Consider the following 72,089-nt stretch of genomic DNA (forward strand, 5'->3'; position numbering starts at 1 on the left):
TCTTTAAGCAGGCTTAAATCTATGCAGCACCGTTAAAGTTCACAGTGCTACACTAATTTTACAACAAGGGTGTCACGCTCAGTCTTTAGGAGCGTGGCAGTGGTAATGCTGAGCTCGGCTTCCTAAAGCACGGCAGCGTTGTACGGAAATGGCCGGAGCTCAGCTCTCCAGGAATGAAGTTGCTCCTTCAGTGGATTGGAACAGTTAAGCTCAATTGCACAAAACATATGTTGCTTGCATAAGATACGTGTTGGGTGAAAACTCTGCTTTTAATTATAGACGGTTGCATAAAATGTCAGTGATTAAAGCACAGATTTAGCAATATTCTTGGCCTGCATGATACCAGCCAGAAAACATGTTTCTCCTCCTGTTTACTCCTCTCAGAGCAGAATTTCTCCTACTTTATGAAAGTTTTTTATTCAAGTTAAAAAGTCAACCAAAGATAAAAGTAGCATTTCCTCATCTATTCTGTCTCTCAGGTTTTCTCAACAGTGAAATTTCTTGGGATGGAATCCACAGTAAGCTGAGTAGTGCTGCTTTGAAACAGGGAAAAATGGAGATCTAATATCTCACTTCAAAGCAAGAAAGGTAAAAATTGAAGTTTAGGTTGTCTGAGGAGATCTTAGCCTTTGATGTCCTTTCGTCCATAGACTGGTGGGGAATGCCCATCCTTTAAAATCACCAGTTGCCTCTGATAAGTAAAATTCCTTCAGTAATTCTCCAGAGCCTGGGATAATTATATCCATGGCAAAACTGGCAAGGTTTGAAATCTGATCAGATATATATCCAGCTGAGCATGATCTGCTATTTATTCTGATTTAGCCATTGTCATTCCAAAAATACTGCCATGGAGGAAAACATAAACATGATCCCTTCTTTTTTTAGGGTTGTTACCATCTGTATCGTAGCTACCAAATGTTTCTTGCTTAACTTGTATTTAAAATTAACCTAGTCTATGCATCGCCTGCCTTTACTGTAAGCATAATATAGTAACCACAGCTCTGTTCACAGAATGTGGTCTACTTCAATAAGCATTTTTCTTTAGCTTTGAGTAATGTTTTCTGACAAGTGCTATTTTTGCCACTTCTCCTATAAATATGTAAGTTCTTATTATTCTGCTGTAGTGATTCACTTCTGTACTCATTTCTGTGGAAGTACATTGAATTACACCAGCTGAAGTTATGGCCTCTACTGCGCTTTTCAGAATGTTTTCTTTTAGTCTCTTCTATTTTTAGGTCAATTACTGAGTCCCCATTACATTACATGACTGAAGATAGCACCTGTCTTTTTATTTATATCCTAGTATTTTCTGAGTTCCTGTTGCTGCTTTTTTTTACCTCCCTTCCCTGTGTAACTGCTTCTCATTATACGATTTCCTGGTTTAACCTAGATTACACAATATCTGTGTAGGTTCAATAATCCCTTTGAAAGAACTAATTGAGCAGAAAATGCTAGCGGGAGACCTATGGGTTAACCTCAGCAAAGGCAAAATCCTCAAGCATAGAAGGAGGATACTTTCCTTTTTAAATGAGGTGATTAATGGTAAGATCCTATCTTAGTCTGCTTTGGCAACCTTTGGTGAGAGCAAAATCATGTTTAAAATAGTATTTACTGGAAGGCCAGCTTCTGCCTGACTCCAGGAGGGATCCTTAGCACCAGGAAAGGACACAAAAGGCTGCCTTCCCTCCCTAATCTCAGACTTCTGCATTTCTCGCAAGGACTGACAGAGGTCACTTGATTGGCAAGATGGCTGCCAGCTGAGCATGACCAGAAGCTGGAGGAGCAGGGAAGAGCCACAGATGTGGCTCTGGTCTCTGTCTGCTGTAGGGCTGGCTGCTTGTGACAGAAGTGGGAAGGGAACCAAAGCAGCCGCCATCTGACTGTCAGAAAACACTCACTTTGAGTTACTAACTTTGTACTGTAAAGTGTAATGGCCAAGAGCCAAGGCTCTTCTGTGTGAAGTACTCAATTAATATCTGAATGAGTATTTGGAGGTTTTGGCATATATTCAGGATTCCTTGTCAGCTGAACTTTTCTAACCTAGTTTATTGTATGTCATATAAGGCTTTATTTGTGCAGTGTTTCGTTTTTTTTTCCTTAATTATAGTTTATCCTTAAAAATAAGCATTACTGATATATCTGTGTCAGTGCAAAACTAGAATCACTCGTAAGTGTGGCTGGTTTTAAGTGTATTTCCAATATGATTTATAGCAGTAACTTCATACACACAAAGAAACCTGAATTTCAAGAAATAGAAGCTCTTCCCAAAAATCTGCTATTGTACTAGGATGGACTGCAGCATACTCTAGGTAATTTCAGGCTATTCAAGCGTCACATTTATCCACATCAGTATTCAATCTGTATTTTACCATGATCAAAATAAGGCTACTGGTTTTGTATGTTATGTCTTTGATTCTGCCTCACTTTGCTTATAAAGTGTCATTCCTGTGGGTTTTGAGTTTGAATTTGAGCTGTGCCAGCATTACTTCTTGGAACCCACAATGAGAGGAACGTCTAATACCCCGATAAAGAACAGCAAAGAAAATAGGAATAAAATAGTAGGTAATGAGTATAAAAATTTTACCAGTGATAGCTGAAGCTTTCTTCCCAAATATGGCACTGATTTTGGCATGTTAGGAATGTTGTATCTAGTTACCTATTTCTAAACAACAATGTCAATACAATTACAATTTGGATTCTGAAGGTGTGTGTCTAAGACTTGAGAGTGAGGTTGGCGTGAGTTATGTGGCAAGTGTAAATGGTTCACTTTGAACTTCTGAAGAAAAAGTGCACTGCTCTCATTCCCCAGCCATTCTGAACAAATGTAGCACCTGAAGAACATTTATTTTTCTGGTACTTTGAGCTCCCATCTCTGGTGTTGCTGTTACAGCTCTTAATTACCCACTTGGGTTTCTTTTCACTTAGTGCTAATTCTTGGCCCTGGCAGACTGACTCACTGTAAATTGACTGAGAAAGAAATCTTCTTTGTCCTCAGCAAATCTGAATAATTAATTTTTTTTTTATCATTATGCTTCTTAGCTGACATTCTCTTTGTGAAAAAAAAGAAAGGGACATGTTTAATTAAAACAAGGAAGCACTGAAGTTAAACAACATTTCAGTCACACTGAGAGTTGAATAACATGCTATTTTTTCAGGGTAACATGCCTGCCTTTTCAGCACTATTTACTCTACTGTTAATGTAATGTAAGCCTGGTTTTGCAGCAATAATCTGCCAAAAGCTAAATAATTTGCAATTAGCAGAGAGGAAGCTTTAAGTTTCCGCCTCAAAACTATCTAAAATAATTCACTGAGGACTTAGGCCTGGGAAACGCCAGGCGACTTCTACCCCACTGAGCTGCAATCTCAGCACTGTGCAAAAAAAAAACAACAGAGGCCAAGGGGATGCCCAAAAGCTGGCCGCAGAGCTGTGCCCCTATGCCTTGGGCAAGCGCCTTTCCCCCTTAGGTGTTCTCAGTGCAGGAGGACTTGAAGTCTCATATTCAATGAGGTGGTTCTTTCTGGACATGGATTATCAGCACCTCATTAGCTACCGTACTGCAGGGGACCAGCAGTAATTGTGTGGGTGTTATGACCAGTGGCAACCATGAGGTAAGTTTGTAGTTTCTGCAGGTTGAGTGAGCAGGGTGTGTGAGGGGGATTCATTGTGCTGATATGAGTGTGTATCTTTTTTCTTCCTACTTGGAATTTCTTTGGTTTCTAACAGTTTGGCCTTCATGGCTAAGATGCTCCAGAAAATTCTTGCCTTTATTGAAGATACAACAGGCATCAATTTAATCTGTACTGACTCTTCATGCTCAGTCTCAGATTTATCTAAATCTCTTCAAAAAACACAAGGAAAGATCTACCACCTCCCAAGATGTTTGCTTCAAGAGCAAAACCTGAAGTGAATGAAGGAAGCATTGAAGTGGTTAAGTAAGTTAAGCATTAAGCTAGGTAGTTGAAAAGTTTCAATGTACATTTGAGTATTTCTGCCCTTTAAAAAAAAAAAGAAAATAAACCACCACCTGACTTGTGCATAAAACTGGTATTTAAAATGTCTGTCCTGAAATAACATGTTCCCAGGCCTGGCTTCATATGAGCAAAACATTCTGGTTTTCCTTTATATCAGTCAAGATCACTATATGTGTTGAAAAATCATCTAAACACTCCTTTTCAGTAGGTGTATGTGTGTTTATGTTTCCAGCATGGATAACTGCTGTAAAACTCATCACAAATATTACCAAACTGGAGGCTGATCACCTTGGGCAGGTCCCCCTGCTTATCCGGAGCAACGTGCGTAGCAGCGTCCTGTTCTCAGGATGGCATCCTTCCAGCCAACAATGGTAGTTTTATGTGCTTTCTCCGCTTCTGGGGGAAGAAAGTGGTACGTACAAAATTCACATTGGTATCAATGTTAGATCATTCTCTGCTTACCGATGGGTAGTTTGAATAGCTGCGGGATGCATCTGTGCATCTGTGCCAGCAGTAACTGGATTAGGATAGAAGATTAGTTTAGGGACTTGCCTGGGGCAGAAGTGCAGGGTGCATAATGATCTGTGACAGTGGCTGGACAAGTCATATTTGGGTATGGACATTAGCACAACTGATAAGTTAGAAGAACCTTGAAAACCTTCAGGACTCCAAATCAGGAAATCCAATTACTGCATGATGTGAGTGAATTTAATGGAAAAATAATGATGGCAGTGAAACTGTAGCCATTCTTCACATCTGAACTGCAAAACCAGATATTAAAAGGGACAGAGGGAAGGATCTATGAAATAAACCCTAGTGCACATTTCATTAGGGTTAAGTCATAAGAAACAGCAGGACATACTGTAACAGTGATCCCCTTTTGGAATGACAGCAAGTGTGCTAAGAGCTGTATTTCCATCTCTTACCAACAGAAGCACTCCTATTCCATAAGTAAGATAACAAAAAAGAAGACCATTGGCCTCTTGTTCAGATCTCTCTTCTGACCCTAACCAGATTTCTAAACCAACCAAGGAAAATCCTATCTTTATATGACCAGACCAGGTTTTACATAAAATCCAAGCGAATACAGAGGAGGAAGGTTCTGAAAGGATCATTTGACCAAATGGAGTTATCTCCCAAGAGGGAGGGAAGGAGATGCTTTAGGGCACAAGTCCCCTCTTTTGTAGGTGATGCCTAAGGGACGGATAGGCCATGCCTATCTCGTTCCAGTGACTGGAGGGAGACTACAGTGAATTGCTTATTATAGATGTCTATGCTTCAAATGTCTGAAACTGGGTGAGGTGAGCCTCCTTGGGGAATATATGATAAATACATGATCAGTGACGCTTCCTCTTTAATACCAGTATGAATAACCCACTACATATGCGGTGGTATGTTTACACATGAACACATAGGCTGGATGAATGCTTCTGTGTACAGAAATCAGTGGAAAGAATCCTAATGAGTTCCTAAGAACTGGACCTGATGCTTTTAAAATTATGTCATGTACTTTTTGCTGTTCAGCTTCAATGCCTTCATTTTTCAGTTATTTGAGATAAACAGCAGTTTACACCCCTAAAAATTCAGTGAAAAAAAATGATGCAGTCATAAGTTTCTTACCTACAACCAAGGGAAATGGAAGTAAATGGATTTGTGTTTGTTTGAATATCTACCGCTTTCCTATGAAGATAAAACCCACAATAAATTTTCTATATCCTATACATCAACATTTATTTTTAACTTCATTTTCTGTGAAAATGAATTTTATCAGCCCCATTCATGCCTCTGACTTAATTTGTAATTATGTTTTCCTCAGCACCATAACCTGAATAAATGGATAGAGTTTACCTACCTACCTCAAAAGCAAATAATTTTATCTTTTCATTGCAAATTCAGTGCTCTAGAGAATTCCATCCAAACCAAATTAAGGTCCTGGGTTGTAAATCTGACTTTACCATCTGGTTTGTGCATGGAGTTCAAACAGAAGTCTTCAGGAGTGAAACTGCATCCATCAAAGGGTAGGATCTGGCTGCTAGTACAGAAACTTGGCCCCCAGACTGACACATCAGATGAAAGCACAGGATTCAAAGCTGATTTGGGATCCAGACGTATCAATGGGAAGTAATAGATCGAACCATACAAGAGCACATTTCTCTAAGGCTAATATGTGCTCTGATTTGTATCTTGTACTTATTGATCTTAGTGAGACTTCACAAGCAAGGTATGTGCAAGTACAGAGTTTGTTGCTTTATATTTGAGGCTGTACTTTCAATATAGTTGGTGAGAAAGTGAGAAAACAAGGAAGCAGTTGTTTGGGCTGGTGAAAAAGAATGAAGAAAATTCTGGTGACAACCTAAATGCTCATATATGAGGAAGGACAGATAGTCTCACCTGAATGTTCTTAAAGAACAGACAGAGATAATTGCAGAGGCATTATCAATCATTTTTGACACTTCACTAAGAGCAGATGAATTTCCAGTGAACTGAAGGACAGGAAAGCCAAGGTACAGCTGATAGTTAAGCAGGTGATAAATAGGGGAGAAAGATGTGGATCTTTGAGGCGAGCTTCAATACTCAAAGAAATAACAAAAGGTTTAGTCCCAGACATTATTGCTATGACTTCCAAATGTGCAAGTTTCAGGGCCTGTGGGAAGGAATGCTCTCAGGTCCAAGGAGAGGCAATCAGATGGGCAGGAACATATTGAGCTAGTAGTTTCTGACTAAGAAGTATGACAACCCCTTCTCTCCACCCTTGGTTCCTCATCTGTCCCCGCCAAACACAGCATTTTATATTTAGAATATATTTGGGGAGAATACCAAAAAAAAAGAAATAGTTATGATCAATAGAAGAACCCAAGTGGAGGATTAGACACATGCTTGCTCTGTCATGATTAATCTAATTTAAGCACTCCAGTGGTCCTGTCATATTGGAGGGGATGATTTTGAATACTATTACTATTACTATTACAGAGGCATGCATGCATAGAGGCTAGAGGTGCAAGAATAGGCAGACATGTCCTGGCAGAGCAAAAATAAACCATGCCCTGAATCTTGATTTTTCTTGCAAATAAATTCCAGACTTGAGTTACTCAAGTTGTTTCTGGAGCCCTTGAATACCATTCTGATATTTCTTTCCACTATGGAGTGGGTTGTTTTGGTCCATTGCTTTAAGACAGATCTTTTGGGGATTTCTTTGTTAGAATATATATGAATGTCCATTAAAAAGAACAATAACAGAACAATTAATATGCTGGGGCAGGGCTTAATTAATATAAAGGCAGTGATGCTATGCTGATATATGCAAGCTAGAAATCTGTGCTATTGAATATCCCGATAAGACACTTGCAAACCATATTGTCTGTGCTTCATTGCCTTGTGTTCTGTATGCCCAAGGAAAGCCAAAGACAATTAGTTCTTTCTTATACCACTCATAGCCAGGAAAGGATCTGTCATCATCAGTCATGAAAACGCTTGAAATATGTATGCAGTGTCTTCACTGGCGCGGTCTTCCATGTCTAGCTTATTACCTTGCTTTAGAGGACAAAGGGTTTTTTTTCCAGTGCATGGGTTTCTGACATTTATGTCAGCAGAGCTGGCTGGGGCAGTGGAGGGGAGTGTGTATTTTACTGCAGTCTCTTCTTTAATTTTGAATTTTATTTAATTTAACTTCATTTTTTAAGGTGCTTGATTTTTCTATGGGTATGTCTTACTGTTATGCATAGACCATTAATCTATTATTCTGAGACCTCCAATTTTTAAAATGTAGTCATGCAGAACATTTTCAGATAGTGTTTTGTAGCTATTGTAGCGTTAAGCTTTATAATACTGGAATTTCTCAGAAAAGTTGGGATATGATATCACTTTGCACTTGCCAAGTGACCCTGGTACCTTTCTTCAGAAGCCAGTAGACCAGGTCTGTAATGATATTTGACATCTTACTCTTAGATAGAACTGTTTTAAGGCTTTATTGTATTACAAATGTAGCTACTGTTTTCATTTTGTATCTAGGATGAGCATTAAATTAAAAAGTGCAGCTGCTTTCAATTATACTCTAATGTTCTGTATAAAGATAGCTTTAATTTTTTATGGCATTGCTCAGTTGCCCTGCCTCCTTCCCTTCTGGCTTCTCCACTCAGATCTTCTACGCACTTGGAAATTACGCAGGGATAGAAATTAACAGATGTCATTCATTTGCCACTTCTTATGCTTTGGTACTAAAATCATCGAATCATAGAATCATTTAGGTTGGAAATGACCTGTAAAAGCATTGAGTCCAACTGTTAACCTACCACTGACAAGTACCGCTAAACCATCTCCCTAAGCACGACATCTACACATGTCTTTTAAATACCTCCAGGAATGGTGACTCAACCACTTCCCTGGACAGCCTGTTCCAATACTTGACAACACTTTCGGTGAAGAAATTTTTCCTAATATCCACTCTGAACATCTTCTAGTGCAACTTGAGGCCATTTCCTCTTGTCTTATCACTTACTACTTGGGAGAAGAGACCAACATCCACTTCACTGCAACCTCCTTTCAGGTAGTTGTAGAGAGCAGTAAGGTCTCCCCTCAGCCTCCTTTTCCTCCATGCTAAACAACCCCAGTTTCCTTAGCTGCTCCTCATAAGACTTGTGCTCTACACCCTTTACCAGCTTTGTTGCCCTTCTCTGGACATGTTCCAATACCTCAATGTCTTTCTGTAGTGAGGGGCCCAAACTGAACACAGTGTTTGAGATGCAGCCTCACCAGTGTTGAGTACAGAGGGACAATCACTTCCCTGGTCCTCCTGGCCACTCTGTTCCTGCTACAAGCCAGGATGCTATTGGCCTTCTTGGCCACCTAAGCACACTGCCCGTTCATATTCAGGCAGCTGTTGACCAATGCCCCCAATTCCTTTTCCACCACTCAGCTTTCCAGCCACTCCCTCTAGTATTGCATGGGGTTGGTGTGCAGGACTCGACACTTAGCTTTGTGAACCTCATGCAACTGGCCTCAGCCCATCAATCCAGCCTGTCCAGATCCCCCTGTAGAGCCTTTCTACCCTCAAAAGATAGATCAGTTCACTTAAAGGAAAAAATGATGTTCTTACAAGCCAACTCAAAACTTCTGTCTTTCTGCATATGAGTTCAAAATGCTTTATTTTGGAGATGTCCAGACACTGAACTAGGTCTTCACTGTCTAGTAAAAGACAAGGAAGGAAAAGTAAAGTGAAATTTCTTCTAGGGCTAGCTAGTGCCTCAGAGTGAACCACAAACCATCTATCTTTTATGGAGGTCACAAATACCAGAAAATGCAATTCCTTCTAAATCCACCTTGGCTTGTGACCTCCATGCTGTGGCAGAGGTGGTACACTTACTGACACCAGAAATTACTCAAAGCTAATTTTATAGGCTGAGGTAGAGGAGCTTGGCTCCCACTAAGGAAAAAGGGATGTAATTTCTCCCCAGTCCCCAGGAACATCCATGAGGGAACAAGGTGCTTGTGATTTTAAGGTGTAACTCTCTCTTATGCATGTAATGGAGGAAAAAAAGATACTGGAAAATCTTTCTTCTTTGTTAACAGGATTTTTAAATAGAGAGCAGTGTGCTCCTGTGCTAAGTAGCCAAATGAGCACAATTCTGGCAGATGAGGAGATTTACCTCTTCCTTAGCAGCTGAAAAATGGAATCTGATGTATAAAATAACTCTTGTAATTAATCAACTGGCTTGTTCATGCCTCCTAATCTCAAATTTGAAAGCTGTCTGGAAACCTGAAGTACCTTGGGGAAAAAAATAATGGGCATTAGGCTTATTTTCTAGCAAACCAAGCACTGGGAGTCTGCCAGCATTAGTCAGGCTTGTTGCACCGTACTAATCAAAGCAGGGAAAGGCACGCGCTGAAGTCTTTGACTATCTGAAAGTTCAGAGAGAGATGAGCAAGAGTGACCTCTCCCAAGCTGTAAGATAAATAATAAATGTCAAAAAAAAAAGAGGTAGAGAACTAAAAATAAAGTGCAGCTACACTGTGAACCCTAGTAGGAGCAGCGAGGATGATTTTTGCCCCTTGCTACTTGACTCCCAGCTCCCTGAACATGTAACGGATGATTCAGCATGCGAGTGGCAGCTGGGAGGGGAATTTGCACACCATGGCTGGGAGCCATATGACCCCGAGGAGCATGGTTGTCCCCTCACATCCACATCAGGAAATGCCACTGTCTCTGAGGAGGCGGCTACCAGCAATGGCTGCTGGATTAGGAATTGAAAGGATATTTGTGGCATCTCCTTTTTAGAAGGAAAAAAGAGCTCTCTTCAATGAGAAACAGTCTGAAGGTGTTGAAGGGGTTTATTTGACTGGTACTAACATGTTCTTTGATGAAACAGATGGGTTTTTAACAGAGAATCTGGAGACACGGCCCAGTTGACCTGAGAGGAACCTGAGAGGCTAGGGGAGGGTCTGCAGCAAAATGCGGGGTTTTCTGGACTCTTGTGGTGGAAAAAGATGTCAAGGCAGCCTGGCGGATTCTCTGACCCCTGCCTCCAAGCTCTTCCCTCACTGGGACTGGACATGCGCTTACAGTCAGGCTAAAGGCATTTACTAGATGTGACTAGGAAAGAAAACATAAATTTTCCAGAACAAGGCACAGATTACTTTGGTGGCTGAGGAAAAGGTAACAGCAATGTCTGGGTTTTTTTTTCTCTCCAAGCCCCAGGGTCCAATGCTGGGCTGAAAAATGAGGACCTCACCTCAAATTGCAGAGGAAGGAGTGATTTAAAAGGGAAGAAAGCATTATACCCAGAGCTACTGCTTTTAAAACACAGTAATAAGATGGAGCTGTCTCCCTTACTATATGCTGAGCAGTAGCTTTGAAGGTACCTTCAGTCAAGGAGCAGGGGGAAGACACAGATTAGATTCAGCAGACAACTGAGATTGAGCAGCAAGGAGCTGTGGCAGGAACTGAAAAAAAAGGGAACAAGTCAGAGGCAACAAGCAGAGATGACGGTCTTTTCACAAATCCTCCTTCATGTGAGAATTTCCTGTGACTGGCAGTCAGGAAGATAGAACAGGCAGGGTGATGTCGGGTATGATCACAGTGGAGATCTCACAGCAATGACATTGCAAAACTTGAGGGAGAGAGAAGAATATATTGAGGGCAAATGGCAGAGGAGGAAATTGCACAGAACAGGGCTTTGGGATGATGAACGAAAAGTAAACCACCGCAGCATCCTGGCTCCAACAAATGTGTTTGGGAGCAAACTCAAATGGTAAAGGCCACACATGTGAGTTGCATTAGCAATTTCCACAGTTCACAACCTTGCAGTTGTGATTAATCTGTTGTACTTGCATGTAACAAGGCCCAGTCCAACATCCAGTTCCACTAGAACAGATCCTGCACATCCCTGCTGGTTTGCCTACGTGTAGCCTCTATCACCTCCTGGCTGGGTCTCACTTTACAGAGTGTGGGTCAAAGGGGTCTGTTTTACGTTTCGGTTAGACATACAGTACTTGCCATATATAGCTGTCCCCTTTTATTTGATACCATCAACAGGATGCTTCCCCCTAGTAGGATTACTGCAGGTTATACCTTTATTTCACTGCAGGTGTAATGCATGCACTTGAGTTCTTTTCGTTACTTGTCTTCCGTGTCTCATCTCAGAAGATGAAGAAATTTTTAAGCATAGTGCTCACGCAGAATCTCCTTGCCTGTGCTGCATATGACAACAGAAAATGGATATTTACACCTAACTCTTTATTTGGTCTTAGCCAAGAGGTGAAAGCAAGAAACACAGCAGAAGGCAGATGATGTACATTGGAAAGAGAAAAACATGGCCATGTGTTACTTCTGTATTAGGAAGCTAAGGTCATTTTTCATACAGAAATTATTTGGTGTTCTGGTTTTGTTTGAAGTTTCTCAAAGGGCTGCTTCTGATGTCACCTACAGTGCCATTATTTACACGGCAGCTCATTTGTTAGCCCATTTCAAGCACTGAAAATCATAATTGACCACCAAAGTTTGCAGATCAACATGACAAAAAATACATTTGTAAGGCATTCATGTGACTATTTTATAGCTGTTGTCATTTTAAAAAGCTTACTGGGCAGTTTATCATTTATTTGAAATGTGTAAATCTGCAAGTCCCAGGCCTTGCTTTGGTATCAGATTATGCTCTGTTAGTCAAGTGCAAATTCCCCTCCTCTTTCCATCATATTGTAACCACAGTCTTCTGTTTGAAAAGGAATTGTCTCATACAAATAAAGTTTATCCAACTCTTACAAATGCCAGGAATCTTGAACTAATCTTGGCTTTTGTTACACTGCTTCACAGTACGTCTCTGATGAAGAGGTTATTTTTCCCAATGAATGAAATAATGAGAAGCTTTCAAGACACTTGACTAGTTCCATAGATTTCAAAAATAGCAGTGCATCTCACAGAGCATGGATAGTCCCAGGGCTCTGTGCAAATTTTCCAGTGACGCTGTTACCACGTCTTGCACTTCACTGCAACCGGACCCAGCCCATCGCTCCTCCTTCAGCCATCTGATAATGCCACTGGTGACACTTTGGTTCTGGTATTGTGGCAGCCCTACCTTAACTTTATGATGCAGTCTATAATCAGAAAGCACAGAAAAACTGTGCCCCCACATTATCCATGTGTCTCTAGTGCAAAGTTCAAACTGGCTTTCTTGGTTTACCCTGAGTTGATAAGTGGAATGAGCCTGTTGCCTTTTGAGATCTGTGCTGAATCAATCCTCATTTGTAATGAGCAGGGAAAAATTCAGAAATTACTTTCATTCACTTGTAAGTGGTGTCCAAAGATTACTAACAAAGGCTGGATGATCAGAGCCTGGACTGCCTCCCTGCACTGCCTGCAGTAAGTGCTCATCAGCCGGTGTGAACGTGTGTTTTGTACGTGTGCAAGACACTGAAATCACGTCTGTGCCTTTTCATGGTACACAGTGAGTGTGACTGTGGCCTGTCAGGCTCTTCTCCCAGCACTGATAGATGGCAGACATTGAGTTGGTCCTAAGACCCCAAAAGCTGGTTTAGCTTACTGAAGGCAGGTACCTGCAGCACAGCAGTCTGCCGGTAAGCTACTTAGCAAACTCTGTACGCAGCCAACAGAGAGAGAAGGCACTTTTAGGGAGCATACGTCTGCCTTATTCTAGATGCCTATTTTAGGGTAGGCTGAATCACGCTTTGGGGTCTATTCACTGTTGACCAGGGACCTCCCTTGTTTACCAGGCAGCCCAGGTGACCTACATGTAGGTAGATTACTCCCATCCTCATTTCATTCAGGCAGATGAAGTGCCACTCCAAAAAGTGTACTTTGGCTGGGTAATGTCCGTAGTGGTACTGGCTCTGACTGCCCTCTTGTAACCACAGCCCTTTGAGAGGTTGTTTTGGGGCACCTGAGAACCATTTAAATTTGTTCTCCCTAGTCTAAGGCAGCCTCTCCTGGCCCTGAGGACCATCAGCTGCTGCTATTGGAAATGCAGTTTGCATCCCACTGCATCAATAAAGGTGAGTCAAGTACAGTAAGGGTAGCTCTAAAGGCTCATTTCATTGATGTTCACTGTTATTGAGTACATACATAACTTTCCTGCCAGCTGGAGATGGCTGTAATAAGGCCAGTCTCAGTAATACGGAGAGGGATCCTTCTGGGGAGAAAACACAATGGCTCATACCTCTTTCCCAAATTGTTTCTTACTTCCAACTTTCAGAAAACAAATTTCTGTTTGCAGGATATTTCCCTGCACAGAAGAGACCTTGGGAACAGACACACATGGTGCTTCTCTTTTCAGAAAAAGACGACAGTGATAATCTTACAGCAAAGAATCATAGAATAGTTTGAGTTGGAAGGGACCTGTAAAGGTCATCTAGTCCAACCCCACCTACAAGGTGGGACATCTCCAACTAGATCAGGTTGCTCAGAGCCTCATCAGCATGCAACAAAAAGGATGAGTATGACCAGTGTTGCTAAAGCAGAGCCAGCCTTACAGCTGGGGGTAAACCCTATAGGCAAAACCAACCAGAAACATAATATTACCCTCACAAGCCCAACCATTGGACTCTCCAAGAGACCTGAAGTGTAACAGGAGGGAAGATCTCAGGGTGGCTCTTGTCTGTTTAATCAAATTAATGCTTAAGGAGTTTTTCTTCTACCACACAAAGTGACCTCTGGTTGACTAAAGCCTGTTTTTCAAAATATTTTCTTCCTGCCAGAGAAGAAGATCCAGAAACAGATTCACCACCCGTTTTTGTAACTTCTTTCAAAGATTCCTACCCCACTGTTAAAAAAATGCATAATCTTGTACTACAACCTTTTCTGGCTTCCAACATTTGAGCTTGCTTACCCCCTGTTCTTGTTTCTTGTTGAACTCTTCTCACTAGATTAAGAATTCACTGTGCCCTGTCTTCCTTTTTTTTCCCTACTTCAGCAGTCTTCAAGCCGCTTCACAATAAATACATCGAGCCCTCTCAAAACAAAACATTTTCTCAAACTCTTCAGGTCTCAAATCATATCTGCACCTTTTTCATTTTGCAACATATTTTTCAAGATGCCAACATCAGAACTTCATGCAGTATTTCAGTTCCAGCAAAATTACTTCCCTGCTCTTACTCGTTTATCTCATGTTTATGTAGCTAGGCATTACATTTGCTTATATTGCCAGAACATCACAGTGGGACTCTGTTTGCACTGTGGCAAACCTGAGACCCTTCTCAGCATTGCTACTTCCCCAACTCTGCAGATACAGCCTACAGCCTATGCTTGTGTGACTCAGACATATTAAAAAAAAATATTTTTTATTAGACTCCGCACACTTAATCACTGTTTCATATAGTTGTCATGTCCTCATCATTATTTCTATTCCACCAGCATATGTGATATTCACAGATTTGTTTTAAATCACCAGGAATGTTGCATTTATTTCCAGATCACTGATGAAAATTGTTGGTCAACACTGTTTCTAGTACACACCACCATGGGACGCCACTAGAAACAGACTCATTCAGAGAAAATTTCACGTTAGCAACAGCTTTGCAATCTGCCATTTAGCAAGTTCTAAATTAATCTTATCCAAGTTTTATTGACACTAATTGCTCATTTTTGCAACCTTTCCCTGCAGTTGCTCATTTTTTAAAAAATCATAATTTCCTGTGGCAGCAAACAGAACACATTAAACCATAGAAATCTTTTATATCTACACAACAGTGTTTATCAGCCAAACTTGTAATTCCCAATAAAATCAGGCTGTTCTGACAAGATTTATTTTTTTAATGGGAACATATTGACTGTCATGAAATTATATTCAAACCTTTTATCTCTATTTACATCTTTATTAATTAAATCTTGTTTCAGTTTTTCTGTTGTTTTGCAAGGGACATATGTCAGGCTAGCAAGGTGATTACCTACATTAACCCATTTTTCCTTTTTACTGTACCATCACCGGATGATCAAAGTAATTGACTCTGTCTCTTGATGCAAGTTGCTCACGTTTGGTGCTTTATAAACATTCACCTTAAAGAGCGGGTAAGCATCTTCCTTGCTTTCCAGTGGACTGGAAAATGTTTCGGGTGGCATAGGCATATCACCTGCTTTTCTGTGAGTACAGAAATATCTATTGATTACTTCTTTCTTTTCTCTGTTGCAGTTATGAATGGTTCTGTTTTCACTTTGCAAAAGTGATCTTTCATTATTTATTTCTCTTGCTTGTACTATGGCTCAAAAATCCTTCTCCTAAACCTAGCAGACATTTTTCCATATGTTCTTTACCTTCCTTCATGTGTTTTCTACAGTGCTTAAATTCTAACTGATATTTGTTGTTTTACCCTCTTTAACACTGTTACATAGCACTAACTCTGTGGCTTACATTTACTTCTGTGTTATATTAGGTTTAAAGCAGGTAACCATTGTATCTGTGTAAGACAGCAAGGCAGAGGGAGTGAAAAGAAGACATTTTCCTGTGTCATAGTCTGAAAGAAAAGAGCATCTCGAACCACTCCTGGCATCTCAGTCTTTGGCTTTGCTTTACCCAAGCCATGCAGAGCACCCCACACCAGCCTGCCCTTAAGACTACCAATGCCCTCAGAGCAGGCAATTTTAGGTTTAACATACCACAAGTAGGGAAAACTTCTGGGTTGAAACCATTGTTTCAGGTTCTCTAGAGCCTTAGACTACTGTGACTGTACTGACAACATTGAGATCAACTTTTCAAGGTTTCTCTTAAGAAAATAAAAATATTGCATGGATTCTAGAGCCTGTAGGCCTGTTAAGGTTAGGAGTCAGTCTAGTGGCTGCAAGTTTTGGGTGATGACTGAGGTGCAGTGAGCTGTGCGGAGCTTCCATTACATCTAGCATGATGGAGCAGCTGGTAAGCAGGATCATGGAGTAACAGGTGGGAAGGGTCAGGAGGTGGCTAGTCCAAGCACCTACTCAAAGCAAGGTCAGCTCTGAACTCCAACCAGGTTGCTCAGGGATTTATCCAGTTGGACCTTGAAAAGCCTCCCAGGATGGAGACTGACTCACAACCTTTTTTTGGGCTGCATGCTCTGCTGCCTGACTGTCTTTGCAGTGAAGAATTTTTTCCTTATATCTAGTTGGAAACTGACTGCCATCCACCTGCCATGCCTCCACTATGAACAGCCTGGCTTCATCTCTTCAGTTACCTCCTTGTAGACACCAGACATCTGCTGTTAAGTCCCTCCAAAAATATCATATCTCCTGTTAGAAGAAGCTCTCCCTCCCTTGGCCTCTCCTTGCAGGGCAAGTGCTCCTGCCCTGATCATCCTGGGGTCCCTTTGTTGAACTTGCTCTGCATTGTCAGTGCCTTTTTTGTATTGCAGGGGGATCCAAAGATGGATACAGTACTCTAGATGGGGTCTAGCAAGTGGTGAGTAAATGCTTTCTTCAGTTAAATGCTCTCTTTCAGCCACAAGCCTTTTTCTCCACAGCTTTTCCAGGTCCCTTAAGTGGGTTGCTTGTACCCTGACTCCATTTTCAGTGTCATTGCCACTTCAGTACAATGATTTCTTGCCCTGCTTTTGAAACTCACACAGCTCTGCCTTGCAGTCTGCCCAAGTAATCAGCATTCAGGAAATAATAGCGGTATTTTGAACAGATGAGAATGAGTCTGGTTTTGCTAACGCTGACTGCTGTGGCAGACTATGCAGCAGAAACCAAAGAATATCAAAAAGCTCCTCTGTCCCTTCTCAGAACAGAGAGTAACAACAATGGATCAGTCTCCTACAGCAGCAGCCGTGGGGGCCTTTTCTGTGCTAAGATAATATGCCCTGTCTTCCCAACCTACAGCAATTTGTATCAAGGAAAGCCTCTCAGCACTGCCTCGTTATTTATTCTGCCTGCATAGTCCCTCCGTGCAGTGGCTGCCGCCATAGGCAGACTCAGCATGAGGCATCGCCAGAGAATGTTAAAAGCAGAAAAAGTCCCAGGAGCCACAAAAAATGGATGCAAAAATGTACATTCTCTTCCCGCTCCAGAAAAAAAAAAAAAGCAGTGACTGTTAGTTGCTCACGGATTTCATGAAGTGTTTAGGATAAAGAGTCCTGAAAAGTCATGGGGATAATTCTAGATGTTGTGAAAATGGGTATGATCCCACACACAGAATACTGAACATTTCATTTTATGGGGTTTGCCTGCATCACTCGCTACAACCGCCAAATAGGCCTCTTCAAGACCAGACTTGCCTTAATTAGGCAAGGAGCAAACCTCTCATTATGGCTTCCAGTTTGGTAAGCTCTGAAGTACGTATGCACAAGTAAGTGTGCCCAGTATGCCACAAAACCAGTAACTGATACCAGAATTGGGCACTCTTGCAAGCTTATGGAGAGAACAGGATGCATATGTTCAACATCTAAAACCAGGCAAACATCTAATGGCATTTCAAACTTCTGTGTGTTCTCCTTATAATGACAAACTTCTATAACTTCCCTCTTCCTCATGCTCTGTCACACCGCACTCTCAGCACTGCACAAGCCTTCTCTGTCCTTCCCAGTTGGTGATCCTGAATGTCACCTTGCTTTGTCTGGGCTTCTCAGATTCTTCTTGGTAGGGTCCATCTTGGGCCTCTCCACCTGTGTGCTCTGAATCAAGAGCTACAAGGTCAAAATTCAGCAAGTCTGTGGGAAGTTGTGCAAAGGCAGAGGTTTTTGTGTCCTTTGGCAATGTAATTTTGAACAGGGAAGAGGAAAGGTTTCCAGAGGGAACTGGTGATCTATTATGACATTTGAGGCAAATCTTGACCATGTTGGGGTACATGTGGGATAGGTGCAATAAACACAGGAAAATGAACCCTTGTGATTGGAATCTGCAAAGTAGTCTGACATGCAACCAGAAGGACAAGAAAAAGCTTAGGGATCTTTCTTCTCATGAGCATGTTTTTCCCATCCTGTGGCTGAACCTGTTGCAGCTGCTCTCACAGACATTTTGTATATTTGTAAAACCTTTAGGCCACGAGGCTTAAATACCCAAATAAATAACTTATTCAATTATTTTGCAAAATCAACACAGTACAATACTAAATGAAATAAAATACAACCAAAAAACCATACATTTAATATCATGATTAAGGACAAGAGTCCTTTTTTTTTTTTTTTTGCATACTATTTTGTTGAGATAAATCTGAATTTTCCTCATCTGAAAGAAGAAAAACTGGGAAGAATCAGTCACTGAAAAGAGTATGTAAATCTAGTTAGCATAACACCTGTCTAGGAATGTATTTTTTTAGTCACAGAAGCACAAATATTGACAGTTGTAGGAATAGACTGAAAGGTCATTGTCTTCTGAACTGGAAATATGAAGAGGAATTTAGATCGATTCTCACTTACTTATATTAGTAGTGATGTGTTTCAAGGAAATACATTGTTGTGGACACAGTGAAGTGAGAAAGTCTGCTCAAATGAAAGGCCTTTTTACGTTATAAGAACTTATAGGTCTATTCCATACAATCCAGTGCATGTGGAAGGTTATTCCAGCAGTGTGCAGTGATTGCGCCAATTCTTGGGGGAAAAAAAAATAATCTGCTCCAAACATTCATGGTTTGAATACATGAGACAGATGATAAACAGTGGGAGACTGTGACCCTCATGTTATGGCTGCTGGTCCAGAGAGGTTGAGTGAATGCACTTGCCAAAGGTGATGACGGGAATCAGCAGCAGGACCAGGAGCTGACTTATTGAGCTGGTTTACCCTCCTTGAAAAAATCAGTCACTGAAAGGACGTCTTTCTCCCTAGTGTTTTTTTTTTTCTAAGCATGCTTTGGTTTTTAAAAGGTGCTGAAACATAATCAAATAGCATGTTCATTACTGATGTCTGTCCAGGAAGTTTCTACTAACATCAGCCTCTTTTCATCTGTACAATGCCGGTTTCAACAGTCCATTTGCAACACATGGAGGAAGTCCTATTCATGCATCATTTGCAATATGAACCATCTGTTTTACTCAAAACAGAGATAACAGACAATGCAGTCTCAACACTGAAGGGATTCTTTTTTTAATCTTTGTGCACATTTGTTAAAATAATTTACCTTCAAAGTTCAAGCTTTAAAAAACCTGTCAGACCAAACACGGGCCTGCAAAGATCACAGTGATTTAATTTTAAAAGTATAAAATGTCAAAGCTGGCTTAACGCTCATATGGAAAGGAAATATGGCAAAGTTTCCACCTCTGCCTTGAAAATGTACTGGCTTATAAGAATTGGACTGGAATGAAAACAATCTTTTCAATCAGAAGGAATTATAAATTAAAAGGAATTATAGTATATTTAATGCAACATTGACATGTACAAAAACAAATACAATTTCTAGTATAATACTTACTGAAACTGTTTTACAGCCCATTCTCAACATTTCCTGTCAGATGGACCAATAGCTTTCTTTTCAACTTCAGTAGTGTATTTATATATTCACATCTACAATAGTTATTCCATCTCAGCATAGAAGTAGCCAATTTTACCCTAATTAAAGCCTCATTATGCTATCTTAATAGTAACACATAGTGCTCTTCTGCCTCAAAACACTTTCTAAGTTTTAACAGTGCCCAAGGCCACTCCATAAATCTGTAGTAGCAGCACAATTAGTACTGGGGATTTCTTGGCTCTTAGGTCTACGTTCAACAGCTTGCTTTCCCCCGCCCACTCTTTCTGGTCTATATCAAGCTTTGTAGGTCATAAATACATGTAATGTCAAATGAAATACCCCTTATCACAGCCTGCCCACTCACTCAACAAGAAAAATATGCAGAAAAGAAAATGAACGAGTGTTCCTTGTCAAGGAAAAAATCACTGTATTTTCACCAAGCGGAGTACTATGATTCACTTACCCCGTGAGGGTTCATGAGCTCTTTTCTTCCTCTTTCTGGCAATATATTCCTTATGCAATTCTGTCAATATAAAATAGCCAAAAGCAAAGAGCTAGTTATTTTTTTTTATAAAGGTACCATATTGCTGTTTAATATCCAAGCAGCAGCTTCATAAATAGGGTTGAAATGTAAAGCAAGCTATTTTCCTAACACCAGTGGAGAGACCTCCCCAGTGATGTTAAAGTGTGATCTTCATGAACATAAGCTTGTGCCTGGTTAACCTGGCACCCAGTATAGCAGGGTGGCTGCATCCCTCTTACTGTGTTGGTACCAGACAGTAGGTCAAAGGATGTGTGTTCTCTGTCTGTACCTGACCAGGCACAACCAAACAGATCTATTCAGTGGTATTAACTCCTAAGGCGTCCTCTCCTTAGATTTCTTTGCAACATCTGTTTCCACATTTTGTAAGGAACTATTTCACAAGTCAGTGTCATATACCATGTTTGGTACTTCTCTTGATGTCTAACCTAAGTAGAGATCCTCCACACAGACAGTCCCTCTCCAGTCTGTCTGTGTATTTCTTGAACTGGAGGAACCAGAAGTGCACACAGTACTCCAGGAGCAGCCTGACAACCACTGAATAGAGTGGAATGATCACATCTCTATCACTGCTAGCAATGTCTCTACAGATGCAGGATCTGATTTGCCTTTGTGGCTGCAGTGGCACAGTGCTGTCTCGGGTTCAGCTGGTTGTCCACCAGAACAACTAGAGGAGAACCTCTACTTCTGTGCTAGTCAACATTTCCTAGCATTTCATTCCAGGTCCAACTACTTGACCTGACTCTAATAATATGCAAATCTTCTTGTCGTCTCATCATCAAATAATTTTAGGTGCTTTTCCTCAGCCTCACTTTCAAATCTGGACAGTAGGCAAATGCCTATTCTTCCAATCCATTTCATATTAAAGAAAACCATGTCAGCAACTCACTTCTTCTGCCACCTCAGTCACAGCTTTGATTTGTTTGACTACTACGTTTCATCTTGTTCAGTAGTGTCCTTTGCTGTATTTTTCTTTCCAAAAGCTCTGGTGAATTCCAGGGAAGGAAATGTTCTCGTCCTTTGCACTGGGATTTTGTACAGCATCAAAACAAACAACTCTTCTCTCATGTGCAGTGACACATTAATGCCAAATTTCTCTTCTTCATCTCCACAGATCTCCTTGGTTCTCAAATGACCCATAATCTGTGAAGCAGGAAGAAAGGGGCTGAAAACCCTGTTACAGGAAACCTTTTCTGAACCCTACAGATTGCAGTGTCCTGTTTGTGTAATTTGAAGCTGTTACTGGTGCATGGATAAAAGAAGCTTAATTTAGAAATTAGCCTGTAAAAATGTTCAACTCATCAGATTTAGCAGGGCTTCCACTGCCTTCCAGCTGTGGCTCAAAGTGTTGGCTTGAACCTAATATGTTGATAACTGAGCCAATATCCAAAATTTTTACTGAAGTAGATACTATTTTAAGTAAAAAGTTTGGGGTTTTTTTTTTTTTTCCAGAATTACGGAAAAGAGACAGAAACTCACCTACTTTCTGCCTTTTCCCCTTTTTTATTTGGTTTTGGAGGGGGACAGTGGTGGGTTTTTTTTCTTCTTTATCCATTTGGGTGGATAGTTTCACACAGGGAGAAACTTTTTCTTCCTCTAGTTTACAACTGAGGAAGTGCTGTACCTTCTACTTCACTTTCTTTCAGTTCAACAAAAAGGATTTCCTAAAATATGACGTAAAAAGCTTATGATTATCTCATATGGAAAGTAGTCTGATAGTTTTTCAGACAGAGCTAAATGGCTGGGAAGAGGTAGAAGAGAAAGGGGAGAGAGCTCACGTTTATGCCACAGACCTGAAAAAAAAGTTTACTCTTTTGACTGAAGTTAAATCTGCATTTTTCTACAGGGCTGCCTTAAGCATAGCCATCATAAAGAGCTTAAATCATGTTGTAGCTTACGGGTATTTCTGTACTGATGTCACAAAACGCCAGTAACACTATGCCCAGTATAACACAGTTAAGCTAAAAGCAGTGTAACCTTTAAAAAAAAATAAGGCTACTACACATATTAGCTACCCAGAACCCCAGGCTAGAAAAGTGGATGATGCAAGTGTCTAACCTTTAATGCAAACGTATTTGTATGTGAAGTACCCAAGCTTCGGGACCTTCCTAAGCAAACTCACCTTCCAGGGCAGAACAACACAGGATAAGACGTTTTTCAAATCCCATTGAGGAAAGAAGATGGGCTTTTGGCTAGAGAACGGTAGACACAGACCAACCATCTAGCAGGGGATAGGGAGAGTGATTCAGTCACTGTCAAATGAGAATGGGAGACGTGCAAGGGGCAGATACGAAGCATGACAGTAAGAAATATAAGGGAAAATACGTTACATCAATTTAGACCTAGTTATGCACCACGGACCCAATGCTTTTAAACAGCCTGTGAGTCCACATCCTCCTTTGTAACGCCCAGTCAGGTGTAAGTATGAGATTGTAGGTTAAATAAATACAATTGCAAATGACAGCATTTAGCTCTCTAATTACCTGCTAGACCCTGTAATTTATTGGGCCTGCAAATCTATCTCCAGGAAGGTAGGAAAAATTCAATTACTCCTCAAACAAAGGCAAACTTGGCAGGCACAGATCTGTAGCTACAGGTGCTGAAAGTGTTCTCAAGCATATTACATGAGGTGTTTCATTCAGGTAATGCCCTGACTGGGGCTTTTTGGTTGTATTCTCATCTGGAATTACCATGTGCTGCTCTGCTTCATATTCACGTGCAGAACATATGCTTCCTTCAGCTTTTAAAAACAAACCTTTTAACCACGGAAGCATGCAAGATATGGCATGCTTGTTTCACTTGAATAGTTATGCACACTATTTTTTCCTGAGTCTGAGCAGAAGGCAACAAGCTATAGTTAGTGCGGCCTGACGACAGATCCATAAATTATGTTAAGTATTCTTTTTGTTTTCCAGGTGATTATGTGACTTAGGATTTTCTTTAGCATGAGAACAGCACATGATTCTAGTAAACAATATTAATGACAAACTTAGCCCTGCTCTTCTCTAGCAACAGATGTTCCTCCTAAGACAAGGTAAGATAAATAGGAAAGACAAGCAGCGATGCCCAAGTGAGGCTGTGATTGTCTATAGCAAGTCAATCATCTTTGGGCTTTAATGTGTTTCTTTACAGGAGAGAAAAGCTGAAAATATGAAAACAGAAAGTCTCTGCGCCCAGTGGGATGTAGGTGATGGCTGTTGGGCAACTCATTTAGCGCCTGTAGCTGGCCTCCAGATCCTCTCTTGCCAGCACAATGAGAAGTTTCTAGGGGAAAGGCAGCGAATTCCCACAGTGGCATGTGGAGGTGCAGAGCAGCATTACGCATGCTTAACTGCATTATATAGTACTTTCCTGAGGTGATAATCCTCACACTATGCGTGTACATAAATAGGTATTTGTTTTTAGCACAGCCGCCTCCTCAGCAAACTATTTGGAACCTCCTTTCAACCAATTTTCTTACTAGCAATTTCTTTTCTTTTCATATAATGATGAATGTTCATGCAAATACAACACAAGGCAAACAGGGAAATCTCTGCAGTATTAGAGTTGCTCAGTGCCCAGCCTAGGAGACCAGCTACATTAATACCAACACATCCCTAAGCAGAAGCATAACACCCAGCAATGGACAGAACATACGATAACCATAAACTGCAGATTACCACCTTGTATACCCTCTTTATCGACTACGTACACATCGGTGCCTCTCCCAAAATAGCCTGAAGCCACCTCACACGCAGATTAGGAACCCACTATCTTCATTACAAACCTCCATTTCGGATGCACTCAATCTGCAAGGTTTGTCTTTCTGTTTGCCGCTGCAGTAAAATGCTGAATTGGTTTGAAAAAGAGAGTTTTCTAAGACCTTCTATCTTAAGTGTTCACAGTAATTGGAACAATAGTTTGGAAAAACTTCATGGCTACTGGTTCTAAAACAGTTTTTTTTTTTACAAGTTTTAAGTAGTTCTTTCTCTTGTGCCTTTGTATCACTCACCTCACATAACTTTAATTACTTTTGGCAGGTGATCAGCTAATAGTATTTCAAGACGGACCTTATAATTCATGGAGAGAAATAGAGATTTAATCATCCACACACATCCTCCCCCTGTGGATGTGTGAAGGCAGAGACAGGTCAAGATGTTGTATCCACGCTGCTGGAAGGCATAAGGGCCAGAAACACCAAGGCTGAGATGCCTGCAGAAATCCCCTCCTTCCCTGCCCAAGCTTTCAAATCCTGCCCAGGATGGGCACCAGCTGTGCTCCCCAGCACTGGGGGTGGGACATTGTCACTGGAGGAGCCAGGATGAGGTGCCCACTTTCAGCTTTTGGTAGGATGATGCTGGCTGCCCCCAGACACAGCCCCCTCCTTCCAGCCTGCCCAGTGCCTGACTCAAACTGATGAGAGTGTATTTCCCAGCTCGGGTCCCAGCAGAAGACATTACACTTTGCCTTTGTGCATTCCCACAACAGATAAACTCAAAGTAGGTTTGACTTCTTTTTAGCTCTTCCAAAATGCTGTGTAGAGTTACTGTGTGCTGTAGAAGTCTGTTATGGTACCTGCACTGTGCCCTAGATCCTATGCAGCACCAGTATTGGGAGAGGGCCGTAAAGCTTCAGTGAAGTCAGTGGAATAGGATGTGTGTTTTCTTGAGGAAAGGCCAGCCAAGCAAAAGACATCACACTGTCACTCAGTTACGATGACTGTGTACCATTACTGTGACTGAGGACCTTTTGTCCATTGATCCCAGTGATGAACACCTGCCAGTGTCACTGGAAATGCAGTACTGTCGTGGAAGTGGGAATGATGCAGCAAAACCCATCATCTGAAGGAAACTTGAGCTGAAAAGAAACACAGATATATCTCTGCATAAACCCACGAAGCACATGGCATCATCCTTTTGCATGCAGAGCAACTCACCCCACTGTGCCCGCTACTCCCCGACCCAGTGTGGGTCTGACCACTGGCAGTGGTCATCCTCCCACTGGCGCTGGCTGCTGGCACCTGCAGTGTAGCTACAGCAAATGGCAAACTGGTGAACCTGACATCAGGAAACGGCTGTGACGGATCAGTGTTTGCACTTGGTATGTTTACAGTCATGCCAAGCCAGCTGTTTTCTGTCCATCTCTGCTATTTGCTCTCTCCAGCTCATTAGCTGATGGTCAACATGGACAGCAGCGGTACAGGGCACGTCTCTGCGTGACTGCTGCGCTGGTCTCACCTTTCACCTGCTGTGGATGTGGAAAGGGACTGTTAATCCCCTCCTCTCCTCTGCTGCCACCCCTGCCCACGAGGGAGCCATCCTACCCCTCCTTGGCTCCCAAGGGACAGGGTGGGGACTGGGAGCACGCAGCCGGGGGAGCTGGGGCAGAGACTTCCCCCTCCCCATCTGCTGGCAGCTGGATAAGCTTAGCCATAACCTGAGACCTTACTCTAGGGACACCAGGAGCTGGACAGCAAGCTTTAGTTACATGCAGATAAGCCAGAAGTGACATTAAATTGTGCATGAAACAAAAACTGACCCTAAGATGGAGATGGCAGGGTCAGGCAGCTGACCCAGCCTTACTGGGGCTCTTTAGCTGCATCCTAATGCCATGGCTATTTCCACAGCCTCCAGCTCCACAATCCCTCCTTTGATGTGACTCAGTGATCTTTTCAGGCGGTTTATTCCACAACCCGATCTGCTTTAGCACTGAGAAAGGTTTATACCTGACCTGAATCTTTGCTTCTTTACACAGAGATGATGAGCCTTCATTTTTATCCCTCACAGTTTTGGGTAAGTGAAAGTGTTTTTCTCTCACTTCTTTTCACATTTCAAATGTTTGTACAGCATTATTATATTCCTCCAGATTTTGGCTTTTTATTGAAGTGATATGAGAGAGAGGAAGAGAGGGTATACCAAGGGAGAGATAGATAGAGATCGCCACAGCAAGTTATGGGAGAAACTGAGCATGGTGCACTGTGTATAGCATCTGTATATGTCTATGTCAAAGTAAATAAATATGTGTAGGAGGCTGCTTGTGTTTATATTCACAACAACATATACAAACATACATACGCACAAATTAATTTCCATCATAAAAATGCTTCATTAATTAGTTGCTCTTTTAATGCTACACAAAAATCCTTCCACCTGCAAAAATAAATAATTCTGAATAGTCTCTAAATGCAGCCGAGCTTCAAGCAGAGCAGAGTCTCTATGAGAGAGGAGCTAGGACAGATTTTATTCCCTTACATGCCACTTAATGAGCTCTGTGAGCCTTTTTCTCAGACCAGAGGGTCCTAGAGCATGATACTGTTTCAGCAGCCTGATCCTGTATGGCAGGCTTTGTCTCTCCACTTTTAATCTAATGTATACATCCTTAAGAATACAAACATTATCTGAATGCACAGTAAAGAAGTCACAGAGCGCAGCAGCATGAGTAGAAGCCCCATAATCTCCATTGCCCATTTCTCGTAACTTGTTTAGCTCATCTATATGCTTCCACAGCCTGTAATGCTGGGTCTCTCGAGAGGCACCCTACCAAATATCTGCTACTCAGTGCTTCCCACAAGCGTGGGATAAGTGATGACAGATTTGGCTGCTGCTCGTGTCCTGATCACACAGAGGTAGAAGGGGATGGCACAGTGCTGGGCCTTATTTGCCCTGTCCCTGCATCTCTGCACAGCGCAGAGGACTTGCACCCAAACACTTCAGCGTAGGTGAATAGAGCTCAGACCCACACTTAGGCGTACACTGAACACTTGGTGTGCTGCTGTGTTGGGCTCGTACAGGCTACAGACTCTGTGTGGCCAGGCAGGGCTTTGAGTTGCAGGTACCCAAAAGTCCTATACTTCCCCTTGGGGCCAACTGCTGACCCATGAGACCTCTGGTCACCTTCCCTCCTCCTTGCAGAGCTCACCACCAGAGCCCCTCGCCCAGGCAATTCGTGTCTATGTTCTCAGCTGAGCTTCTCAGGTTTTGCACTGAAAAAAAGGGTCGCCTTCACACCATTGCCTATGTGTGAAGAAAGGCTCAGTGGTTTTCCTTCTATGAAGCCTGAAACGCATTTCCAATATTGAAAACTGCTGCAAAACCAGCAACCCTCCCCATCGTTTAATTTTCAAAGGCACTGACTTAATTCCCAGAAGGCAGTGCTAATGCTGGCTGTAATCAAGAGGGCTGTTCCTAAGAAGAATAAGAATTCCCCTCCAACTATTTTTTACTGCCTGGGTACATGACAGCAGAAAACTCTGCAGAGTAGGATAGAAGTGTCCCCTGGTACGACCAGGTCTGCCCTAGTGAGACAGATCCACCGCTGCTTCCCACCAGCTCTGCTCCAGTGTAAATGTACTGATGAAAAGAACTGGTCTCTTCAGTCTCAATAAGCTTAATTCACCTTTGTCTCTAGCAGCTAGTTACTGTGGAAATGCTATGTTGCTAACTAGTTTTCTTTAACTCTAAAAGGCAAAATGGGGGAAAAGTAATGGTTCCCAGCTATTCAGAGTCCCTGTTCTGAAGGAATCATTTGCCACGTTTGGAGCTGTGGCAGTGAAAGAGGTGAGAGCCGGCATTTCCAATCATCAGCTTCTGAAAGGCAAACTGAGCACAGCCTGCCTGTTATAACCTAGTGAGGACTGAATTAAGCAGAGAAGAAAGGAGGACCATGTCATTTGCTCAGCATGCCATATATTTTCTCTTTCTCTCTCTGTGTCTGTTCTCTTCCTCAGCAGCCTTTTCTAGCAAAATACTGAAACACAATCCTTCCTTCTGAGAACAACAATGAATAATTATTTTCCAGACAAATTCACTTCAGCAAAGCCCCTGATCTTAATGCCATACTAGCTGGTTGAACGAAGTCTCAGTTAACTTTATGGCCCAATAAATCTGAAGTCTGCTATTAAAATTTTCATTAAAAGATGCTGGCAGAGGAAGACAAACTTTTAATAGCAATAATTGCATGAGACCACTCCCTCAAAAACATGCTTTTCAGTAACTGGGGTGCTTCTCTGGCTGGTAGGAGCTTGCACATCGCTGCAACTGCCCTTCATGTTTGCACTTTGGCAAGACAGATCTGCTGCCAGAGCGTGGGCCAGCCAGCCGCATGGTGTGCAGGGGAGATGGCTGGCGCTGTCAGCCATCTCCGTCCCCTCTCCCACGGCAAATGTCAAATGAGGGAGAAGTGGGGAACAGATTTGACTTACAAAACTATTCCTGCTTGCCTTCCGTGGAGCCTAGTACCTCTCCCTCCTTTCTGCTAGGGCTTATCTGTATTTATTTACTTTTTCCTGCCTTCTGTTCCCTCCCCACATCAAGAAAGGTGAATCTTCAGACCTGAACTGACACTGCACCGAATTTTATTACCTGTTTTATCCATTGACAGCTTATCTGCATTAGTGCTTTTTAAATACCAGTTCTTCATTATGTATCTATGCTAATTATTGTTTTCTTTTAAATTTTAAATTTATTTATATTAAACATTTCTTTAAAGGAAGTAAATTCTGCTTTTCCTAAGGTTGATGGATTCCTCTATGATCTTATAATCTCACCTGCATTTCTATTCCTGTTGTTTGTTCAATAACAAAAATTGTCAGGTCTGAAAGAAGAGTTTTGGCCCCTTACGGAATGGTTTCAGCATTGCTAAGAGAGCTGCTGAGAAACAAACAAGTTTATATTTGATATGATCCCATATTAATGGAGGTTGACCTTATCTGAGGGCAGCCTTAAAAGGAAAGTCTGTTCAGTCCCAGGGCTGAGAGTAAACAGACAAGTGGTCCTTATGTAAGTAGTAATAAGTGTTTACAGCATTGTTCAGATATCTTCATTGTTCTTAGCTGTACTTTTGCAATACTTTTGTTTGTTTAATTTCCTTTCTCTACTGTAATCTTAATGTAGTCATAATGGATTTGATTATATGTTGTTGCTTTTTCTTGGCTTATTACAAACTGCTGGCAAACAATCCAGAGCTCGAATGTGCTTCTGCAAAATCAGTTGTTTAATAACGCCAAATGACAAACACGCTCTTGGTGAAGAATCTGTAAACCAAACAAAGGGACATATCTCTGCAATATGCTAAATGAGCACACTGCCTGCAGTTAGCAGCATGACTGCGGGATGAAGAAAAAGGGCAGTAGTAGAGAAGACTACTTTCTGAAGCTTACACAAAATACTTTTTTCTACAAAGAATGCATCACAAATGTAGCAGAAATGCAGTGCAGTAGTATCTAGGACGTATGAAAACTTACTTGGGACAACTCGGATGCCTGATTTCAACCTCTTACGAATAACACCTTTGTCCCAAACTTACAACAGTACAAAACCCCACGGCCCATCTCTGCTATTCTGCTCTTGGGAGGCAACAGTTTCAACAGAAGACCTTCAGTCAAGTTTTGATTCCTTCTCTTGGTTCCTATTTCATTATCACATCAGACAAGCTACTTATTTTCAACATGAAGGCTGTCAGAGCTTTGCCTCAGAAGTAAAGATTCTCTGTATATGTGTGTGTATATATATTATTTTTGTTTCCATCTCAGGATCAGCCTGCTTTAGGAGGCTCTATCACTGAGTTGTTAAGCAAGAGTCTTAATGGTTTTTTTTCTACTATCACCAGAAGCACCCACAAAATGTTGTGGTGTCTTGCTGCAGATCTGGCACGTGATATGCTGCAATGCCAAAAGTGGACCTGCTGCCCAGGTGCTGAGCATGGTGAAACCCCTTCCCACCTCTCTGGTGAGTGCTCTCATCACAGGATGAGGGCTCAGCCTGGAACTGGGTTTACAGAATCCTTCTGTTTAGATAGTTCAGTTTTATATAAAATACTCAAAAAGAAAGAGCGAGCCACAGAATATCTCTGTAGTCTTCTTGGCCAAAGATCTCCATAGGACCAGGGTCCCAGGGGCTGTTTAACTGTCAATACCAAGTACAGCAGAGTGAAAGGGGAAGCTGACAGCGCTCGATTCTTATCAGAGACAAGGCAGGGAGACAGATGCCTATTTGTGAGACAGTGGATAAGAAAGATGCAGCACTGGGATCTGTAGCGGCTTTGCAAAAAATCTAGCTCTTAATTTTCTTTGTATCTTTTCCAGGCATCTATAACAAGCTCTCATTTGGCATGAGAAGCAATACTATGTTCAATCCTGAGATTTTATTTTCTTTTCTTTTTAATAACAAAAGAAAAATGATGCATTTATTTATTAGTCTGTCTGCTGAAACAACTTTGACACCTCCATCACATTCATCTGCTATCCCTTGTCTTACGCTTGGCTTGTAAGCTCTTTGGGCCACAGACAGCTTCTCTCTGCAGCGTTCCTGATTGCTACAGTAATAAGAAAAGAAAATAGTAATTATAATCTGCTGGGTTTTGTTCGTAATAATAAATAGATGCTGAATGTTTCCTCAAGTGAACAAAACTACTGTGTCTTGCTTTAAAAATTCTTAGATTTGAACTAACCACTCATGGAGTCATTTTATGTGCATATACGTAATTTAGGCTTGCATCCCTGTGGAGGACGTCTTGCAAGCACAGATTGAAGTTTATTTGGTAAAACACAAGTGCATGTACTCCTAGTGCTGAACTGGGCCTTCAGGGAGCAAGTGATGGCTGCCCAATCACAGCTGGGGGCGTCTGTACTGATTAAATTGAGGGCTATTAACGCTAACCGTTTCCCTAATCTGCTCTCATTCATACTGAGTCTAAGCAATGGTCTGAGCTACGTGACTGCACTCCCTGGACCAGAGTACCCCCTGCTAAAGCAACCGGGATTATAGGTCCAAAGAAGGATTTCTTCAGCCCTACCTGTCTGACCCAGCCAACAAAATAATGCATGAGAAAACCTCAGCACGCTGATTTTACAGACGTTGACATGCTGTCCAAACAAATCACAACAATTTCAGTTTTCCCAAACACTGGTCTTGATCTGAGTTGCATTGTGGTGGATGTAAGCACAACCTGTAAATACTAAAAAGTTAGCTCACATCAGGCAGAACTTTGTGAGACACAACTGGTCATCAGTAAGACATACAGGTAGAAGTTCAAAAGACCCAGAAGAAGGTCAAAAGACCCAGAAGGTTTCTTACTATTTAAAATACTTTTGGAATAGCGGTCAGGCACACAGTCACTCTGAAAAGAAAATCATCGAGATCCCAGGGCCTGAGCACAATAACCACTTCTGTATAATGCTGGCACAAACAAATACTGGTGTGTCTCTGTAAACCCTGGAAAAACGTTCACATCTAGAAATGACAAAGGTATCATGACCAACCTTGTTCTGCAGTCTTTGCAATATCTGATGCCTTTGTCACCACCACCTAGCATTTTCTTATCAAGGCTATCTGATACCTACAGCAGCTTTGTCTACCTGCTCCCTCAGGAGATCTGGCTGCACGATATGAGGCTATGCCTGCTCTGCAAAATGCTGCATTAGGTTCCGGTTTTCTCCCAGGTGATGTTCAGATTTGGTTTTGACCTGCTGTGCCAGACGGGACACCGGATCTCATTCGTGGCCAGAGTAGCTGAAAACAGTAGAGAACTTTGAGTTACTGGGCTCTTGCAAGAATGAGCATTGGAAAGGGAAAAAAACCTTTTTTTCTTAAAAAGATTCTGGAGGTCCACTTGCAATAGGGGGCTTACCTTTGGAGGTGTGACTATCCAGACAGTGTGTTCCGTCCTCTCTATGTGTGCACGGTCTTGTTCTTCACATGATCAAGTGTAAAGACAAGATAGGATTACCCACTTGGCTGATCTTTGCCTGGGTGAGACCAAAGCAGTTTATGGTCCTTCAGCCTGCGTGGGGTAGAATTCTACTCACTGATACTCAATGGAAATATTGAACCTTGTTTCAATGAGATTGGTATTCCTTCACTGTGTTTTCCTAAAATCAGAACCAAGAAATTGTACCTGGAGCTCTATGAGTATACAGTAATGCCTACAAAAATGCAGTACTGCAAAAATGAAGAGCATCTGTCTCAGAAAATTTTGTGCAAATCTTGCCTATTCTATTATTTTCAGTAACTGTCACCTGATCAAAAGTACAGCTTTACAGACTAAAATGTATAGAATTGAAGGAAGCCAGCATATGCTATTTTAGTGAGTGTATTATCTAAAGTGGGCCTTCCATCTGTTTCAGACTTGATTATTACATCATCTTTATGTAGCTTGATTTACAATGAGTGAATTAAATGCTTATGTGAGTGCTTCATACAATATGAAACACAGCTGTGACATTTTCAGAGACAGAACAGGGCAAAATGTTCTAGACACACTGAATTTCATTTTTCTACTGTGTTTACTAAAATATTCATTTGTAGCAAATATTTTTCCCACTCCTTTAGTAACACACAATTGTATTTTGAAGAACCATACAGCAACCACTCAGATTGCAATGAAATACTGAATATTTTTATCTGTCAAAGAAAAGACTGAGTTTGGTGATCAAAAGACCAGTCTCTATTAAAAGCATTCAGCTGGTTTTTCCTAACCTAGCTGTTGCCAAACAAAGACAGATTAAGATTAATTGCAGTAATTAAACAAAGGGACAGACTACAGCATTAGTAGTAGCAATGTATCACATTCATTGTTCCCAGATACTTTATTCAACAGGAAAATAGAAAATGAGCTCTAGTCTATGTTATGTGCGTTTTCTATAAGTATAAACTCTTCAGCTGATACTCAGCTACAATGTATGTGTGTTTATAGTTTGCCATACCGTATCTTCCTTTAAAAGTCCCTTTAGCTGCTAAAAGCAAGTCAGAATTAGAGTATATTTCTTGATTAGATATAAAATAGTTTCATGTGAGCAATTTTTTAAACTACGAATTTTTGTCTTGTGTTTCAAAATTCATCTGACAAGTTGTAGTGAAAGGAGAGGTAGAATATAGATTAGGATCTAGCAAAAGCTCCTCTTTCAAACACAATCAGGAATAATCACTATTTTCTCCTCACTTTTCCACTATGCAATTTTTTTTCTTGCTTTTGGGTTAGGGCTGGGTATTGGTTTTGTGTTTTGTTTGTGTGTTTGCTTTAAAAGGCCTGTACTCTGCCTGAAGCCAGTTTTGGTCACGTTATGGGTTCAGATTACAGTGTCACTAGGCTCACAGCAGGACACTGCAAATTAACTGTATTGCATTCACAAGACCTGACTGTATACCCATTCTGAAAGCAAAGATATTTGCTGTTGTTCCCTCAGGATGGAAAATAAAAGAAGGCTAAATTTAAAAATCATGCTCATATTTAGGATAGTCCAAGGCACATAAATTGCCTTTGGCCAATAATGTACAGGCTCAGCATAAGTCCTGTGCAGCTCCAAACCTCCAGCTCTCCCAGGACACTTCTTCGCATCTCTCTTGACTCCATACAGCTGGTTGCAAGAGCAGTCTCTTCTTAACAAGATAAGACCAGAGGTTATTTCAACTCTAGAAAACAAAACAAAACAAAACAAAACAAAACAAAACAAAAAACCACCACATAATTCCTTTTATGCTCACTTCAGTGTGGCATAGACACACCCTGTTTTGCCAGCATTGGCTTAGTAATTTGTCATTAGAAGATAAATAAGCAGGTTAAGAAATCAATAGGGAGTTTTGTAGACAGAAAAAGAGTAGAAAATAAACAAGGCTGTATTCTAGGATGCAAACATGCATTTTCCTCATTTAAGATTTGAACTGGACAGTGAACCTGATGCTGGGAGGAAAACATTAAGTGTAACTGGGGAGGGGGAACGTGTCCCTTGCAAATGATTTCCCGTGAATAGCTGCCTGCTCTGACATCTTTTGATTGAGCTATTTCTAGAGCTAACCCTCTGCTTGTAAATACTGATGCTAATCTTGTTTCAGAAATGTTTCATCTTGGCAAGGCATTAACAAACACTGTACCAGAATGCCTGGAGTACAACCATGCCCAAGGCCTTGCTGTAATAGATCAATCAACAGAGGAGGTAGGTGAAGATGAGGAAAGAGATGTTCCAAAGCCTTCAGACACATTTTGATTTAGCTAAGCTTTGCTTTGGCTTTCCATAAACATTAGCACAAGAAAAAATTAGCTTGTGTTAATGCTCCTAGAAAACAAATGCCAGTTCACAGGCTCAGGTTTGCTTGATGAGAAAAGAAAATCTGATTTGGTGGAGAGAACAGGCCCCTGTAATGGCAGAGTCATCTAGCAGGACAGCACAAGTAAAGCAAGAGGATACCTGGTCACTCTCATGGGCTACAAATCACAGAAATATCCATTACAAACTATTCATTGATAACTTTCAGAAAGGGATTCAGCTGTATAGGGCAGCAGTGGTTTGTGACTAAAGAACTGAAGCGTCCTTAAAGGAATCTGATTATAAGGAACTGAGGCCTTTAAGACTGATTCATTCTTCAGTTGCTTTTGAAAGCCTGTTCTGGTTTTGTTAGTGAGGGGAGGGCTAAGTTGGTAGCTTCTGTAGGAAACTGCTAGAAGTTGCTCCCCTTTGTTCAGTGGACTCGGCTGGGCCTAGGGCGGACCCGCTGCTGGCCAAGGCCGAGCCAATTGGTAACAGAACGCTCCATGATAACGCTTCTGCGATAATGTATTTAAGAAGGGGAAAAAAGAAAAAAAAAAAGAGGAGAAGATGTGAAGCAGCTGAGCAGGGGCAGAGAGGGAAAGGCACAAGCCTTGTGGGCCTTGCAGGCACCGGGTGGCCGACTGGGCCCAACTTGGTCCGGCCTGGCTGCAAGAAGTGGAGAGGAGATGAGATGTGAATGAGATGTAAAAAGATCCTGAGAGGCATCTGCCTGCCTGTTGTGAAGAATTTTTCTTGTGAGAGGAATGGCTGCAGACGCCAAGGTCAGTGAAGAAGGAAGGGAAGGAGTAATGCGGCTCCTGGCCAAGATTCCCCTGCAGCCTGTGGTGACGACCATGGTGGAGCAGGTTGTCCCCCTGCAGTCTGTGGAGGTGCACAGAGGAGCAGAGATCCACCTGCAGCCCATGGAGGACCCCACGCCAGGGCAGGTGAATGCCTGAAGGAGGCTGTGGCCCGTGGAGGGCCCGCTGGGGCAGCTGTTCTGGAGGGACTGCGCCCCGTGGAAGAGATGACCCATGCCGGAGCATTTTCATGAAGGACTGTGGCCTGTGGGAGGGACCCCACGATGGAGCAGGGGAGGAATGTGAGGAGTTCTTCCCCCAACGACGAAGTAGCGGCGTAAAACAATGCGTGATGAACTGACCGCAACCCCCATTCCCTCTTCCCCCCTGTGCCACTCAGGGGTGGGGGGAAGGTAGTAGAGATAATGTTAAGCCCGGGAAGAGGGAGGGGTGGGGGGAGGTTGTCTTGTTTTCTATCTCATTCTCGTGCTAGTTTTAGAAATAAGTGAATAGTTTTCTCCAAGTCGAGTCTGTTTTGCCCATGATGGTAACTTTAAGGATTTCTTCCCATCCTTATCTCAAACCTCAAGCCATTTTTTCTTATATCATCTCCCCCTATTCTCTCGGAGGGTGGGGAAGTGAGAGAGAGACTGCGTAGTCTGGCCGCAACTGAGGCTGAACTATGACAAAGCCATAACCTATATGTTAAATAGTCTGTTAAATAATGAGCAAATTACAGGAAGTTGTCACTTATTGAAATGAATTATTGTTATTAGTTGTGTGGTTGTTGATAAAGATTGGTAGCCTGAGCTAAACAACCGAAGATAGGTCCCCTCGTTGTGGGAAGTTTTGTACAATGCAAAATATCTTGTACAAAAAAGACAAATTGAAAGCTCTAAATAGCTTCCAATCTCAATAGTGCATTAACAGGAGTGAGAGAGAAATGATATTTTTCTTATTCAGTGCATAGTCATCAGTGAACTTTCACCACTTATCTGAGGTCAAAGGCTTTCTTGTCCTTTATGCCAGATGAGGAGTATTAATAGCAGCAAGTGTCACTGGAGGGAAGCTGTGAGCGGGTCTTCCGTACAGCCTGTTGTTGATAAGAATCTGATCCCCTGTGCAGCCGAAGGGTGAGACTACAGCTGCCAAACGAAGCGCTTCTGTTTGATCTTGTTGAGGCAACCATGTAGAGAAACGTGCCAAGTATGATTTTGGAGCAACCTTTTAATAGCTGATAGCTAAAATGAGAGGTTGCTCTGAGTGGAAACACAACACACACCAGGGGAGACAGTTTTGCCTGACGTGGGAAGGCTTACTGTTTATACAAGATGATGCACGTGGCATTACACAATTGAAGAAAACCTCGGATGCTTTTTTCGCTCAGGAGGCATCTGAACTGTAGCCTAATCATCTATACGTGACATCCTGCAGCCCCTATTAACAAAACAAAACAAGTTTTATATTGTACAAAAATAAAAATCCCAAACAGAGTTGGCACGCACCATGTCCACCTTGTTTTTCCATCGCTTTTCCTTAGACTCTTACGACTGACAGGATGTTTATGGCAATATATTTAGAGGTAAATTATTAACAGTGCAGACAATAGTATGATGATTCTGCTACATTCCAATAAAAACAGAAATATACTTTAGGATAAAAGTCAACAACTCATTACACAAGTCACCATCTAGTGGTATATAAGAACATGTACCGCTGTTCTTTATTTTAGAGATTAAATAAACCTGTGGTTTTACGGACTAAAAATAATATCTTCAGTGCTGCTCAGAATGACTTGTGTACTGAAAGCCAACCTCACAGTAAATATGTATATGGTACATGTATGTTCTGTATTTTATATGCATGTACTAATATATTAACATAAGGAGATATTTTAAGCAAATTTGGTGTTACTCTATGCAAAGTTTAGTTCAAATAAAGTTTTAATTCATGTGTTTAAAATGATGGAGCAACAACTGTTTGGAGGCTACCTGGTTTTTAGCATTTTTCTCTTCTCTATATGCATTTATGTGTGCTGCTTCTCTTTATGTGCGCCTATAGCTATATATAGACATATATATATATGATATATATATGTCTGTAAGTGATGCTCCACAGCGTACCATCAAAGGTGTCTGTATTACTATATAGCCAGCTGATTTGCGGAGAGAAACTTGCAGTTAACTAGTGCTACCCTGTAACTACTGGAACAAGTAACATCTCCCCCACTGCAGCTATCTGTTCAGAGGGAAAGCTATTAGGACTGACAGAGAAGCTCATTCTTGCTCATTATATTCCAAGCCCTTACAGATGAGGCAATTTTTCACTCTTCTCAGTTGTGATAAAAGCTGAGGACAAATACAGCATTATACTCTACTCAGCCTGTATCTAAATAAGTTCTGAATTTATTTATCCCTGAAGAAAAGGTGTATGCAAGACAGCATTCCCACCCCCACTCAATCTCCCTTTCCTATTTGCGTTTATATTTAGCATCTTCACTGATGTCCAAATCTTTGAGACCTTATTTGACTTTTACCCAATCCTTCTTCCTGCATTAGTCATCATATGAGATTTGTCTGGCAAAAAACTAAAAACTTAACAGAGAGGATGTGCACTAGAACTTCCTGATGAGAAAGAAAAAAAAAAAAAAACAAAAACACATGGCAAACAAGATATGACATAAGATTACAAAGGTGCATTGAGGGCAAGCCACGACATTTCTGCTGCTGGGCTTCCAAAACACCAGTGGATGCATGTGGTGGAGTCAGAGGTAGAGAAACAAGGTAGGCATGGTGAGAGGAAGGCTAGTCTGCAGATAAACAACTATGATTAGTAGTTGGCCACGTGCAGCATTTGTTGCTGGGACTCCCATGGAAGGAACAGTATCATCTGTCACAGAGGCTAATACAAGGTGCTAATAAAGGCTGACTTACCACTTTCAACACAGGGTCGCTAACAGCAAGAACTTGACCCCTTTCACCCTATTGTAACTACCATCTGCTTTTGGGAGACATACATTATGGAGACCTCTAATGTCAAGGCATTGTGGTGGAAGATCAGTCCATGGGTGTGTACTGCAGTGACTGAGCCAGACTTCATTGAAGGCAAGAGCACAAAGGAATGAAATGAAACTATCTAATAAAATGCCTGGTAAGCTTTGTGGATGAATATTTGGAAAATCTAGTCTGCAAAGCAGAGATTTTTAAACAGGGCCACCAGCTTTCAGCTCCTACCTCCTTGTAGTGAACCTGGAAGCAAGGAAAGGAGTACTGTCTATGTGGACTCACATATTGGGTTTGGTTCCCTCAGTGGCAAGATACCACACATCAGCTTAGGTACAGGACTTGCCCATGCTATTTACACTGTTTTAAATGGAAATGATATATTTTACCTTAAATTCCTCCACTTGGCTACTGCATTTTAGTTCACATTATTTTTTTTGGTAAAGAGCAAGGCATACACCTGGTTACTGCAGTTCAGCTCGAAAAAGCTCACTTCTTAGGTATTACTTATCTGTTTGAATCTTTAAAGTCTGCCTGTGTGGTCCTCTGTGGAGTCTGGGAAGGGGAAGAAAACTGAAAGAATAGTGTCTCGGTCTCACTAATGTCCCTGCCTTGGAGATCCTGAGAGCCCTGAAGCAGATGAGAGGACTGTAGATTCATACTTCCCCGGATTATGTATTACCTTTAAAAACTGAATTCAGTTCTCTCTTGAATTAATTTCCTGGCCTCCTGTATTATTTTCTTTTTTAAAGGTATACAACCTTACAAGTGGCCAAAGGCACCTCTTGCCTGACCTCTCCTTTCTGCCTGTGCTCTTAAAAAAAAATTGCTTTTTGCAGATGGGATCTAAAAGGTGAAATAGAGCACTTAAAGTTGTGGCTCTATAGCATAAGCACAGAAGAAACAGAAACAGAAATACTTTCCAAGAAAAAGAAAAGCACCAAGAAAGACTTTAAAAGAGCAAAGTGGATTTGAGAAACATTGAGGCTCTACCGCCTTTACTGGAAAAATACTGGAAAGATGAGTAGCAAGAATAAGCAGTCAGATCTGCAGGTGGTGCAAATTAGCATTGCTGGGGTAAAGTCAGGAGCATTACGCTGATTTGCACTGCCAGGGACTGAGGACTGTTACTAGAGAGGAATGTGTAACAGCCCTGTGATGCACAGATTTTACTTTCTGTGAAGAATATTGTTTCAGTCCCTCCCACGGTTTGTCAGTGGGTGCTCCATGGTGAGAACATGAAGAAGTTGTCAGGTCTATTAACCTTAACAAATGTAAATATGAACCCAAAATGTGGAAGAATGCACAGATCTGAATTGAAATTCATTCTAACAGACTGCTGAGTTAAACAGTCACTTACACAACCAACACAGCAACAGCAGCCACTGAGAAAGAAAATTGTTCACCTCATTGTTTGTGCATTGCCTTTTCTGCCTGTTTCTTGGTTCGGTGGCACCTCACGTAAACAGCTGCATTGAAGGAGGTTGGAGTCACTTGTGTGATTTATCCCAAATAATTTACCTTGCGAATGCAGGCTCCTCTTCCCCAGTCAAGACTGCTGTTCGCAATTTTTCAATACATCTGCAAACAAATCTTAGCCACCAACTCACTCATGAAGCTGGTGGTAGTTCTTGTAGCATCTGACTAAAGCCAGGAGCCGTAACCCCTTACTTCTGTTCCCTGAAGGAATGGCATGTCCCATGTCCGCTGTCCCCTGTCCCACAGAGAAAGAGGAGTCCTTTTTGCTAGTTACAGGCTATTCTTGAACATGAGGAACTGTATGGTGTTCGACTAAGATCAATACTGAGAGACAGTTTGGAGCATAACTTAGTTTGGGATGGAGTCTATAATGTTTAGATTTCACATGAACACACTTGCAATAAAACCAAGTAATTAAGAAAAGGCTTAGCCCACATTTCCATGGCTGGACCCATGGAGGAGGGCCTGAGGGATCCTACTGCGGTGGGGTTGAGATGCCAGGAGCTGTGTGAAGTGACATATTTCTCCTTGTGAAAAATCTTTTCCAAAAGAGGTCCCTGCATGGACCATTATCCTGGAAGGGATGGGACGGGCTAGAGGGAGGACTGGACTAGGGAATTCTTCACTTGGCAGATCCTTTGCATTTTCTGCCAACGTACATGCCTACAAGAAACATTGAATAAGGTCCAAATAAGGTTCAGCCTGTGCTTTGGACTGGGCAGCACTTGCAAAGCAACTCTGCAGCCCTTCTGCAGCTTAAGGGAGAGAGAGGCCAGTGTCTGGCTAATGCCCTCCAGTTCAGTTCTTTGAGATCCAGATTCATAAAGAGACTGAAAGCTGCAAACTGCAACATTTAAGAAATCAGAGGCTTGGTGTTCCCAAGGCTGAGATATGTGCTGAATGGGAGGACTGTCAGGCTCAGGCCCACGGGCTGCTGAAGCTGAAGATGTTAAAGCCCAGGACTGTTCACCTTGCATCTCCACCTGCACCTCTGCTGCCCTGCTCTGCATCAGCAGCATGGCACTCATGTCTGCATCTCAGCAGCTTCAGGGCCAACCTGATGTTCTGGGTTAAACTGCTAGGGAAAGGGGAACCGCGTTAAGCTGAAGGACTGGACACTTGTGCTGCTGCGGTGTGCCCACCTGGTAGCTCTGTTAGAGCAGCAATGCCCTCCAGCCAAGGCTATGTCAAGTGGAAGCAGCTGACCAAAATTTGTCTATCAAATCCTTTAAGTGCTGGGGCTGTGGCTGAAAACTGGGAGTCCAAACCTGGAAACAGAAGATGTCAAGAGCAGAGTAGGGCAGAGAGACTCAAATTTTATCCTTCCTTTGGCCTGATCTGCAGTTAGCTGTGAAGATGCGTTTCAGCCTCCGAGATCTCATTGAGGGCTCAGGCATTCGTATTGTGCGTTCAGGCTTCCCTTTGCTTAACAAACCAGAGTGCTAGGGTATGTTCCCAGACAGCAGGCTTTGAACTTCTGAGCGAGTAAAAAAAAAAAAAAAAGGAATTCAGAAGCCATAGGAGACTTGCCTTTATATGCAAGAATATTCATGAATTATTTCCCTGCTATAGTGACACAAATCTGCTCAACAAGACAAAGAGAAAACCAGGACTAGATTTGAAAGAAGAACTTTAAAGGATATATGCACATTAGGTTCCTCTAGCTCCATTTGCATTCAGATGCAAAAAAAACCCCTATTTTATTTTACTGTTCTTTTCTTCCATTAAAAGGAAGCCATTTAAACTTCAATGGAAATTTGCTTTCATTTTTAAGCTGTCTTGTGTATTTTTTTTGTTTCCAAGTCAGAGGGAAAATGGATAGCCCTTCATTTTATTTAGCATGAAATGAATTACAAGGAAATGGGACCTCTAGGAATAAAAAGCCTTCAGCCTGTATGTTCATGTAAGTGTAAAATGTACTGCAAGGCTACAGATTTGTAATAATAAAAAAATGGACTCTTAGGAGAAGTGAGCCATGAGCTGTGTGATTCGAACAGTTACATCAACACACAATAAAAAGGTGCAAAGGTTCAAGACAGTTCTCTCTTAATAGAAAAAAATGCAGAACCCAGAAATGCATAAAAAGGCAGTAAATGAAAGATTGAATGACCTCCTTGACAAAAGCAAATCTAGACTGTTTTCCATTTGAAAATAAATAAAAGCTTCCAGTGGCAACTAGAGCAGGAGAAGGGAGGCAGGAACAAACAAGCAGACAAAGAAAGGAAGGAGGGATCGTATACATTGCAATGTACAATTAGCAGCGCTTGGCTAAAATACAGTGCGGGAATGAATGGGAACTGATACCACAATGATAATTCACAATACAGAGATACATAGAACATTCTGCTGGTGTTTGGTAGGAGGGAAAACTGATGCCTGAGTCATTCAGAAAGCACTGACAGTCTGTTCATAATACCCACATCTGTCACACCACACTCTGTTGTAATCACATTCTCCTTCATGGGAAAGGAGAAGATTATGCACATCCCCAGGGAAGGATGTACTCGTATGAATCTGCAGGCAACATTCAAAGAACAATCCACTCAGAACCTCCCTAATTCAAGAGGCAATAGACCGTACAGTGCTGCTGAGCTACAGCCCATATATAATAAAGCTTAAAAAAAAGGAGGGATATACGAATCACTGAACAGACCTTCAATAACAAAGTTCAAGGAAGAGAACTGGAAACTGGGGGGAAATACCTAGCTAATATCTAAATAACTCCTGGGCTGCATACAGGTAACCAAGGCTGGGTCTTAACAATCTTGATTTTTGACTTTGGGTGCTATTTGGAACAAATGTAAAGCATAGGGCTCTTGATACTGTGAGGCTTTGCTTGGGGGTCAGATCATAAGAAACTTGGTGTTTTACTTGGGTTGCAGTTGAATGTATGATTTAGTCTAGATTTGCTCAAAATTTGGCCTTACTTTCAACTCAGCCCAAATTGGCAGTATAAGAATTTGAACCATCTGCCTAGGCAAAGGTTCTCAATTCCAATTTTATAGAATGAGGGGAGTTTTTCTTCTAAAATGAACATTTCACATAATTTTCATCTTACTTTCCCTTTTGACAACAATCTGTTTGCATAGATAGCTCAAAAGGTGTAACTAGGGACAGAATAGAATAAAATGCCTAAAAATAAGTTTTGCTGTTGAATATCTATCTATATGTCTCTAGCTGCCATTTGAAAAGCACCTGTCAGAAAATTCCTATTCACTATGGAGCAAAAAATCATTTTTAACACTCTAACACACTGAATCTTAAGACTCAGATGTATTTGTGAATATTTCCTGCTATTCACTCTGCTTTGAGGCAAACTGCACCAAAACCAAGTGACACTACTCTCAATTTAAACTCAGTGCTAAATGATTATATTCTAGCCTGTCCATGTAGCTGACCCTTGGGAAAAAAAAAGATACGAGGAATCAATAGGATTCTATGCTAATGACTAATCCATAACAGCTCAGAGTAGCTTGTGCTCTTCCACAGATAGCATCAGTGTAATGGTAGTGCCAAGGAAACAACAAAGATTTGAACCTTTGCAAGATAATGATCACACTGACTCCTGTTCAGAAAAAAAAAAAAAAAGGATTAAAGCCACATTATTTTAGGAGTATCAAGCAAAATGGCACATTATAAAGGTTCTATACACAAAAACAAGGAGTAAAATTGTAAAATTGGAAACTAATATTGTTGCTGGATTAAAACTTTTGTGTAGACTTTGGGGATTTGTAAATCATTCGAGTGTAGCCACCTCCCCACTATTTATCCTGCATCAATATTTCCAAAAAACAGCTTAGAGGTGCAGCTACGTGATGTTCCCATTTTCCTGTTTCAAGGAGACAACCAGCTGCTACCATCTCTGCTGTTCCACCTTTGCTGCCTGCCTGTGAGAGTGTAAAAAAAGCACTGCACGCCAGAAGCTGTCAACACTGCTTTCCAAAGCAGACAGAGGATCTGTGCAGGTGTGTCGGCAGGGTTGGAAATCAGTATTTTCCCTTAGATGAAGGTGGTGTTACCAACTCCGCAGGGTGCAGTTATTTCATAAGTTGAGCCTTTGATATGAGGCACATGTTGTTCCCTGTGGTAAAGCACCAAGCTGTTTCCTACACACTGAGTGAATATGTAGCGTGCTTGTCAGAGTCTCACACCTTGAAAAATTAGCGAATTGTCCAGAAAAATGAGTAGAGGCAGGTAGGTACCTGCCACACTGGTGTCTTCTGTACTGTAACTGCACAAATGCCAGTACAATATTTTACAGCATTTTATTTCAATTTTCACCTCAGACTCCCAGCATCCCATACAGAAAGGGTTCCTTATAGGGAGCTTGCACATCTTGCATCTGAATTAATGTGCACTTAAGCTAATAGGGGATCTCATGCGTAAAGTATCATAGAGAAGCTCATATGTCCTGCTCACACCCTGGGACTATAGTCTACTTATTTACATCCCACTGTCTATTTGTTTTAGACGTACCTGCACAGGAGCTTTACTTCTCTGAGGCTTCTATCTGCACTGTGGTCCTTATTGTTCCTTTTCACTCCTTTAGCTTGCAAAAGAGAGCTGTAGCATCTTTTATATTTCAATTCTTGCCTGTAAGATCTGTGGCAGTGCACCACGTATAGAGAGTTTGAACCCAGAAGGGTTCAAACCCAGCTCGTCAGCTACTGCCCTTCAAACTGTCCTCTGAGTAACTTGTAGTTGGCAAAAAAAAAAAAAAAGAACCATCTTCAGAGAACATGCCTGCTCAGGAAGATATTGAAAGATGGAAAATCCATCACTTCACCTGATAGCTTGTTTCAATCACTCCTCCCAGAACAACGTGTGTCTTGGTTTTAGTTGAAATTTGCTGTTCTTTGGCTTCACATTCATGGTTCTTTCTGTGCCCTTGCTTGCTAGATTAGATAGATGATTCACTCCCAGTATTTTCTCCCTGGGACACGAGTATACTGTAACCACAGATTTTATTTTCTTATGGATTCATTCTGTAATGCCCAGCTCCAAAAACATGTTCAGCCTTTATGCAGTGCTATAAGGAACACTGCTTCTTGGAGCGAAACAAGTTAGATTACTTCTAACCTCTTCTATTTATACAATTAAACATGCTTATCACCCCCCAAAAAATTGTGGATTGCTCCCTGATTAAATGTCCTTCCTTCTTACCTACTTTTTAGATTTTCACTGGCCTGTCACAGTGTGTTGCTACCTGGAACAATGTGCCAGTACTGCGTGTCTCCACAAGTACTAAATAAAAAAGACTAATGTTGAATAATGTAAAAGTAATCATAATTCCAGACACTATCAAAGAGAAGTCTGGACCGCTGTTATCCCCACCGCTACACAGATGAGAGAAGTTTAAATAGATGGTTACATCCTGCAGGGCGTTTTCACGCTCACTGTGATGGCTTAGTCTAAAAATGATGTTGTCTAAGGCACAATTTTTCACTTTGGGCATATAAGCATTTCAGAGCTAGCAAATGGGTAGAAACATGCTTTCCCTGAAATCACCTGTGTGACCCTTTTAGATTTCCCTGTGAAAGCTATCAGACAGATACAGCTTCAGAGCAATTCTCATTTACTTTTCAAAGCCCAAAGGTGTAGCAGTCTGGATGGCTAGGGCAAAGTCCAAGGTGCAGGGAATGCCAGCTGTTTTCTCCATCACTGGAGCACCAGGGACGCTGGTGTATGACTGCTGAAATTTTCTCTCTCAAATCAGCCCTCAGCCTTGCCAGGTGCCTGCAAGCAGGTCTAGCTCTGGAGAGCAAGGCTGTCCTTCCTCCAGAGAACACATCTGCGGATTATTTCTTAACCAGCTTCATTTCATTGATCCTGCTTACAGGGCAGGTCACTACCCATATTTACATCAAGAAAATGAAGAGAGCAGAGAACTGAAAGTGAGAATGTTGGAGCTGGTGGGAGTGTCTTTGAAAAAATAATAATGTTATGTTAGAAAACATGCAGTTGTCCACACTAAACGCTTAGGTTTGTCAGCTGTACCATGAGCCACTTATAACATCAGAAGAACTTAAATACAGAAACATTACAAATTTAATCCAGCCAGGGAAAAGGTTTCATTCCTGATTATAGTGTTGAAAGCAAGAGTGTATAAACAAAAACAACACAAAGTCATCCTGAGTAGCTCTTAACATTTGATATTTTTCTTGACTACTGCTTGGGCTCTTTGAAGGATATTACACTGACATCCTGAAATGTTAGTTCTTATATTTAAATGCTAGTTTAGAGGCTTAAAAAGTTAGTCCTAGTCCCAGGGACAACCACATGAAGAATAAAGAACAATAAGGAACATTTATGAAAACACCGTTTTTCATAACATAGCATGTAGTTTTCTTCAAATGTACATTCAAACTCCTCATCTAAACAATCCCATTGTCATAAAAGTAAATTTGTTATGTGAAATGGTATTTATAATTTTTAAACCTTTTCTTTTTCAATCAATCCATCTAAATCTTTATGTGTGCAACGGAACCTAACTTTTATTTGAAGTGTTGCCTTGAAAGAATCAATATTCAACACTTTTTTTATAAAAAGTGTCCAACTTGTTCACAAAAGGAAAATATTCTTTCTAGTGCTGCACTTGAGACTGGATTGCAAAAAGTAATTTCACATCTATGAAAGGATTGTGATGGGAAGGTAGATTTTTAGTCTGTTTCAGAATACAAGTTTGCATATAGGCCACTAAAGTGAGCATACATTGTTTTTTATGCAAGCAACTTGCATCCAAACTTTTGTTAAGCTTCAGTCCTTCAGAAATGCTTAGTATTTCCTGAACATTATTTTTAGAAAAAATGTTTCTGTATTGCATCAACTAAAGCATTACAAGCTTTTACTATTCTAATTTTAAGACATCATAAAAGTTATCATTGTGAAAGACGAATAAAGAATGAAGTATCAGTTATTCTAAATGTCTTTTCATCATCCTTGTCTTAGCCAAATAAGTAGCTGTAGCCTAAAATACAAAAATAGCTTTTAATACAAGATCAACATTTTCAGACTCCTTCATTTGCAGGGGTTTGGAGGTAACCACCTTGCTGAGAAATTCCTCAACATTTTCACGCACTCAAGGACGACAAAATGAGAACTGCCTTGTAATTCAAAAAAGCATTTGTCAAAAGTGGAAAAATAATTTAAATTTTCATGGTACACATTCAAGGCCATATCATGAGTTATATACAGCTTCCCTTTTTGTATTGTGCAGCATGTGGACTAGACGATTATTTGGAACAATATTCATTTTCGTATTATATTAATATGTAAATAGTTTTATCTCCTAAATTAGTATTTTCATGGTCTGTTGCAAAAATTAATTTCTGACAAAATTTACACTGCCTTATTTTATATCTTCCAATATTCCTGATGCAATTTCATGTTTCCCTCAGAGCAAGCAAGTAGACAGCAAACTAATGAACTATCCAGCTACCCATGCAGTTTGGAACAACTATTGGAACACTTTAATATCTCTTTGCATTGGGATATCAGTGACCTTTTTAGTTAAAAAAAAAAAAAAGAAAAAGAAAAAAAGAAAAAAATAATTTGCATGTACCAATAACAACCTAGTTCTAAGTGGACCTTGAAAACATTCACGTTGTTATCTCGATGAAGTGACCTGACATTGTGCACTTCACTGCTTCTGAAGCAGTCACTTCATCACTTTATGCACTCTTACATTTTTAAGCAACAAAAAGTTGTTATTTTAAACTATGCTACACTTAGGTTTATTATGGACTCCACTTTCATGTTGTCTTACTTCTGATAATCTATCATAAGCAATCAAAGTTCTTCGCATAAACTGCAATAAGCCCTATAACAATTATTGCTATCTTTACTGATCCTGCAAAATTATTTTTCCATTTGTTCAGGAAATTGCAAAGCTCTTTCTATTCAGGGAGCATATTGTGATTTACTAAAGAAATTACTATTGCCATCACTGACAAAATTACGATCCCTATAAGGATGTAGCTCGGCCAATGAAAAATGCTATGGTAGTTAGACTTAATCTGCCCACTCTGCACTGAGTCAGACATTAGATACTATATTCTACATAAATATTATTTAGTTATAATAAATATATGTGATAAAATGTTATTTACTGAAAGCTTTAATGTATAGGCCAATCCTAGCAGCAATTCCTCTAGGTAGACATCAACTATACTCAAAACACATCTAATACCTTCTTTTTTTTTTGCATTTCAGTGAGGATTGAAATTCTCTTCATGTAAAATGTATAAAGAAATAGAGGATTCTGCAGTTTAAAAAACTCTACATGGATGTAAAAATGTTATTTTGATGGAGATCACACATCAGAGCTGTCTGTGGAGAAATGAAGTTTCGTCAAAGTCAAATCTGACTCAGTAATTCAGAAGTCCCCTCACATCAGAGTCCTCTGCCATGCCTGGAGGGCAGTTTGCAATAAGCCCTGCTACGATACCTGCCTAGAAACTTCCAGGGTCTGCCTGAAGATTCTGTGTTTCATAGCTCTGTTATGCACACAGTCGGTACTAAAATTCAGCAATAAAATACACTAATGTCTCTTTGTGTCAAGTATTTCATTTTTACATAGCTCTTAATGGCACTTCCCAAAAGATGGCTACTTTTTTTTTCTTCTTATGAACTGATCCTCACCTGGGCTACAAGTAGAAGAAACAGCCATAGCTGTGATTTTACTTCAAGGCAGTCTTGGGAGAACAAAAAAGAAACAGTAATATCTCTGTTTGATAAGTTTTGTAGATAGTTTTTGTTGAAAGACCAGGTTCTTTGCAGGCTGAATTCTGCAGTGCAGACAAGGTTTTCCTGATGAGTTAATTCCTTAGTGTAGCTCTGCAGAGGTTTGATAGACTGGCTTCAAGGCTTCAGCTTATACCCGTAACAGAAGAATGAAATAGAAGATGGTCTTTTCATCTAAGGAAAGAGTCTTGACCACACCAACAGGCACTATCTTTCTCTCTTTTGTTCAAGATTTCCCTTTCCTCTCTGTCTTGGCTCCTTACTCCAATAACAAGAGGGCTTTGATGATAGGGAATGCTTTATCAGATACAGCTTTAACAATTAACATCCTACCCCTGCTCCCTCACTTTCTGGAACTGCACTCTGAAGTATCACATACAAAGTATCGCCTTCCCATCCCAGGGAATGTCCTGAATTCATAGTCTAAGTATGTTCTTGAATTAGCACATTCTTTCTCCTTAAAACAGCCTTCCTGGAGGTCAGAACCATTCTAAGATAATTTCAAGATACAACATTTTCCACAATGTTTCATAAAGTATGTATCATAAATTGCATTCACTGTATGCATACCTTACCAAATGCATAGTAGTCTCCCCGAGCACTCTCTGGAGACACAGCACATTAGCAATGCAGGTATCAGAGTGCAAAACTACCTTCCATCTCTCTTTCACCTGTTTAAGAAGTTCATGCTGACCAAAAGTGACACTGTAAAATCCAGATTTTTTTTTCCACATAGAAAACATTAAATTCTGTGGGTCTTGGCTAAATAAGTCTGTTACTCTGCTTTCATTGCTTTTCTTTCTTTTGGGAGAAGAAATGTTTTTCTACGTTGCATAAGGAATTTATATTGGTTATGTTCTATTTTCAGAGCTGAGATCTGCTTCTCCAGAGGATTTCCTCTGAGTAATTACCTAACTAGTGGTCACTGAGCTGTAATTACTCCAGATGAAACCAGTTGTCATCATTCCTCGCAGTGGGCACTGCACACACACTCGTTCCCATTAGTCGTATCTCCAGCACAACCTACACATTTTTTTTCTGCTGAAAACAGATATTGATGTGACACAGTGCTGAGACGATATGATGTATAACTGATTGTACAATTTGGTACAGTATTGGATTAGACTAATGCAGCCAGGTTTTCAATTTAATTACCTCTGCTCAGCTGATGGAGAGAGTTGTACCCTGTGCAATTGCCTTGGTAATTGCCAATATCACTTTATGATAATCCACTTAAACTGAAAGAATCCTACTGAAACAGGATCAGGCTGAATTTCTTCCAGAACTTTTCTAATGTTGCTTGTACTGTTAAAGGAACATTAGTTTTTTTCTGAATTGGTAAATAAACATCTGAATCCTACAAATCCTACCTATGCAAAAACTACAGAAGAAAACAATCAACTTTTCATAATCTTTGAAAGAGCGTTGGTATCTCATTGACTGTCTAACATTGTCCCATGAATGCATTCTGGCATAGCTTGGGTCTTGGCAATATGTGATGTGGAAATATTTGACATGTGCAGCTGGCCCTGTATCTAGACCCAAAACTTCATCCAGTATAAGATTAGCATCTTTCCTTACTCCCTGAACAGTATCTGTTTGATAAGACATATAGTCACAGACAGTTCATTGGGAAAACTAGGCAGAAAACATTTCATGAATACCCAGTTGGATAAAGAGAGGAACCAAAGCTCACAAAATGAGCAGGATTCAGAGTAACTCCAGTTTTAAAGCAGCAAAGAATTGCCAAAACCCCACAGAATAATTTTCTTGGTGTTTTTTATTATCCACTACTTCTAATGGACAGCCAAGTCCCATCACCTTGCTCTCCTAATTCTTAGAAAAAGGAAAATAGTACATCCTGAAGCATGTCAGGAAAAACAGACTCAGTTGAGAGTCTTCCGGGTCAGTGAATGTTTGGGATATAAAAGGAGGGCTCGGAGACAATGCATTGACTGCCCAGAAGCTAAACAGCACCTTTGTATCAGTAGAAGAAATGGGCACAATTCCCCTGCTCAGAAACTTTTTTTTTTGTGGGAAGACTAACCACAGAGTCTGTCTGAAACTGAAATGACTGTAAAATAGATGAGGTTATTTTTGCCCTTGTTAAAATGGGCAAAAGCAGCAAAATTGTCAAGATTAAGACAGTGTATACCCAATAGCTGTGAAAGAATGAAATAGTTTGATTACTAAAAGTGATGCATAATGTGCTTAAAAATGCCCCACACACCTAAGGACTTAAATGTGTCAGATACTATAGTATGTAAAAAAAAAACATTTCAGGGAGAACCATGGAAGTCCACATATGGAATCCTGATGTCTGACATTGGCATAGATAGCATATTAATATCAGCAAAGAACAGACACCTGCATAAGTGTGATCCATTAGGAAGGAGTCCACATGTTTCTTGTGTAACAGACTGCTCTACCTTGCAAGCTCGGTGGAGTTATTTGAAGTCAACAAGAAGTTGAATAAGGGTGATCTGGCTGATGTACTGTATCTGTGTTTCTAAACAGCCTTCAGCAAATTTCCTCACATTTAATTTCCTTAGCATTTCTGAAAAACATAAAAACAGAGACTAGGAGTGAGCAACCAGTTGATATGATGAAGGGCAGAAGCCCGTTAAGGTCTACAGTGATGTGTGCAGGCACTTGTTCTGGTTAGCGTATAAATGAGCTGGCTGTGAAGAACTGCACAACTGACAAGACTGAGTGCCTGGGTAGATCACAGTGCCTGAAGCTTTCAGTACAGATAAATGTAGAGTGATGAGCACTGGACAAAAGTAGTTCCAATGCCACACCTTAAATGATGGGCTCTGAGCCTAGCATTAATACTCAGAAGTGAGATCATTCCATGAATACATCAGTGATTGCTCAGCAGCAATCGGGGCGGGGGGGTGAGGGGAAAGGGAAGTTTAAAAAAAAGTTAGGCATTAGTAAGAAAAGTAGAGGGCAGAATAGACAGCATTATTGTTCCATTGTATGAATTCATGGTTTGTCCACACCTTGAAAACTAAGCAGTTTTAAACCCACTATCTCAGAAAAGTTAAATTAGAATTAGAAAAGATCCCAAGAAAAGCAAGAAGTATAATCTGAAATGGGAAACATCTTCTGAATAAGAAGCAATTGAGCAGGGTATGATTTCTGAGTTTGGAAAAATTATCATTTTGATGTGATAATGATCTTTAAAAATCATTATTGGCATGGGGATGGTAAATAGGAAGAAACTGCAAGCTGTGTTTTTCACTATGAGAACTGCAGAGCTTCAAATGAAGCTGGTGGGAGTCAGATTCAGAACAAACAACAAAAGAAACGTTTCCTTGTGCATCAGGTACCTTGACCAGTCAAAATCTTTACCAAAGGATGCCATGGGAGCATTTACATGATCTCCTTTTATTCAGAAAGCACCTAGTAAGGGAGAATGTGATCTTGGGTCAGTACAATCTTATAAATCCATATGTCCAGTCCTGCTTTTTGCTGATTATGGACTTGGTAGGTTGGTTAAGACCTGGAAAAAGGAAATCCAAAACAATAGCAAAATGACTAGCAAGAAAGAAATAATGCTGCAGATAAATCACTTACAGTACATTATTGTTGTTTCTCTTTAATGCCATGAGTGTTTTCTGAAGAGCCAGGAGTCCTATTGTCACACTTGGCTCTCATGAGCACCAAGACTATCAGCGACAGAGGGCCGTGTATCATGGTAGGAATCTGCTGGCTGGAAGTCAGTGAATCACTGATGTCATGTTCCAGGTGGTTTTAAGTGGTAGTGTAAGAAGTTCAGGGCCCTGGAGAATTGGTACAACCGATGGCCCTGCTGTGCACTGTAAATCAGGGAAAATATCTTGCAATTAACCAGGACTGTCACAGGGCTTGTCAATAAACTGTATTTTACTGCTTGTCAGAAATGCTCCAAACTTCTGGGCCAGATTCACGTAAATCCAAATCAATTTAAGTTAGAGTTTTAAAGTTTCAGAATCAGGTAAAAAATAAATCCTATTACAAAGGGAAAAAATAATCACAAAATCTGGCCAAAAGGGACAATTCCCGTTCTAGCACTTCTGACTATGTATGACTGCTCCAGCTTCACAGCCAGAACACCCCATCTAGTGAAGCAGTCATTGACTAGATTATGATCTGCTCTACTCTCTTGCATCCATCATTTTCACTGAAAAAAAAATCCTTTTACATTTATGTCACATCCAAGAACTGAGACCTCATCTAAAACCCCTTGAAGTCAGTGCAGACTGTCATTGACTTCGACTGGCATTGGAACAGACTCAGACAATGTAAATCTACAGCCTGCTAGCAAACTAAATAAAAATTTGGGTTCAATTCAAGTTGGACAGACATAGCTAAGTTTAATAGTACTGACATCGGTGAAGTTACACATGTCTCCAAGCCTTCATTCTGTTCATTGCTGTTCAGTTGACTTCAGTAATTCACTGCATGAGGTAACACATCAAAATGGCATTTGATAATGATTTTCAGTATCAGTGGAGGCATGAAGCAGAAGATTAAATAGAAATAAAAGTTCCTAAGGGCTAATAATATTTTGCAAATGGGAAAGTCTGCTTTGCACTGTTTATGCCATGTGCAAGGTTATCAAAAATCAAAGTCAGTCACTCTTTCAAGACAGCACAAAATCAAACCATACCTAAAAAAAATTGGTACATTTACTAGGATTTCAAGAAAAAGTGTTCTTACTATTATCTCTAGGATCAGATAGACTGTGGAAGAATGACATAAAAGTATTCTTGCCTTCAGAGTTTCATTGGCATAATCTGTCTGCAACACCTACAGAATACGATGCTGCATTGCAGGAATGTGGAATCGGTCTTTTTTAGCAGGAAATATTTGGGACATCTGGAAATATGTCATTGTCATATACGTGCCTGTGTGTATAACAGAAAATAAACTCTGCTGCTGGTCTTTTGAGATACATCTTTTTGCACATAAAACCACTAACTGCAGTCTTCATCATAGCATAGAGACACAGCCTACTGTGGTATCTGGACTACAGAGAAGACAATGGAAAGTAAAACAGAAAGAAAAAGATTATTTTAAGTATTTCTGTTGTCTGAATAATTGCTGCGAAGAGAAGAAACCAGGACCTGCTGACAAGTTTGTATTCAAATCTTTTCCATTGCTACAGAACAAGTGCCAGAAATTCACACAATTTACCTAGACTTTGTGCCAAGTCACTCCCCTTCTGGCTAAATATTCCTCTTGGCTCTATCCAGTTGCAAGGGGAGATGATAATTGCTGACACAAGTGCTATCAGGTAAAGAACCCTCCATTAGAGGGGGCATGGAGATGAGGTCAGTGAGATGAAGGGAGAGGAGAGCTGTAAGACTAGGAGAGGAACTGGGACAGGAGCTCACAGGACTTTTTTGAAGCCTGAGGGAGGCCCAGAGACTGAGGGATGGTGGGGTTGAATGAAGGGGAGTGGAGAGGCACAAGGGCTTGTCACAGGGCCTGTGGCCAGCAGCGACGACATCTGCAGTCAGAGGGAAATCAACACCACAGCAGAGCAGGCCCTGCAGGGCAGGCACCTCCACTCACAGCTGTCTACAAGTGGTGCCAAACCCCTCTGCCCACACACATACAGACCGACTGTCGTCATCTCACAGCACCAGTATGAGCTTTGGTTCTCATAAACTGTGGCCCAAAAGATATGAAAAAATGTTTTGTTACATCAAAGACTTTCTTCAGATTTTCGGAAGCAAACTGAATTTTGCAGAAGTGCACTGCCCAGACAACTGTGCACAGAGTGTTTGTTAAAAAAACTAATGTATTGGGATCTTTTGCATAAACATTTTCACTCATATGAGGAATCAAATCTCTCAAACAGGGTGGTCAGTTGCTCTCTGGATGGGGCTTTCCACTGCAAGCATTCTTGCAACAGCATTTTCAGCTGGATCAGGGTGAGATGCCATAATCTGTTGTTCTAATGATTTGTTACAGTCTAGCTGGTCTATGGTCCTACATGATTGAATGATCATATAGCAAATGAATGATCCATTTCTACTGATTATCTTGAACTATGCATAAAACATCTCCTAATTTTTATGCTATATGCAAAAGAATATCATACTTATAACCATAGAATCAGAGAACAATTTAGGTTGGAATAGGCCTCTGAAGGTCATCTAATCCAATCTCCTGCTGCTGCGCCCCCACCCACCCCCCCAATTAGTTCAGGTTGCTTAAGCAGTTGTCTAGTTAAATCTTGACCATCCCCAAACACATTTCTGCAGCTGTATTCTGGTGAGTATTTAAAACTGTCCATGCACAGTTTGGTCAGTTCCCACACCTAATGCAGGAACTGCTGAGGGCTGTCACTGGGATTACCCCAGGATTCTTCCGCCCAGGAAGTTCATCAACACATTGAAGCATACAAATAGCGCCCGTCAACTGGACTAGGTACAGTGAGCAACTGCCTGAAATTCACACCTGGATAGCTGTAATAATCAGTCACTTTGCTGTGAAGCAGGCAAGAGATGAGTCTGTCACCTCATCTCATGTCAGTCCATTGCCTCATCTACACAGAGATCATCTGAAGACCTCCAGGATCATCCATGAAGCTGAAGACGAAATGCATTGAGTATGTGCACAGATACAGTGCCAGCACAAATTTTGCTTTAATCATTTTATCACAATTAGAGTTTAAGATAAAGCTTTCCACAAGTGCTTCATTCTTGTGTTTAACCAGGCCTACCACTTCCAAAAGACATCAGTGCACTGAATGTAATACTAGCACACACATAATTATGGGGTAAGAGGAATTTTTCCCACTTCAGCACTTCCACGCATTCAGCCATGTGATACTGTCACATTTATGAAGCATGATTCTATTTATATGTTCAAGTACCTGTCAGAGCAGCCTCAGCATCAAATAGCTGCTCTGCTGGTGTGAGCAGATTGTTGCTAATGGGAAAAGTTACAGAGCTCTTGTGAATACAAATGGCCAAACCTCATGCTAAGCAAAATTGCTACTTACCGTAGGAGTAAATTTAGAAAAATTTTATATCTCTAAAAATTTGCCCTTACAGAATATGGGTGTTTTTAGCATGAAGTGGTGCAACCAGAGAATTAGCTGGCTACATGTGCTTCACTGACCCATTTTAGAGAAATCACTAGGAATTTATGTCCATCTCAGACGTATGGCTACCTCACGGTTTTAGCCCTCGGTTAAACTAACTAACAAACATAATAATTCTGACACGGCACCAGTGTCTTCTTTTGACTTACCCCAAGACATACTGGCACCTGTTTTATTAGCAAAGAAAATGAAACGTGAAACTGCTAAATCACATAAACTAATCTAGAAAGGGTGTGTGTCCCGTATTTCTATGTATGCATAAGCCTCATATACTAATACGGTAATTGTTGGTACTCCAAAAACCCCATCATTTTTTTCCACCAGCTTTGTGTTACTAAGCAGAATACAGTGATAAGAAACTGTGGTTAGGTATTCCTCCTACTCGCTTCAGAGGAGGCATCATTTTATGGACTTCACAGGGTTTTTTTCTTTATTGCTTTCTGTAACATGACTTTTCAAAAGAATATAGTTTCATTCCTGCCAGTGATATTCTATCAAAAAGTACTGCCTGCTGCAATCTTATAATTGACTTTGATTGAACAGTGTTTGCAACACTCACTCGTTTAAATGGGAAACGTTTGCCATCTTAATGCAAGAGATGCAGTTAGACGTGATCTTGGCTTAGAGGCCCTGTCCCATGCATAGTCCAGAATTGCAATAGTAATAAAATGATCCCTTTGTAGCCAAAAGTATTGACAACATTCAGACCAAACCTGTGAAGTTATAGGTTCATCTCCAATAGAAATTTCAGTATTTCCCTCGACTGAAGAAAGGGTTTCTGCAGCTGCTCAGGCAGGACAGCTCAGTGAGAAGAGAGCTGAGCATGGCAGCAATTCAAGTGGAAAAGCATCACTACTACCTTAGGCCAGTATGCCATTTTTCTAGGTGATCAGGGCACGCAGAATACTGAGGTATGTTCTGTACACACATACCTGCCTCAGATCTGCTCTCTTCTCCTTACAGATCTTGTCATCCAGTCTCCTTCTCTGTGCCCACAGTAATACATATATATTGTCCCGGAGTGACCTCATCTTTTGTAGCACTGCCAAGCTTAATCTGGAGGTACCTGAAAACACATTTGATATACACACAACAATACCTATTATTGTGGAGCTTGGACACACTACGCGTCTCAGCACTTCTATTCAGAGAAGCAAAATTAGCAACTACAGGTCTAGTAGAGGAAATGTACTCAGTTAGTCAAAGTAGTCAGAATAGCCCAGTCAAGTAGATTTAAGTCTTCAGATAGGCGTGAACCCACATCCTGAACTTCGTCTGGAGTTCCTTGTTGAGAGTGAAGCACTAGCTGGATGCACCATGGGAGCCTCGGCACTGAGGACATGCCAAGCAGTGGTGCATGTTACCAGGATTTACTTGCCAAAGGATCAGTGCTCCAGGATATCACATTGCCATAGATGAAGTGCTTGACTACAGATAGGTCATCATTCATCAGGAAGGGATGGAGACTTTGGGGCCAATGGAGATGTCAGAAAACATTAATCCCCAACAAGGGATTGTCATGCTCGCCAGTTTAGTGCAGATGCTCACCAGTACTACACCTGCCTGTTCTAGAGTCCTTTTAGCTCCTTGGCCCTTCTTGACAAGCTAAATCTTATGCAGGCTTTGGGACACCATCATGACTGTGTAGCACCTCTGCGTATTGCTGGCTCATGGTCTATATTGTCTCACTATTTCAGAGTGTGTCCCGTTGCTATCTTTGAAGAAAATCAGAGACATAGTCAGATCTTCTAGGAGAAGTCTAAGGATGGAGGGGTAATTCCTGTTACAATTCATTGGGTTGCTCCCACCCACAACAGCTGTCATGACTATAGCACGTTCTAGCACCCCTGAATGAGACAATAGCATCTCATGGTAGCAAAAATAAGATATAAACAGGGGCTGTAAGGAAAGAGATCACTCTGTACCCATTAATATCAGGAGATCATCTACCAGAGCTGCAACACAGCTTTGTATCCTGGCTGGAGTCCAGGCTTTGCTACAATTAGCATATTAGCTTCAATTATGTGAGCCTGCAGCTAGCCTTTAGCTAGTTTCTCTGTAATTTATCTTGGGAAGAAGTAGTTTGATATTGGCTGGTTTGTTCCTGATGTAGCTTGACTCACAGTGAATTTTATGCAGAATATTCCCTCTCTGGCTGACACATTGCCTATTTCTGGCAGCTCCAGAGTCAAGATTCTCTTTCACATCTCAGGAAATCTGTAATGAGTTCCCCTGCATGCACGGCTTGGGTGCTGGTTTGTGATGATGTCCAAAATACACTGAAAAAGCCTTAAGTTTATATCGCACTTTAAGACGAGTTTTACGAGGGACCCAGCACAAAAGGGTTAACCCTCAGCCTTTCAGCGTGCATACCTTCCTTAGGAAAAAGCAGAGCCCCAAACACTGGGAGAGCTGGGAGAAAGGTCACATGTTAAAATACTGACAACTTCTTTGTTTCACTGTAAACTTTTTGGGCATGATTTGGGCAAGTGTAATTAGTACTTCTCTATGTTTTTACAGGGGGGGCAGAGTTAACAACAATGACTTATGAAATTGACTGCAGCACAGCAAGAATAAATTCACAGGTAGTTGTGAGGTATTTAGACACTGCAGTGAAAGAGGCCATGGAAGTGCCTGGCCAAAACTGTCAGTTCTTTACTTTATGTCAATATATTAACCTACCCTCAGCAGGATAGAGGCCTAAAGGACATCCTTTATTCTCAGACAAATTCCTTCTCTCCCCTCAAAGTAGCCTAGACGCAGCTGAAGCAACTGAGGAACAAAAGGCTAAAGACTGCTGGAAAGTTGAGAGCTACTGAAGCTAAAAGGGAAATGGTTATGAAGGACTAGAAGCAAACGTTAGTAGCCCTCCTGGGCCTTCAGCTTAGCAGAGCAAACCATGACCGGCTCCTGTAGTAATCCTGAAAGAGAGGTTAGGAGGAGAGCAACAGCTCTAGGAGATTCGTTCCATCTAGCAAGATAAAGAACGTTACCTTAACTTGTGGCAATGTGGGAAAAAGGAAGAGCAAATATTGATTGACTGCTTTTTTTAAAGTGAGATATGAAATGAAATACATATCACCAGAACAATCTATGATAGATGAGATCACAGAAAAGAAGAAGTGCCCCAGCTATACAGTATTCATGGGAGTTAACTATCTGTGGATAATGCACATTAGTCTTGTCACAGAGCTATGGTCTGATATTTAATTTTTCCACCACTTTGTGTTTTTGGCAGGATTTTTTTATTATCTCGCATAAGAACCAAATTGCCTTGTAGCTTTAGAATGACAAACTCGAACTCTTCTTTAGGGTAATACTAAAAAATGAAGAGATAGAACGAGACTTCAGTGGTGCACAGCCCTTATGTATTGTTTTGTTACAAGACATGTATCATCATCTTCCCACACATTTTTTATGCAAGAGATCTATGGGATGCTCAGCTTGGCGCTCTACAGTATGCCACCACCATCAAACAAATGACAGGAAATTGGCAGCATGCTGTGGATTTGCTTTCTGCAGCTGAATGGAAAACACTGTTCAGTATGGACCTCCTGCCCTTCCCTCTCCACCCACTCCTGCCATGCCTTCAGGTTGCCAAAGCAGCTCTGAAAGTGAAGAAAGCCTCAGTCCTTTATAGGTTCAGTATAAGGTTTGCCAGTGTACAACGAAAACTAGCCGCTCCTGAGGTGTCACTTGGGAGCCACACAGCCCCTCCTCCTCTCCCCAAGAACATTCCACAGAATATGTTAATTTTTTTATAAAGGGGAAAGTTGGAAGAGAAAATTATTCATTAGGAATTTCAAGAAGAATTAGGGTGGGTGGGATGTGATCGTTCCATCTGTGTTTTTGTTACAATTTCATCTGGAACTAAGCAGTCCATTGCACATGCCTCTATAAACAGCCGTCTGTGCCCCAGGCTGCTCAGCCTATAGAAAATTAATAGTTACAGTTAACAGTACCAGTGTTCTCAAGCGGCCAACTCTGAGCCACACCTAATGCTTCTAATGTAACCCCAGTCACACATCTTATACTCTTAAATATTCCACAAGCTACTAACAAGACATTTGCAAATGCAGTTCAGGAAGGTCTTGACTTGTATATCTTTCTTGCTTTAAATGGAGACTAATACAAGTTGAGAAGTGTGATGCCTGTGCTGCATCCTATCACTTCATCTCCAGAGTTAACCCTGGCTGCAGCTGGAGGCAGCTGGCTTACAAACTGCCCCAGGCCACAGCCCGCATCCCATTAAAGTCAAAGGCATTGGGCCATAGACCTTTTGCACATAAGGAGGTGCAAGGAACTCAAAAGTCAAAAGTCTTATGCTGCTCTTAATGACCTTAGGCTGGACTGATTTCCTTGTAGATAAAGCTTACAAATACACAGCATGATTACAGATGTAAGCACTGATTTTGTATCTTTGCTATCTTCTATTCTTTGCTGGACTCTATCTGGCCACAGAGATTGGACCTAAGCACACTCCAAGCTGAAGAAGCATCTTGTCCACATTATTTAACTGACAAAGCAAACCATCCCTGAAGGGTTGTTGGTATTTCTCAAGAGAGAACTTAGTCTTTTCTTCTGCTCTCAGGGACCTTCCAAGATGATTCTCCTGCTGTTGCATTGGGCCTGGCACTGAGCTCTATAGTAGTGTGGATACCTACCTCCATGTCTGTGGTTTTCAAGAGAGAATCGATAAGGCAATTTCATTCCCCACAGGAGCTTTTTCCTCTGCAAAGGTAGGTAAAATTGTTAGGTTACCAACAACAACAAACCTAGGGTGAATTACAGCTGCCTAAAAGAAATCAGAGAATCACAGAATGGTTGGGGTTGGAAGGGACCTCTGGAGGTCATCTGGTCCAACAACTCTGCTCAAACAGGACTACCTAGAGCTGGTTGACTAGAACCATGTCCAGACAGCTTCTGAATAGCTCCAAGGATGAAGAGTTCATAATATCTCAGGACAATGTGTTGCAGTGCTCCATCACTCTCACAGTAAAAAAATGATTGACAATGTTCAGGTAGAACCTCCTGTGTTTTCACCTATACTCATTTCCTCTTGTCTGGCTACTGGACACCACCAAAAAGAACATTTCTCCCTCTTCTTTACACCCTCAGGTGTTTATACACATCCACAAGAGCTCCCTTGATCCTGCCCTGAGCCTTCTCTTGTCTAGGATATACAGTCCCAGCTCTGTCAGCCTTTCCTCATAGTAGAGATGCTCCAGTTCCTTAACCATCTTTGTGGCCCTTTGTTGGACTCCCTCCACTATGTCGATGTCCCTCTTGTACTGGAGAACCCAGAACTGGACACAGTACTCCAAACAAGTCCTAACCAGTTCTGAGCAGAGGGGAAGGATCAATTCCCTTGACATGCTGGCAACACGCCCCCTAATGCAGCCCAGGATATCACTCACCTTCTATGCCAAAAGGGCACATTGCCAGCTCATGTTTATCTTGGTGTCCACCAGAACCACAAGGTCCTTTTCTGCAAAACTGCTTTCCAGAAAGTCAGTCCGCAGCATATATCAGTGCACGATATCAGTTGTTCCTCCCCAAGAGGTGCAGGACTTTGCACTTCCCCTCGTTGTACTTCATGAGGTTCCTGTCAGCCCATTTCTCCAACCTGTTGAGGTCCCTTTGGATTGGAGCATGACCCTCCAGTGTATCAGCCACTCCTTCCAGTCTTGTGTCCTCAGCAGACTTGCTGAGGGTATACTCTACCCTATTATCCAGATCATGAATGAAGGTATTAAACAGGATTGGACCCAGTATTGACTCCTGGAGTACATCGCTAGTTGCTGGCTTCCAACTAGACTTGATCTGATGCCACTCTATCTGTGCCACTGATCTCCACTCTCTGAGCCAGGCCACTCAGTCAGCTTTCAGTCATCACTATCTGTCCACCTAGCCCAGACTCCATCAGCTTCTCCATGAGGATGTTACTGGTGGCAATGTTGAAAGCCTTACTGCTATCAAGGTAGACAGTATCGACTGCTCTCCCCTCATCTACCAAGCCATTCATTTCATCATAGAAGGTTATCAGGTTGGTCAAGTACAACCTCCCCTTTGTGCTTACTACTCCTGATGACTTTCCTGTCTTTCATGTGCCTGTCAATGGTTTCCAGGATTCCATTATCTTCCCAAGGATCAAGGTGAGGCTGACAGGTCTGTAGTTCCCTGGGTTCTCCTTCTTGCCCTTTCTGAAGACAGGACTGGTGTTTTCTTTCTTCCGGTCCTTAGGTACCTCTCCCAGTCTCCATGATCATTCAAAGATCATTGAGAGTGGCCTCACAATGACATTATCAATCTTCCTCAACACTTAGTGCATCTCATCAGGGCCCATGCACTTAAGTGCATCCAGTTTGCTTCAGCATTCTCTGATCCTCTTCCACCAAGGGTGAGTCTTCCTTGCTGCAGACTGGTGTCCAAGTCCTTAGACTTCTGAATGTTGCTCTTACTAGTAAATACTGAGGCCTAGAAAGCATCCAGTAACTCATCCTGTTTCCCAATCCTGTGTCACAAGGCCCCTTGACTTATTCAGTGGCAGAACCACGTTTTCCTTAGTCTTCACGTTGCTACTTATGGATTTATAGATGCCCTTCTTTTTACCTTTGACATCCTTCACCACATTGAACTCCAGTATCTGGGATGTACTGGAGATCTAATACTTGGGATACCAAAGTTGGAAACAGGAGGCAGCATGAACTATATAAATCCCTGTTCAGGGGTACAGTGAGGGCACGGGCTTTGCACATTTTCCTTGAAATGCGTGGCAGAAGCATAAATAAGTGTATACTGCACACACATTAGGCTTCAACCTGGATAAAAGCTCCCTAAACAAAATGAGGTGTTTTTCAAAAAAGGTCTTATAAGAGAAAAGTAATTTCAAACCTGAGCCCAATTCAGCAATGTCTTCCTGGGAGTTATCCAATCTGGAACTAGATTTAGACCCAAGCATTTGCGTATGTGCACTGTTTTCCCTCACAAGAAGTCCTTGGCAGGAAGGCATATAATTTCCAGCAGAGCTAACTGGGAAAGGAAGTACAATTAAGCCTGCAGAAGCCAACCAAAGTCTAATCCTCATAGCAAAGAGCTGTTCAAAACAATCATAGTTATTACAGTGAATAAAACTCACTAACATGTGCAAGGAGAAGCTTGAGAAAGGACAGATGTGAGGCCTGGATCTTAAGGCAAATGCAGGGGCCAAATTTTATTCCTACCAGATGGCCCTATGATTACACAACATTTCAGCACAGTGCTGGAGTTTTGAGATTTTCTGTTTATGGTCTTACAAGAAGTACCTTCAGATGAGTTTCAACAGAGTAAATATGCACCATTGACTTTTATTCAGTTTTATTTAATAGACTCTTGCAATACACTTTTTAAAATGTACTTCTGTTTTATGACTGTTACTTTCTCAGACTCTCCTCCTTAATCTCTTTCCTCCAAGATCTTTAATTGCGTAGAAGAACCACTGTGATGTACTTAACTTTCATATAATTTCCCTGTTTGGCAATAATACCCTCAATTAACTACTGTTCTCATTAACCAATTTGCTTATTTATAATCAAGGGCAATGGCTTTAACAATTCTAATAATATGCCTTGTTAATAATGTCTTAATGAGGATTATCCTTATACTGCTCTCAGAAGGTTCTTTTTTTTCCCTAAAATGAGAAAAGGCATACTAATGCAAAATAACCTCCGACATCCTGGCTAAGCGTTTTGTTGGAATGAAAAGAAAATATGGAAAAGTGCTGTAGGTTTTTAACCTCCATAGGCTACCATTTAGAAATTCAGTAACGTACAGTAGGAGGAGTACATGATGCACTAGTCCATAAATCAGTTCTGGCCTCAGCCCTTTTCTTACTTGCTCTGATTAGACACCAAGAGGCTCCTTCTCTAGATCCTCAGTTGCATTGGGGTGTGAGCATGCTTATCAGTTTCATTGGATGTAGCAATCAAAATGTTGTTAATTAACTTCGGGAAAGAAGTAAAATCAAAATGAAAAGATCTAGTCAAGTTTTTAACAAATTAAACTAAAAGACCCAATCTAGCAGAATCTCCTGTAAAATTATCTAAGGAAACACAATAAAACTGCAATGACTGAACATATGTTCTGCTACCAGTAGCACTGAAAATTTAACATCCAGAACAAGCAGCTAATGAGACAGGTCTACTAATGATCAACAAAAAGAATCTGGCATGGTCATGTTAAAAATAGAAGATCACACAGGTAAAACAGAGAAGCTGCAAAATAAAGTTTGCATTTAAAATAAAAGGGAACAGAAGCATAAATCAATGCATGGTCAGGCAGCCTATGGAAGTTTAAATGTTAAAGGAAGCAGTATTTGGTGAAAGATAGCTCTATAATGCAGTTAAACTGACAGAGAACTGAATGCATCTCTCACTTTACAGTTTTGCCAAAAGAGAGCACCCACAGACGGGTCTAACAGTCTCTGGGGAATGGAATCTATCCGCTATCATCTGTGCAATGCACATTTTGCTATGCTACATTCTGTACCCATAAAGATTCACTGACTTCTGAAATCATTGTATTTTTAAACACAATTATAAAGACTTTAAACCCTCCATCTTCCAGCATGTTATTCAGATTTGTATTTGCCGCTTCAGCACTGAAATCTTGCCTTCAGTGATGAATTAGGATGTTAAGGCACACTTAGGGGAGGAAAATAGTTGAATCTCATTAGTTCAAAGCACTGGAGACATGGTACTTGATATGTAAGCAGCTGTGATGAGATGGAAAGAAATTTATCTTCAGAAGTCAATATTATTTACCAGTATCTGGAAATGTTGATTTTCCAGAATCAGTTCTTTTCTGTCCTTTATTTTATCTTTAATGAATGGAAATCAGGAAGATAAAAAGAGTAATGTCTCAGCAATGTTTCTGTTTCAGATAAGCCATTGCAGCTACAGCTACCAAATACATTCAGTTTGGGATTTAGTGTACTGTAAAATGGTAAATGCCACACTGCTTTTCAATATTTCACAGAGCTGTCAGATCAAGGCCTGTTCAGGCTGTCACATTTGACCACACTCTTAATCTATGTTTTTGATCAAGCACAGAAGTTGAAAGTAGCTTAGCATTAATTTTTATAAGAAGAGAATTCTCTACACACAAATAAAGTTCATTGGTTTTGGTTATTCCCTGGAAGTTTCCCTTGATATCAACAAATACACATGGATAAAAACTTGGCTGCACTAAGTCCATCAGGAATTTTCCTATTGACTTTGTTGAAGGCACTGTGTAATCTGGTGTCTTATGAGGAGTAGATTTTATGCTCCCTTGAGGACTGACTATCTTTACCATGGGGCAGACAGCATACTTTATATAGCAGTTCTAAGGCAGCTCATGCAAGTGATAAGAACTCACTGAACAAATTTTCATGGACTCTGAGGCCATATGAGCAGGTAGGTAAATAAATTCATAGAATAGATTTAAAAAAAAAAAAAAAAAAGAAATGCTTTTGCTCTCTTCCTTGGGCTTTGAAACAATGTAAAACATCTGATTTGGTACTGAATTTAACAATGAGGGCCTTGCCCTTGACTGGGTACAAGCTACTTCTAAATCACTGGCATGCCAGTTCAATTCCATCTCTTATTTATTTTTTTTTTGGCTGGAAGAATTTAAAGCCAAACTTAATTAAGCTACTGACATTGTAAGAGGGCATACAGGAAACTGTTTAAATTATGAGCTCTGTGTGACTTGGCTCTTGATATCAATCCTATTTTGAATTCCTAAGTTATCATTGCCTAAAAACATGTCTTAAAGGCTGTAGTTTTTCCTGTGGCTCGTGTTTGTCATGTTTTGCACAGATCTATGCCTTCCTTTACACTGAAAGACATGCATTTTCCTATAGAATGTTATATGTACTCAGCTGGCTCTTGATTACAATTTGTTTCTCCCCAGTTGAAAGTACTTGGGGTGTATATCCTTCAGAGATAGACAACTTCACTTTTTATTTTTATTGTGAAAAGCAAACTGAATCTAGAGGGGAAGAACTGAGGACGGATCTGAGCAGCACCTGGTCTGACATTTTTTAGTGCTTACTTCACTGTTAATGGACATCGATATTTTTCTTCCTGTGTTTGCAAGACTTGCTTGACTAAGACATAAACAGAGATAAGAGAGGCCACAGAGAAAGACAGGTGGAAAGCAGCACAGCTGGAGGATGGGGATTATTATACCAGACTTGTGACATGTCCATAAAAATATGCACAAAACGTGATAGTCATAAGACAGGACACCGGCCAAGTAGAAACCATAACCTGCCCAGTCAAAAATGTTCCGATAAACCAATACACAGCTTTAGGTCACTAGCAGACTCGGTCAGCTTTGGAAAATGTAACTAGTAGTACATTTTTTTCACATCTAGACAAAATCTTGGCCCTGTTAGACTTCAGTGGGTCACAAATCACTCGGATTTCAGAGCTAATGAACTCTTGCACTCTAATTATTTCACTTCTTTGAAAGCCTACAATTCAGCAAAAATTTGAATTGGTTTTCTCATTGACATAGTGATATCTGTTCATTCACTTAGAGCTGCAGAGTAGATTTGCCATTCAATTATCCCTTGGACACTAAAACACACTAAACTAATAAATAAAAATCAACGCAACTGACAGAGGAGACAAAAAGTTTCAAAACTGGTCATACTGTCATATTAAATCCTTAGTTGGAAAATTAAAAATAACCATGTTCTGTTCAAAGTGTATGAACAGCATATGAATGAGGAAAATGTTCATTTACACAACTCAGACTAGTTTGATTCAAGAAAACAGCCAACCAGCTGGCCAACTTGCAAGATGATTTACTTCTTCACACACCACAATCAAAGTTTAGACAGATCTCCGCCGTTTCATGGCAAATAATTATTTCAGACTTCAGTTTATAATCACTAGCTTTTTAGACACAGTTACTGTAACCCATTAGAAACAGTCTGGACATAGTACCTGAATATCTTAATTTACTTCTTCTGAAGGACAGTGGCAGAGTCAGGAACTTATTCCATTTCTCCTCATTGCTATTAATGAAAATACTCCTTAGCCCAGGTCTGTGCTAAGCATTGACACTCTTGACCTCGATATCCATCTTCATCTGTTGAGGTAGTGTCTCTGTTCTAGTCTCCTGGGCCAGTTATTACTTCTTACAGCTTGTGATGGAAAACTGGTAAACCATAGCAGAAGGTAAAAAAACATATTCACAGCCCTTTAGAAAAAAAAGGTGAAAACTTGAGGAACAGATCTAGGAAATGTTACATAAATTAAAGATTAAAAGAAAGGGCTGGCCTGGTGACATGCCACGAATGCTCAATATCTCTTGGGATATGGCTCTGTGCTTTTGTTTATGAAAGATAAGCCCAGGACCTCCCTCCCTTGAGTCAGCAATAATGCAAACGTAATAGAACATCCTACAAGGAGAGGTTTGTCATATTCTTGTATTTCACTGGTTCAATAACCTCATGTTATTAAAATTTCTTCCAACCTTCTTGCTATTAGACAGTCCATTATTTGATCAGTTATGAAAGACAGAGTGGGCTGCTAGCTTGTAGAGGTTTCCTTCTGATACAGAATTACATGGTAGGCTGATTCAACCTGTATGTGAAAGCAAAAATAAGACTTTCTTTGGCTCCTTTCTCATTCTTCTATTTTGATTTCCCCGTATTCTTTACCGGAGAATGTCATAGACTAGTAACATCCCATCACTCTATTTCACCCTTAGTTAGCAACGGTATCTATGACTTACGTCTGGTAGCAATCTGCCTATGTGAAGGTACACAATACATTTTGGGCTTAGGCAAAACCTCCTTTTTCTCCTTTTACAGGATACCCTTGTACAGTTTTGGCTAATTCTGTTACCAATTTTTTCCACTACTCTTCTTCGGTAGCTTTTTCCACTTTCACTTCTAGAGATAGGAGACTATCAAGATGAATGACTTCTTTTGCAGTGCATTCCCAGGAAAAACAAGCATAAGAATTTGCTTTAACATGCACATGTTTATAATTGTCTTGAATATTCTCAAGACACATCAGTGTATTATCTTTCCTAATTTCCTTTTAATCCTCCACAGCAATAACTTTCCTCTTTACACAACTCTCTAAAGAGCTGATGCTGAATGTCTCCCAGGTAATCCCCAGATGTTAGGATGCTCAATGCATATTCCCCAGCAGAAACAAAATAATGTCCAGACTCAGCCTTAGAATGTAACATTTTCACACCAATACATGAATACATTTGACTGATAGGAACTTCACGTCTGTTTTTAGTGATGCTGTGGTGTCTCCCCCAGCTGATGGCATAGAAATAGGCTAGGCACTACAAGAAGAAAAAGAAATCCTGTCACCTTGTTAGAATCTAGATTTACATCACACCAGACATTTTCATTACATTTTAATATTATGCCATAAACATAGAACTACGTGTTTCTTTCTGTTCTCCAAAAAAATCCTGTGAGAACTCAATGTGGGGTGGAGAATGGTCTCAATAAACAAGCTTCCATGAAAAAGTAGAGTCAACTCATTTACAGAAAAAGAGGCTTCAGGAGGCATAGTTCCATGGCAGAGATGACATGCCTTATTGCTCTTTTCAGTGTTATCCTTAGCTTTCTTAAGTGGAGTTCCTTTTTACCTGTCTTTGCTCCTGTTGGCGTAGAATTTGCTTGCTATGGCAAACAAATCAATTCTGATAACAACTGGAATCAAGCAACCAATTTAGAGGGTTATTTACCAGGAAGATTTTTCTCAGTAAAAACAATTAGAGCTGTTGTCATAAATCCATTGCTGGCAGATACTACTGCTTTGATGATATCTATCAGCCACTGCACTCCCATTCATTCTTTGCTGGACAAGATTCTCAGCAGATCATCTGTCACACATGAACAAACTCTTTCTGCTATGCCAGCAAGTAGGATTGATTGGTCATGCAAGTGTTTGGACACGCTAACTGCATCCTGAGCCCACCACAGGGTCTAGCAAGTCCTCCTTCCTGGTGCTTGCTCAGTGCTTCATGCTCTATTTCACATCTTTGGCAGGTAGCATTCATCTTACCTAAAGTAGCTTTAGCTACCTAAAAATTTGGTTTAGACTAAACTAATCATCTATGTTGACTCTGCAGGCCATGGAGAGAAGTAGGTCTCTACCAAACACTAATGTTTTCCACCTGTCTCAGGACAGAAAGAATCCTTTCTTCACAGGCTTCAGTCTTCCATTGAACAGAGAAATGTAATGAACTTACTAGGCAAGAATATTAAAATACTGATGTAGGCTGTGACAGGCAATATTATACCACTATTGTAGAATCATAGAATGGTTTGAGCTGGAAGAGACCTTAAAGATCATTTAGTTACAACCCCTCCATCCCTCTGATCATCTTTGTGACCCTCCTCTGGACTCGGTCCAACAGGTCTATGTCCTTCTTATGTTGGGGGCTCTGGACACAGTACTCCAGATGAAGGTCTCACAAGAGCAGAGTAGAGGGGCAGAGTCACCTCCCTCAACCTGCTGGCCACGCTGCTTTTGATGCAGCCCAGGATGAGTTGGCTTTCTGGGCTGCAAGCACACATTGCCAGCTCGTGCTGAGCTTCCAATCCACCAGTATGCCCAAGTCCTTCTCCTCGGGGCTTCTTTTGATCCATTCTCTGCCCAGCCTGTATCTGTGCTTGGGATTGCCCTGACCCATGTGCAGGATCTTGCACTTGGCCTGGTTGAACTTCATGAGGTTTGCATGGGCCCACTTCTCAAGCCTGTCAAGGTCCCTCTGGATGGCATCCCTTCCCTCCAGTCAACCACATCACACAGCTTGGTGTCATCAGCAAACTTGCTGAGGGTGCATTCTATCTCACTGTCCATGTTGCCAACAAAGATGTTAAACAGCACTGGTCCCATTACTGACCCCTGAGGAATGCTACTTGTCACAGGTCTCCACTTGGACATGGAGTCATTGACCACAACTCTTTGACTATGACCATCCAGCCACTTCCTTATCCACTGAGTGGTCCATCCATCAAATCCATGCCTTTCCAGTTTAGAAACAAGGATGTCATGCAGTACAGCGTCAAATGCTTTGCACAATTCAAGGTAGATGATATCAGTTACTGTTCCCTTATCCACCAATGCTGCAACCTTGTCATAGGTCACCAAATTTTTTAGGGACAATTTGCCCTTAGTGAAGCCATGTTGGCTGTCACCAATCACCTCCTTATTTTCCATATGCCTTTGCATAGTTTCCAGGAGGATCTGCTTCATGATCTTTCCAGGCACAGAGATGAGACTGAGTGGCCTGTAGTTCCCCGGATCTTCCTTTTTTTTCCCTTTTTAAAAATTAGGGTTATGTTTCCCCTTTTCCATTCAGTGGAAACGTCACCAGACTGCCACGACTTCTCAAACATGATGGACAGTGGCTTAGCAGCTCCATCCATCAGTTCCCTCAGAACCTGTGGATGCATCTTATCAGATCCCATGCACTCGTGCACCTCCAGATTCCTTAGATGGTCTCAAACCTGATCTTCTCCTGCAGTGGGCAGTTCTTCATTCTCCTAGTCCCTGTCTTTACCTTCTGCAACTTGGGCAGTGTGACTAGAGCACTTGCTGGTGAAGGCTGAGGCAAAAATGTCGTTGAGTACCTCAGCTGTCTCCATATCCTGGGTAACCAGGTCTCCCGTTCCCTCCATAAAGGGTCCACATTTTCCCTGGTCTTCCTTTTATCACCAACATACCTATAGAAGCTTTTCTTGTTGCCCTTGATGTCTCTGGCCAGATTTAATTCTGTCAGGGCTTTATCTTTCCTAACCTGATCCCTGGCTGTTTGGACAACCTCTCTGTATTCCTCACAGGCTACCTGTCCTGCTTGCACCCTCTGTAGGCTTCCTTTTTGCATTTGAGCTTGTCCAGGAGCTCCTTGTTCATCCACACAGGCCGTCTAGCGTTTTTGCCTGATTTCCTTTTTATTGGCATGCATCACTCCTGAGCTCGGAGGAGGTGCTCCTTGAATATTAACAAGCTTTCTTGCACTCCTCTTCCATCCAGGGCTTTATCCCATGGTACTCTGCCAAGCAGATCCCTGAAGATGCCAGTCTACTCTCCTGAAGTCCAAGCTAGTGAGCTTGCTGTGCCCCTTCCTCGCTGCCATAAGGATCTTGAACTCCACCATTTCATGGTCACCACAGCCAAGGCTACCCCTGAACTCCACATTCCCCACCACTCCCTCCTTTTTGGTGGGGAACAAGGTCCAGCATAGTACCTCTCCTCACTGGCTCCTCTATCACTTGAAGGAAGTTCTCATCAAAGCATTCCAGGAACCTCCTGGATTGCTTATGCCCTGCCGTGTTGTCCCTCCAACAGATACTGAGGTGCTTGAAGTTCCCCGATTAGGACTAGGGCTTGTGAATGTGAGGCTGCTCCTATCTGTCTATAGAGGGTCTCATCCACTTGGTCTTCCTGGTTGTGTAGCCTGTAGCAGACCCCCATTATAATGTCACCTCTCCCTGCCCTGCCCTTTAATTCTGACCCATAAGCTCTCAGTCAGCTCTTCATCCATGCCAGGAGGAGCTCCATGCACTCCAACTGCACATTGACTATATTCATGGCTTTTTAGTTTTCTATGCAAGCAAACAGGAATTAGAAATATCATATGTGTAACAGTGATGTCCAGTATATATTACAATATAGTGACAGAGCTGTATCATTATGTGACAAGATGACAGAGTGTTATAGGTACTGTACACAAAGGCAATATATATGGCTGAGGTACAACAAATATGTATCCACCTCCATCCATATGACATGGCTGTAGCTGATTTTGCTTATGTTATGATCTAGCTGATTATCTAGAGACAACTCTGCCAGTCTTTACAGGGCACTTCCTTCCTCTTTTCCAAATATGGCTGCTTAAACTGTGAGTAGAAAACTGTCAGAAGTTCCCTGTACCAGAGAACATACTGAAATTATGAGCCTAGGATCTACATTTTCCTGTTCTTTATATTCTTCCACTAATTCATCTTTTTCCCAGTTCTCCTCTTCCGCACTGATTTTCTGAGGTTTTATGTTCTTCCCTCCCCCTTATTCCCTTTAGATTACCTGTCAGCATAAAATCGTAACAGCATGGTAACCATTTCTCATGCTTTTAATGATGGCTCATAATTGCTGACAAGAAAGGGAAGCAAACCATGTGAAAATGTGTATGCATAAAATTGTCATAATGTCATACACAATGCTGAGATCAGTAATGAGGAGGCTGGGCCTTAGTTAAGATATCTAGACAGCAAATATATACCAAGAAGAAGAGGCAGAATACAAAAAAAAAATGAAATAAAATAGTGGGTGTGGAAAGCTAAATGAATATAATAAGGAAAGCTATGTTAGAATCGGACAGAAAAAAAAAAAAAGCTGTTCCCTTTGGGAGGCATAGATAACATGGCAAATAACTTTGGGAACAACTGGCAATAAATGACATTTGTGGCACCTAACCGGTGCCATTCCACTATTACTCTGCAGGAGAGGTGGGGACTCCCCACAGAGACAATGCCTTCCTTACTATAATCACTGCCTCCTGAAAACAGCAATGTTGTGCTTCTT

The 72,089-nt window shown here is 41.1% G+C and overlaps 1 long non-coding RNA gene across 1 annotated transcript; it reads left to right on the forward strand.

The window, feature by feature from the left end:
- The first annotated feature begins 29,348 nt into the window (after positions 1-29,348).
- Positions 29,349-34,914, forward strand: LOC147601634 (uncharacterized). The gene is made up of 3 exons (XR_015257806.1): positions 29,349-29,820; positions 29,953-30,071; positions 34,173-34,914. It is a non-coding gene; the product is annotated as an uncharacterized LOC147601634 (long non-coding RNA).
- The last annotated feature ends 37,175 nt before the right edge of the window (positions 34,915-72,089 follow it).

This window comes from Chlamydotis macqueenii, chromosome 2, assembly GCF_036417535.1.
Source record: "Chlamydotis macqueenii isolate bChlMac1 chromosome 2, bChlMac1.mat, whole genome shotgun sequence".
Classification (NCBI taxonomy): Eukaryota; Metazoa; Chordata; class Aves; order Otidiformes; family Otididae; genus Chlamydotis; species Chlamydotis macqueenii.